The following is a 72,089-nucleotide window of genomic DNA, read 5'->3' on the forward strand; positions in this document are numbered from 1 at the left end:
GGTGCAAGCCCCACCATCCAAGTGGACATAGGGCTGCACATATTAGAGGGCCGCTCACCACGCTTCGGGCACGGCCTCGCTTTGCTCGGCTCTTTTTATTCTAACTCTATGTCCACTTGGATGGTGGGGCTTAAACCTGGACTCACAGCGGAGGTGCCATTCATGTTCGGAATCTGCTTTAATATTTGTCAGATGTAGCAGTAGCCCGTAATAGGTGGCCAGTGGAAGGAGGAACAGTGCCCCATCACTGGTGGCCAGTGGGAGGAGGAACAGTGCCCCATCACTGGTGGCCAGTGGGAGGAGGAACAGTGTCCCATCACTGGTGGCCAGTAGGAGGAGGAACGGTGTCCCATCATTGGTGGCCAGTGGGAGGAGAAACAGTGTCCCATCACTGGTGGCCAGTGGGAGGAAGAACGGTGTCCCATCACTGGTGGCCAGTAGGAGGAAGAACGGTGTCCCATCACTGGTGGCCAGTAGGAGGAGGAACAGTGTCCCATCACTGGTGGCCAGTAGGAGGAGGAACGGTGTCCCATCACTGGTGGCCAGTGGGAGGAGGAACAGTGTCCCATCACTGGTGGCCAGTGGGAGGAGGAACAGTGTCCCATCACTGGTGGCCAGTGGGAGGAGGAACAGTGTCCCATCACTGGTGGCCAGTAGGAGGAAGAACGGGGTCCCATCACTGGTGGCCAGTGGGAGGAGGAACAGTGTCCCATCACTGGTGGCCAGTAGGAGGAGGAACGGTGTCCCATCACTGGTGGCCAGTGGGAGGAGGAACAGTGTCCCATCACTGGTGGCCAGTGGGAGGAGCAACAGTGTCCCATCACTGGTGGCCAGTAGGAGGAAGAACGGTGTCCCATCACTGGTGGCCAGTGGGAGGAGGAACAGTGTCCCATCACTGGTGGCCAGTGGGAGGAGGAACAGTGTCCCATCACTGGTGGCCAGTGGGAGGAGGAACGGTGTCCCATCACTGGTGGCCAGTGGGAGGAGGAACGGTGTCCCATCACTGGTGGCCAGTGGGAGGAGGAACAGTGTCCCATCACTGGTGGCCAGTGGGAGGAGGAACAGTGTCCCATCACTGGTGGCCAGTGGGAGGAGGAACAGTGCCCCATCACTGGTGGCCAGTGGGAGGAGGAACAGTGTCCCATCACTGGTGGCCAGTGGGAGGAGGAACAGTGTCCCATCACTGGTGGCCAGTAGGAGGAAGAACGGGGTCCCATCACTGGTGGCCAGTGGGAGGAGGAACAGTGTCCCATCACTGGTGGCCAGTAGGAGGAGGAACGGTGTCCCATCACTGGTGACCAGTGGGAGGAGGAACAGTGTCCCATCACTGGTGGCCAGTGGGAGGAGCAACAGTGTCCCATCACTGGTGGCCAGTAGGAGGAAGAACGGTGTCCCATCACTGGTGGCCAGTGGGAGGAGGAACAGTGTCCCATCACTGGTGGCCAGTGGGAGGAGGAACAGTGTCCCATCACTGGTGGCCAGTGGGAGGAGGAACAGTGTCCCATCACTGGTGGCCAGTGGGAGGAGGAACGGTGTCCCATCACTGGTGGCCAGTGGGAGGAGGAACAGTGTCCCATCACTGGTGGCCAGTGGGAGGAGGAACAGTGTCCCATCACTGGTGGCCAGTGGGAGGAGGAACAGTGCCCCATCACTGGTGGCCAGTGGGAGGAGGAACAGTGTCCCATCACTGGTGGCCAGTAGGAGGAAGAACGGTGTCCCATCACTGGTGGCCATTGGGAGGAGGAACAGTGTCCCATCACTGGTGGCCAGTGGGAGGAGAACAGTGTCCCATCACTGGTGGCCAGTGGGAGGAGGAACAGTGTCCCATCACTGGTGGCCAGTGGGAGGAGGAACAGTGTCCCATCACTGGTGGCCAGTGGGAGGAGGAACGGTGCCCCATCACTGGTGGCCAGTGAGAGGAGGAACAGTGTCCCATCACTGGTGGCCAGTGGGAGGAGGAACGGTGTCCCATCACTGGTGGCCAGTGGGAGGAGGAACAGTGCCCCAAGTACTAGATATAAGCTACCAGAGGGCCACAGTTTGAAGACCACTACTCTAGAGTTTCTGCAGAATGTTGTATGCATCCGATAGGCAGGAGTTCTGTGTTGATGGAAATGTCTTGTGAAGAGAGAATGACCAGATTGGTGTGAACTATCAGAAAAGTACAGTAAATAATCGCTACACATGGGGTGATCAGAACCTCATCTCAGTATGTACAATACATGAAATAACTGAAGCTGGTTCTGAAAGAAAAACCACCTTCCCCAGTACTAGTATAATGTGCCTAATAAACTGCTTAAAGAGGACCTTCCCATACCCATAATGCGGGGGCTGCCCATATGAAAATCCAACAGATTTCCTGAAGGGCTCTGCCTGGCCTATAGAACCCCATTTCCCGTGAGATCCATACATATACACACACACACACACACACACACACACACACACACACATATACACATATACACACACATATATATATACACACACACACACACACACACACACACACACATATATACACATATACATTTTTTTAAATTGTATTTTAGTGTAAATATGAGATGTGAGGTCTTTTTGACCCCAGATCTCATTAAAGAGATCCTGTCTTTTTTTTTCTATTACCAGGGATGTTTACATTCCTTGTAATAGGAATAAAAGTGGCAATAATTTATTTTTTAAAAACAAGTGTAAAAGGTAAAATAAGAAAATTCTTTTTTTTTTTTTCCGCAGAAGCGAGCGCATACGTGATCAGCGCCTGCATATAAAAACAGCGTTCAAACCACACATGTGAGGTATCGCCACGATTGTTAGAGGAAGACCAATAATTCCAGGCCTAGACCTTCTCTGTATCTCAAAACATGCAACCTGTAGAATATTTTTATTTTTTTAAACGTCGCCTTTCCACGAGCGGGTGCAATTTTGAAGCAACATTATTTTGTGTGTGTGTATTTTTTCCCCAAAAAAGAAGTGTGCGTTTGTAAGACCGCTGCGCAAATACCGCGTGACACAAAGTATTGCAACAACCGGCATTTTATTCTCTAGGGTGTTCAAAAAAATAAATAAAAATGTATAACGTTTGGAGGTTCCAACTAATTTTCTACCAAAAAAAACAAAACAAAAAAAAAAAAACAGTTTTTAAGTTGTAAACAATACTCAGAAAGAGGCTCAGTCCTTAAGTGGTTAAAGTGTTCTTCTAGCCAAAATGTGTTTTAGTTTTAGGTGGAGCAGGGAAAAGGGTAAATGGTTTGCCTTTATGTCCACAGATCTATTGTCAGTAGTTACATCAGACCAACCAAAGATGGCGGCTGAGCTCACAAATGATATTGCTGGAGGGGAAACTTGTCTGTTTTCAACCTCACCTACTATGTCATTTACCATTTAGGGCAGTGTTTCTCAACTCCACTCCTCAAGGCACCCCCAACATGTCTCGTTTTCAGACTATTATTTTGCACAGGTGATTTGATCAGTTTCAATGCCTTAGTAATTGCCACAGCCGTTTCATCTGAGGGAAATCCCAAAAACATGACCTGCTGGGGCATCTTAAGGACTGCAGTTAAGAACTGCTTTAGGGCACAGAGGTACACTGAAAAAAATAAACACACTTTTGGTGCATTTTCCAACATGCTCCTGTAAAATACAGGCATATCACTCAAAGTGCACCAAAAACGGCATTCCCCATTGACTTCAATGAGAAGGTGCGTTTTTTTGTGCACTTTTGAAACAGGGCTTGAATAATACTTTTTTTTTGCATTTTACATTTGTTTTTTGTGGGACACACACACACACAAACACACACACGAGCATTTTTTTTATTTTATTTTTTTTAAATAAAAGTTAGACTAACTTCACACAGAAACATTGACAAGCTTGGAAAGTGTTTTAATAATTAACATCTACAAAACATGAATATAAAACAAGACAAACAGGAAAGAGGGAATATAAGGACAATGAAAGAGCCAACAGACAGTTTAAACTCTCTTGTACTGGACATCAGTTTTAAAAAGGCACATTGACTGTAATGTTTACCTGTTATAGCATGAGGCTGTAATATATTCTCCAACCTGAAGGTGGCACTATGCCATAACTTCAGGCTGGTGTTTCATCAGATATGGCGACCTGCCAGAAAGTGTAACGGAAGTGATGTTCCGTCGCTGCCATCTTGCTACACCTCGCACTCGTCCAATGTAAGGATGAAGTGAAAAGGAGATAAGCGAAAATCTGGTTACACCCACCAGAGTTTTGCATTTTACACTTTTTAATAGTAAACTGAGTTTATATAGTGATACACAGTACTTATAACTATGTGTGAATGTTTACATGTTGAGTTTTAAAAGCAGCAAACTTCTGACAGATTGACAAACCTGCAAGATCAGCACGCATGCCGCAGCTTTTACAGTTCAACATGACATCGGTAAGTCGAAGTTGTATGTACTGCATTTCACTATATAAAGTCAGTTTACTGTTAAAAAAAAAAAAAAAAACACGTGTAAAATGTAAAACTCTGGTGGGTGTAACAAGATGTCCCCTTACCCTCTTCTCACTGTATCCTTACTGTGGAGGTGTACGGGGTGTAACAAGATGTCCCCTTACCCCTTCTCACTGTATCCTGACCGTGGAGGAGTACGGGGTGTAACAAGATGTCTGCTTTCCCCCTTCTCACCGTATCCTCACTAGGGACAAGTGCGGGGTGTAGCAAGATGGCGGCGACGAAACGTCACTTGCGTTACACTTTGACGGTTCGCCTAATCTGACAAAACACCAGCAGGAACCTACTAAAGACTAATCATCTTCTGCTATGAGCTCCAGGCAGCCATCTTGGAGAGGACAGCAGGCCGTGCCTACAAGCAAACTCCCTCCAGCTTTTTTCTTTAATACTTCTAGTAGGGCAGGAGGAACAGGTTCTATGCTATGCAAAGGCCCAAAAAGTATCTTCCTTGGTCTGAGCAGCCAATCAATGTCTCAGATTTACAAAGAAATCCCAACCATGGCTCAGAACTAGAAGTATCTGGCATACAGCAGCCTGGTAGGACCTTAGGGCAGCTTACATAAGTCAATAGGTACTTGAGGGCTGTTTGCTGCAGTTATGTGTAGAGAACTGCAAAGGGGTTGCTGGAGGTAAAGTGGGAAGTAAACTCTCCATTTACACTTTCCCCCCATATGAAAGTGCACCTTGTATCACGTTTAGGTTTTGTACAAATCAAACCCTACCTCCAGCACCCAAACACCCTTGTAATACCTGGTTGCCACAGTTATTCTAAAATAAAAGCTGGGCTGGGCATGTGCCTTATAGGATGTGACCATGATGGATGGGGGCAGCAGAAGTGTCTTCAGGAAGACTCAAAAAGGTGGCACCATCATTGGCTAGAGGTAGGTTTGTGTGCCTCAGTGCTATATACAGCAAGGCCAGCAATACTTTCACATTGGAATGACATACATGATGTCAGGGACCTGCTACGTGGGACATAACTGCTGAGTTTACTTCTAGCCTCATATGGCAGCATTAGTACCTCTGATGAAGAGCAGAGCTCACCATTGCTCTAATCTACCATTCTAGAAAACATTACAGCAACACAAAGCTGCCTTCTCATAGTTAAAAACATTAAAACCATTCCAACAGAAACCTTTAAACAGAATTCTAAATGACTACTTGACCCCCTGCGCTTCCAAGGCCTCCACAATTGGAGGTGCAGAAGGCCGTTCCTTGGGGTTCTCGCTGGTGCACACGAAGAACAATTCAATCACCTTCTGGTAGGACTCATCCAGCTTGTCCATGTTAAGTGCCGGTCTCGTGCCCAAAGCTTCGTAATAAGCGCCCTCATCAAAGTCATCCATGAAGGATTCCTCTGGACAGAGAATGGAGATGAACAGTTATTGATTACAGACGGCACAATCAGAATCAGAATTTAAAGTCTACCACATACCCCTACTTGATGGGAGTTTAAAGAAAAAGAAAATCATCTTCCTCCCATCACACAGCTGTAAAATGCCAGCTCCTCGGACCAGTACAAACTAGCATTTGACATTCGAATCAAGAGCTTCGTTGTCCATTAGACAGAAGAAGATGTGACACATTTAGGGGCCTGAAATCCAAGGAGCTCCATGGGGACACAGGGATTGATTTTAAGAATAATACTAAGCACTGCCGCAGAATTGTAGAGGATTTGGTGGATATGAAAAGGGGCCATTAACCACCTCAATACTCAAGACCAAATATTGTAAAACAAACAAAAAATAAATAAAAAGTCTGTTTCTGTTAGAACATTTTGTAAATAAGTCATTTTTCTCCTGCACCGATGGGGTACAGATGAGGCGGCACCGATGGGGTACAGATGGGGCACAGATGAGGCGACACCAATGGGGCACAGATGAGGGGGCACCGATGGGGTACAGATGGGGTACAGATGAGGCGGCACCGATGGGGCACAGATGAGGGGGCACCGATGGGGTACAGATGGGGTACAGATGAGGCGGCACCGATGATATGTACAGGTCTCCCCTGTGAGGAAATGCTGCTGATCGGCTCTCTCCTCCCACTCTTTCAGTGAGAGAGTCAAGCAGATAACTGCCATTTCCTTGTTTACATATGATTGGACACAGCTGATCACATGGGTAAAGAGCCGATGTTTCTTTACTGAGATCGGAGACGCGCCCAGAACAAGAGACGATCGGTGACAGCCCCTCAGGGAAGCACGGGGAGAGGCTTGTTTACACAGACCTCTCCTCCTCCTTCAGCTCTGTGACCCGATCGCGGGACACCAGCGGCGATCGGGTCCGCTGGTCCCGCGGCCACAAATCACAGGACCGGGTCGGGAGCCAGCCGCGCGCTCCCGACCCACGGCTGGGCACTTAAAGAATCACGTACCGGTACGTGATTGTGCCCAGCCGTGCCATTCTGCCGACGTATATATTGGCGCGAGGCGGTCCTTAAGTGGTTAAAGCAGGGCTGATCCTCCACTCCTCCCCATAGCTAGACACCAGTCCCAGCTGCTTCTGTAAATTCTACATAAATGATTAGCCCTTACTTACATTGGCCACAGCCAGAAATACTAGGGGGCCGAGAAACTTGCTTTGAACCTTAAAATTATGTTTTTCAATAAACAAAAAACCACAGACTTTAGAAGAACATGTTATACTACTTAACTGCACAGAGCGGCCCTGAGACAGTAAAGCCTGGAAAAGGCGGCTGCCTCTCCACAGGTCATGCAATCTTCTGGGACCTGTGACGTTTCCCAGAAAATTGCAGGGGGGAGGGGTGAGAACTTCTGCCCAAGCAGAAGTGGGTGCAGGAACCTGTTGAAACTAGGTAATGGGGGGTGGTAAAAGCAGTACATCCCTTTTGGGCGGAGCTCCGATTTAAGGCTGGGTTCACACGGTTTGTGGAGCGCCCCTGTTCTCCGTTTTTTATGGGGGGGGGGCAGAATTTTGCCTCAATTCAGACCTGAAAACAGCCAAAGACACACCGGACCCTTCTGCAGTGCGCTCTGTAGCCGCCCCGGAGATGTGTGAAGCGGCTCCAATGACAGCCGGTCACACTCTCCCGTCATGTGAAATGGATGCGGGGAAACCCTCATCCAATTCCCACAAGTGTGAACCCGGCCTTCACTTCCGATATGTAGTCACCAATATGCAGGACTTACCTGTCCTAGATTTGCTGACTAGTAACACGTCCTACTTTGTCATCTATTTTGGAACATTCTCCCCCTCCCCCCACCTTTATTCTCCGACAAAACAAGATGATGAATGCTGAGCTGACCTTTTCATCAGGTAAACGCTGACACCGGTTCCATAAGCAAACTTCTGCATGAATGGTGAAGCTGGGATGGCGAACGTTGGTGATGGACACATCTGTGAATAAAAGAGGATTGGCTTCATTAGCTTGGAGGATGTACGTTGTGTTTCAAGGTTTCTCCCAGCAACACTGGGAGAGAATTAGGGCTGCAACTAACCATTATTTTCACCATCCATTAGTTGGCCGATTAATCGCTTAATAACCTTAAAAAAAAAAGTGGATCAAATTGACGTTCATTTTCAACCACAGTGAGGGGAAAATGTAGAAATAACAGAAAAGGTCTTAGTGGAAGGAATTTTCAGACAGTGGATGTGGTTTTCATTCAGATATTACCTTCATTTTAACCACTTCCCACCCGGCCAATGCACATATACGGCCGGGTGGGAGCCGCCTACTCCTGATATGACGTTCAGGAACGTCATTCAGGAGTAGCGGGATCGCGCGCGCGCGCGCCCGCGCAGCGGCGCGATCCCGATGCGCCCGTGTCACCCGGACACGGCGCATCTCAGATCGGCAGGAGGGCTCTGTGATTGGCCCTCCTGATCACATGACGGCCGTGTCCAATCACGGCCGTCATGTGATGTAAACAAACAGCCGGTTGCTAGGCAATCGGCTCCTCCTCTCCTCACACAGAAGTCATCGCTGAGGAGAGGAGAGCAGATCGCTGCAGCCGGCTGCTGATCAGTGAGTATGAGCTGCTTTTTACAGCTTTTTACTCACTGATCACCAGTCTAGTGTACACAGTAAACACATCACACAGTATAAACACAATGTCCCCACACATGTCCCCAAAACATACATGTCCCCAAATAATAAAAACACATGTCCCTAATAATAAAAACATGTCCCCCACATATGTCCCACTAAAATCACATGTCCCAATGATTATCTGCACACATATGTACGTGATCACCTGCACACATATGTACATGATCATTTGCGTACATATGTCCGTGATCACACAAACCAATTATTATACACTTAACGGATTTTTTTTTTACCAAAAACATGTAGCAGAATACATTTTGGCTTAAATTTATGACAAAATTTGATTTTATTGGATTTTTATTGAAGTAGAAAAAAGAAAATATTGTTTTTTTTTTCCAAATTTCCGCTTTTTTGCGCTTATATCGCAAAAAATAAAAAACGGAGTCGTGAATAAATACCACCAAAATAAAGCTCTATTTGTGCGAACAAAATGATAAAAATTTCATTTGGGTACAGTGTAGCATGACCGCGCAATTGTCACTGAAAGCGCTAGAGCGCTGAAAGCTGAAAATTGGGCTGGGAAGGAAGGGGGCGAAAGTGCCCTGTATTGAAGTGGTTAAAAACAAGTGAAAATTTCAAACAAAATTCTTTCATTCAGCGAATGTAGAAAGATTTTTAGTCTGAATATTCTCATCTGAAAAGTGATCGGTGTGGTCAGCACAAGGCTCGGTACACACCTATGCAGTTTGCTTTTGATCTGTTTCTGCAGTGCCTTTTGCTGTGCGTTTTGATTTTTGCGCACGTGATTTTTCTGCAATTTGTATTTTTACATTTTTTTTGGGCACACAAATTGCTGCAAAAACACATGACACGCTTTTCTGCAGCTTCTCCATTGAAGTATATTGAACCAATAAAGCATTATTTTGCGTTTAAAAGTCCCCGACCCTTTCAGATGTGAACGTGTCCCATAGGAAACCATGGAAATGAACTGCAGTGCATTTCTGCAAAAAGCACCAAAAACGCATAGATGTGAACCGGGTCTAACGCGTTTAGTAACATAATGGGGTTAAAAACTAAAAAACTAAAATGAGCCCTTTATAGTAGAAAAAGCCGATAATCACTACTGAAAGGGGTTCATTTTTTACTTTAGAACAGTGACAGGAATATTTATAGTAGCGATTATTTGCTATCTTTGTATTATAAAGGGCTCATTTTAGGTTTTTTTAACCCATTAGGTTACCGGCCGATTCATCGATTATGAAAATAGTAATTGATTCATTTCATAATGGATTAGTTGTTTCAGCCCTAGAGAGACTATTGTGATTAGGGTTGCCACCTGTCCAGGATTCACCCGGACAGTTCGGGTTTGGAATCATGTGTCCGGGTTTCAGACTGTCTGAGACCCAGACACATTATTTAAACTGTACTATGGCCTCCCAGCTGGGTTGCTGGCTGCAGTTGTCTAAGCTGAGAGTGTCTGTAACACTCTCTTTCACACAGCCCAAAGCCAGCACTAACAATTCCCTCTTCCCCAACAAAACACACACAGACAGGAGAGGAGAGAGGGCTCAATCTGCACCTCTTCCCCCCACCCCCTACTCCTCTTTGTCTGCCCACATTCCAATGCCTGGTGCTGTGCCTCAGAAAAAGGAAAGTGGGGGCCGAAAATTTGAAGCCCAGCAGCCTCAGATACATTTGGATGAGAGGTGCTGACTTCCAAAGGGTGAGTGAGCTCACCATCCCTCCGTGTCTGAAGTCTACCCCTTCTCTCTCCTGCCTCTGAGAGAGTACACTAAGGTAAATCAGGGTTCTCTCCATACATCAGTGTTCTCAGTGTCCCCCCTTAAATCAGGGTTCCCAGAGCATCCCTTATGTTAGAGTCCCCAGAATTCTCCCTTACATCAGAGTCTGCAGAGTCCCCCCTTAGAGTGAAAGGGAACTCTGTGAGTTCAGATATAAAAGGGGGACTCCGTGGACTCTGACGTAAAGGGGGACTCTTGTTATTAACTTCATATGATTAGAAATATTATTTAATACCAAAATATATCTATAGTTTATACTATAATAAAAATTGGTGTGCACCGATCAAGTGTTTGGGTTTGAGGTGAAGAAAAGGTGACAACCCTAATTGTGATCATGGGAGGAATCGGGCCGCAGCACCTCAGAAATCAGCCAGAAGAGGCGAGACAATGTTATGTGAGCAGCACAGACCTCTCCAATCCCGGGGCGGGAGATCACACTGACAGCACAAAGCTTACACTATATACCTCTATACTGCTCAGTCCCAAACATCCAGACTGCAAAACTACATCAGATGCCTGTTTTTACCGCCCCCCCGCCCAACTCACCATCTGAAAGATCTATTTCATGAGTAGTTCTTCCCGTTATTACCAGTTCATAATTACAGACCTTCCCAGCTGCTTGCTCTGGGGGGCACCTGAGCAGGGCTCCATCCCAAGTTATTGCTCGGTGTGCCCAGTCACAGAGTGCAGCTCAGCCCCCCCCCTCTCATTATCTCAGATTGACAGTATACAGAGCCAATGAATGAGAAGAGACCCGGGAGAGCCACTGACCTCCTGCACATTACTGGCTCAGGTAAGTATAAGGAGGGGGCTGCTGCACCCAGGTGCTTTTTCTTTTTACAACCACTTTAACCGCTTCAGCCCCGAAAGATTTTACCCCCCCTCCTGACCAGAGAACTTTTTGCAATTCAGCACTGCGTCGCTTTAACTGACCATTATGCAGTTGGGTGACGTAGCATCCAAAAATAAATAAATAAATAAATGCCCCCCCCCCCCACCACAAATAGAGCTTTCTTTTGGAGGTATTTAATCGCCTCTTCATTTTTTCTTTTTTGCGTTATAAACAAAAAAAGCGACAATTTTGAAAACAAAAAATAAAACAAAGCAATGTTTTTTTTGCTATAATAAATATCCCCCAAAGATATATAAAAAATATTTTTTCCCCAGTTTAGGCCGACATGTATTCTACATATTTTTGTAGAAAAAAAAAAATCAATAAGTGTATATTGATTGGTTTACGCAAAAGGTAAAGCGTCTACAAAATAGGGATAGTTATGGCATATTTATTATTTTATTATTTTTACTAGTAATGCCGGCGACTTGCAACTTTTACCGGGATGGCAACATGGCGGACACGTCGGACAATTTTGACACATTTTTTGGGACTATTGGCATTTATACAGCGATCAATGCTATAAATATGCATCAATTACTGTAAACATGTCACTGGCAGGGAAGGGGTTAACACTAGGGGGCGATCAAGGGGTTAATGCGTCCTCTACTACATGTTCTAACTGAAGGGGGGAGGGGACTGTGTAGGGGAGATGACAGATGGCTCTTCATACTCTGTGTGAACAGATGATCTGTCTCTTCTCCCCTCAGATAAGAAACACACAGATCGCTGTTCTCCGGGTGATGGCATCGGTTCCATGGACGAGCACGCGCGCCCCTAGTGGCTGAATATGGAAGCAACGTAACATGACGGCGATTCGCAGAGCCGCGTTTCCGCAGTACAACCGCGGCGGCTGGTCGGCAAGCCGTTAACTACTTTCCACCGGCGCTATAGAAAGACTGTTACAGCGCGGCCTTCCGGTGGTGGGAGGGAGACCACAGATGTCCTCCCGTGATGGTGCCGCTCACGTGCCCCCTGCGGCGCGCTCTCCAATCATCGAGTTCTTCCCACTCAGCTGATCACAGAACAGGGTAAAGAGCCAATCGCTGCGGCACTTTATCACATGATCAGCTCTCAGCCAACAGCTGATCACAGAAGTAAACCGTAAACATTATTCTCACAATCAGCGGAAGGAGAAAATAAAGCAGCCAGTAACCAGCTTCTGTTACAGGGACATCGGTCCCAATATGTGCCCATCAGTGCCGCTAGTCTGTGCCCCCTACCCGTGCCTCATCAGTGTCACCTACCAGTGTCACTAAAGTGTAACCCCTACCCGTGCCTCATCAGTGTCACCTACCAGTGCCACTAAAGTGTGCCCCCTACCCATGCCTCATCAGTGTCACCTACCAGTGCCACTAAAGTATGCCCCCTACCCGTGCCTCATCAGTGTCACCTACCAGTGTCACTAAAGTGTGCCCCCTACCCGTGCCTCATCAGTGTCACCTACCAGTGCCACTAAAGTGTGCCCCCTACCCGTGCCTCATCAGTGTCACCTACCAGTGCCACTAAAGTGTGCCCCCTACCCGTGCCTCATCAGTGTCACCTACCAGTGTCACTAAAGTGTGCCCCCTACCCGTGCCTCATCAGTGTCACCTACCAGTGCCACTAAAGTGTGCCCCCCTACCCGTGCCTCATCAGTGTCACCTACCAGTGTCACTAAAGTGTGCCCCCTACCAACATCCCATTCCCTAACATCCCATCAATACTCCTCCAGACTACACCCCTCCTCCTCCGAGAAATTCACCCCACCTCATCGAAGAGCACCGACACCTGAAGAGCGACAGAGAACCTCCCATCAATACTCCTCATTACACCCCTCCCCCTCCGAGAAATACACCCCACCTCATCGAAGAGCACCGACACCTGAAGAGCGACAGAGAACCTCCCATCAATACTCCTCATTACACCCCTCCCCCTCCGAGAAATACACCCCCACCTCATCGAAGAGCACCGACACATGAAGAGCGACAGAGAACCTCCCATCAATACTCCTCATCACCTCACCTTACACCCCTCCCCCTCACCTGACACCCCTCCCTCTCACACTGCCCCTCCCCCTCTGTATAGCTGAGTAGAGTTGGGGTCCCTCCTGGGATGATGGGGGATGGTAGTAGAGCTCAGCCTATGATTGGTCCTCTGTGTGTGTTGGGGGAGGGGGACCCTCTATAGTGGACACTCCCCCTCGATACCTCGGGGTCTCACCTGGCGAGAGATGATCATGACTACCAGACACTGTGCGTTTCAATCCCTGCCCCGCCCCTTCCGCTACCGGCCCCACCTTCCTTGCTGGTCACTTGTCCCGCCGCTGATTGGACGCCTCCATATTAGTAAACAGAGAGGAGGAATGAGGGGTGGGGCTGTGTCTCTTATCTCCTCCCCCTGCAGTGTACGGTTACCACGGAGATGAGTGCGAGGAGGGTGGAGCCTGTGTGATAGGGGAGGAGCTGAGAGACGAAGGGTCATACAAAATATCGGGCGGACTGACCGCTGCAGCGCTGGCTCCGGTGTTCCGTCAGATTCCGCGACCCCTCAGAATTAGTAACGGAAGTGACGATCCGTCGCCGCCATCTTGCTACACCCCGCACTCCTCCACTGTGAGGATAGACCGAGAAGGGGGGGGGGAGGCGGACATCTTGTTACACCCGCTGGAGTTTTGCATTTTACACTTTTTATAAAACACAAAATCGGAGGTTATATGGTGAAATCCCACGGACTGAACTCAGAGTTTTCTGTCACATTAGTAAACGTGTGAGGTGGGCAGGTTTGCCGCGGCTTTTAAAATGTAACATCCAAACATTCCGATTTCTAAATACTCTATTTATGCATCAAACTCCGGTGGGTGTAACAAGATGTCCGCCTTCTCAGTGTATGCTTACTATAGAGGAGTGCGGGGTATAGTAAGATGGCTGCGACTGAACGTCACTTCCGTTATCAATTGTGATTGGTTGGTAGAGCGCGGTACGGATCTTCACACGGCGGGCGGCCCCGGGGAGCAGCGTGAGGCTCATCACCCCTCCCCCCCTCATGGAGAAATAATTGGTGTGTAATAACGATAAAATAAAAGAAATGAAAAGATTTGATGTGCGGAGAGGATTTCTAAGGCTCCATTCACAATGTTATCATAAGAATAGAGATCTTTATTTCAGCCATGGGACTGTAAGGGTTAAATCTCATTCACAATAACATGTTCTTCCAGGAGCCGTATATCCCTATTACATCCGTATACTGGCTCCTTTAAGAAAAATCGTCAGTTAATTTTTCAAAAAAAAAAAAAAAGTCACATGACTGCACTGTGATTTCATTGGCTGAGCCAAAGTCACTGTGATTGGCTGAGCCAAAGTCGCTGTGATTGGCTGAGCCAAAGTCGCTGTGATTGGCTGAGCCAAAGTCGCTGTGATTTCATTGGCTGAGTCCCCCTATATATTCAGACGCTGGGGCAGAATTCATCAGAAGTTGACTGTCCACTGACAAGTGAGGTTGGCTTTTATCTCTCCTGAGAGATACCTTGTGATATTATTGGATTTGATTTCGGTCAATTCAATTTCATTGCAATATTTGTTGTCATACATTTAAAGCGAGTTTCTTTATTCTTAATAATGAACCGATTTAAATGTAATCAGATTGTTTCTCTGAAAAACATCAAAGAGAAACCCAGCAAAGGAAGGGCCATGGTAGGAGGTGTCAGTGACCAGCCTGCAGATACCCCAACCAAAAAGCCCTCCAAGCTGAAGAGGACCCGAGCGTTTGTGCGCGGCTGTTTCAGAGCCGTCGTTCGATGTTTCGGTTCCGGCTGTAAAGCCAATAGACATCACCGGGATGCAGACACTGAGATTGGTAAGTGTTTTTATTCAAAGATTTTTTTTTTTTTTTTATAAATTTTTTTTTTTTTTCAAAAAAAAATTTTTTTTCACTTTTTTTTTTCAAAGTATATTATTTTCTTCATATTTTTTTTTTTTTCAAAAAATGTTTTGGGGTCACATTCCCATAGGTACATATGTTTTTTTTCATATTTTTTAAATCAAGTCCTTTTTTATGACATTTTTTAGTTACAATCAACACAAGACATACACCAGGGCTCCACAAACCCCAGGCGCCAGGTCACCAATGCCACCAGAAATCACAACCTGGCGCCTAAGCTGCCACCAGCCCACTCACTATCACTATTAACAATGACTGCCCCCCTCCCCCCTCCTCCACACTCTGCGGCTGCGCACTGTGTGTGACACTGACAAGCAAAGGAGAGATTTCAGCTTTATGTCGGTGTGGGAGGGAACCGGCCGGGGTGGGCGGGACCCGGCCGGGGTGGGCGGGACCCGGCAGCTATCAAACACCAGCCAATGGAATCTGGGCGGGCCGCTACGTGTATGTGGCCGCGCCTCTTTTCTTAAGCAGCCCAATCTTTGGCCGGTGTTTGATAGCTGCTGAGTCCCGCCCACCCGGCCGGGACCCTCCCACCCCGAGCGGGGCCCGCCCACCTCGACTCAAGCTCAAATCTGACATATCCGCTGTTGTGTCATATTTTGCTCCCCATCATAGAACGCTCCGGAAGGGACGTTGCGGCCGGAAATTTTGCACTGCGCATGCGCGATGCGTTCCAAATGCTTGCACCATGCGTTCCAGAGGATTTCCGACAATGTAGTTGAGTGAAAGCGTCAGATAATGTCACGGGAGTGAGGGGAGGTAATCGTGACATTAACTTTAGACAGAGCGGAGAGCGGCGGAGAGAGAGCGGGTAACTGTGGCTCAGGGAGGGGATTACCTCCCCTCACTTCTCTGACATTATCTGACGGTTTCACTGGTCTGCATTGTCGCAAATCATTTGGAACGCATGGCGCAAGTGTTTGGAACGCATGGCGCATGCGCAGTGCTAAATTTCTGGCCGCAGCGTCACTTCCGGAGCATTCTATGATGGGGAGCAAAATATGACACTACACCGCCTCTCTGTTACTTGTCAGTTTCACACCCCGGCCAGGTCCCGCCCATTCCGACATTAAAGCGGGAGTCCGCCATTTTTTTTTTTTTTTTTTAAAGTCAGCAGCTACAAATACTGCAGCTGCTGACTTTTAAAATAATGACACTTACCCGCCCAGCGCGCCCGCGATATCGGCACCCGAAGCCGATCTCTCGATCGTCTCTCGGGTGCTGCCGCCGCCATCTTGGGTATGGGAATCAGGAAGTGGAGCCTTTCGGCTTCATTTCCCGGTTCCCTACTGCGCATGCGCGAGTTGCTCTGCGCAATAAGGATGGTCCCCGCTGTCTCTGGGATCCGTGTGTTTCCCAGCAGGCAGCGGGGGACCTTCGGAAAGGGGCGTAGATTCTGCGGAAAGGGGCGTGGATTCTGCAGAATCTACGCCGGAAGTGATGCAGATACCTGTACTGTACAGGTACCTGCACCCCCCTCCCCCCTGAAAGGTGCCAATTGTGGCGCCGGAGGGGGGGAGGGTTCCAATGAGCGGAAGGTCCACTTTAGGGTGGAGCTCCGCTTTAAGCTCAATTCTGACAGCTCCTCTGTTACATTTCAGTAACAGAGTGCTCCGTGTAAAACCTGCCAGTGCCACCTGCCAGCGCCAACCAGTGGCATCTGCCAGTGCCACCGCCAATCAGTGCCAACTAGTGCCACCGCCAACCAGTGCCACCTGCCAACACAAACCAGTGCCACCACCAATCAGTGCCATCTGCCAGTGACAACTAGTGCCACCGCCAACCAGGGCCACCTGCCATCACCAACCAGGGCCACCTGCCACTTCCAAACCAGTGCCACCTGCCAATCAGTGCCAGTGCCAATAGTGCCACCTGCCAGTTCCAAACCAGTGTCACCTGCCGGTGCCATCTGGCAGTTCCACGTACCTGCCAGTGGCAACCAGTTCCATATGTTGCCAGCCTTACTCTCTTTCTGGTCAGCCCATAACCCTGATGTAACAGCGTTTCAATGGAGTTATTGACTGGGTGCTCCATTGTGAGTTAGGGATAGGGGGTGAAAATGAGTGGCCTTACCCCGGGAGCTGACAATCCATACCACTCTAAAAAAACAAAAACTGGCTCCTAAATTCAAAGCAAATTTGTCAACCCCTGACATACACACAACCCATGTACTTATTGTACAATCCTAATAAACACACATTTATAAGCAATATTTAAAGTGGATGTAAACCCACAAAAAACAAAACAAAGGTGCCAATTGGTTCAGTGCCCCCAATGCCACCTCCCCATGGGCAGTGCGGATAATGCCCCCCCCCCATGGGCAGTGCGGATAATGCCGCCCCCAGAGATGGCTCTAGGCTTTGTGAGGCCTTAGGCAAAACTCAGACATGAGAAAAATAATTAAAGCAATAACCCCCCCTCCCCCACAGTGCTGCTGGCTTCCCTCCTCTTCTCTCCCGCTGACTGGGGGATCTTCAGATAAAGGGGCTGGTAAATATGTCATTTACCAGCCCTTACTTTTCTAAATGAACACAATGGGTGATCGGTACTGATCACTCACTGTGTTCAATCATAACTGAAGCATAGTAAGCTGTGTTTTCTCTGCTTCGGTTTATGAATTAATAGGAGACTTTGTCTCCTGTTCATTCATTTGCAGTGAAGCTGAGGCTACAGAGAAAAGGACTGGGGAATATCTGTCCTCAGTCCCTTTCTCTGTGTCAAAAGTGAGACTTCAGGGGTCTGTTTAGACCCCTGATATCTCACCAAAGAAACCAAAAAACTCACCAAAAAACAACATTTGGGGTTTTAAAAAAATTGTAAGAAAAATAAATTAAATTAGACAAAAATTTCTAATCAGACCAAAAAGTCATGCCCAATATGTAGCATAATTTAGCCTCACTCACTGTTTTCTGCGGTGCTCTGTGTATGCCACAGGTCACCATCTTCCTAGTAGGGGCCCCAGGGCATTACTTTGTCCATGATGCTATTATGATGGCACGGTACAATGGTGGTAAACATGTGTAGTAGAGGAAAATGGAGGGTATGACAGAGGGTAGTATGTACATGAGAGGAGTGGGGAGTCTATGTGGGGGGTGGTATGTATATGAGAGGGGTGCAGAGTGTATGGGGGGTAGTATGTATATGAGAGGGGTGCAGAGTGTATGGGGGGGTAGTATGTATATGAGAGGGGTGCAGAGTGTATGGGGGGTAGTATGTATATGAGAGGGGTGCAGAGTGTATGGGGGGCAGTATGTATATGAGAGGGGTGCAGAGTGTATGGGGGGGTAGTATGTATATGAGAGGGGTGCAGAGTGTATGGGGGTAGTATGTATATGAGAGGGGTGCAGAGTGTATGGGGGGTAGTATGTATATGAGAGGGGTGCAGAGTGTATGGGGGGTAGTATGTATATGAGAGGGGTGCAGAGTGTATGGGGGGCAGTATGTATATGAGAGGGGTGCAGATTGTATGGGGGGGGTAGTATGTATATGAGAGGGGTGCAGAGTGTATGGGGGGGTAGTATGTACATGAGAGGAGTGCAGAGTGTATGGGAGGGTAGTATGTATATGAGAGGGGTGCAGAGTGTATGGGGGGGTAGTATGTATATGAGAGGGGTGTAGAGTGTATGGGGGCAGTATGTATATGAGAGGGGTGCAGAGTGTATGGGGGGTAGTATGTATATGGGAGGGGTGCAGAGTGTATGGGGGTAGTATGTATATGAGAGGGGAGCAGAGTGTATGGGGGGGGGTAGTATGTATATGAGAGGGGTGCAGAGTGTATGGGGGGTAGTATGTATATGAGAGGGGTGCAGAGTGTATGGGGGGGTAGTATGGACATGAGAGGAGTGCAGAGTGTATGGGGGGGTAGTATGTATATGAGAGGGGTGCAGAGTGTATGGGGGGGTAGTATGTATATGAGAGGGGAGCAGAGTGTATGGGGGGTAGTATGTATATGAGAGGGGTGCAGAGTGTATGGGGGGGTTAGTATGGGGGTAGTATGACATGGGAGGGGTGCAAATGGTATAAAACTGGTATATGGTGTGACTGAGCCCTAATTTATTGCTCCAGCACTGCAGAGACCACTTTGCAGTGGCATGCATAGAGCAACTGAAGAGCACAGCACCAGGACTGCCCCCTGTGCTGCAGACACGGCTCTCACTGCCCCCTCCCTCATCCATCTCTAGTCCCTGCATACAAGTCACAAGTGCCCCCATAAACTTGTCAGCTCACCTCCCTCCACACCCGACAAAAGGAACTCCTGCATGTCCGTGCTTTCATCCATCCCTCTTGGGTTCAGCAGAGGCCGCCAGCTCCGCCTCTATAATCTGTCCTCAGGCAGCGCTGGAGCCTCGAGGACACAGAGAGGGGGCGCTGGAGAGTGCAGAGCCTGAGGCAGAGAGCGCGGCGCTGGTCACATAGCACTAGCAGCGTTGTCACTGTGTTCAGTAGTTGCTTGCTGAGCCTCGCTCATCCCGCTCACTCGTCCCGCTAGTTTGGGGACACTGACGGGAGATATTCGCTGCCACTCACACGCACCGGTCAGGCAAATTAGGCGATCGAGGGGATGAGTTGCGAGGCCTAAGGCGATCGCCTAATTTGCCTAATTAGAGAGCCGCCTCTGGCCGCCCCCCATGGGCAGTTACGGACAATGCCACCCCCATGGGCAGTGCGGATAATGCCGCCCCCCATGGGCAGTGCGGATAATGCCGCCCCCCATGGGCAGTGCGGACAATGCCATCCCCCAAAGGGCAGTGTGGATAATGCCGCCCCCCCATGGGCAGTGCGGACAATGCCACCCCCCATGGGCAGTGCGGACAATGCCGCTCCCCCATGGGCAGTGCGGACAATGCCGCCCCCCCATGGACAGTGTGGATAATGCCGTCCCCCAAAGGGCAGTGCGGATAATGCCACCCCCCATGGGCAGTGCGGATAATGCCACCCCCCATGGGCAGTGCGGACAATGCCGCTCCCCCCATGGGCATTGCGGACAATGCCGCTCCCCCCATGGGCAGTGCGGATAATGCTGCCCCCCATGACCATCCGACCATCCCACATGGGACCCAGATCCCTCCCCCGCTGTCTCTTTGATGGTCTCATTGTGATTGCACCTCTGTAGTCATGTATGTCAATCTTTTATTTTCATCCCCAACAATCCACGTCTGCACACTACTGGGAGGTCCATACACACGCAGATGGACAGTTATAGATCTCTTATTGGCACCGTCTCCCCGGGATTTTGTACTTGTTGAAAACCAGAAGATTACTTAGCAGTGCCCCAAAGAAAACATGAAATAGTCCCTCCTGTTCCCTACTGAATGGACAAAAAATAACGGATTGTATGAACTGCCTTAGGGCTCATTTAAACATGTTGTGCCCTCTGAACAGCAATCCACATTCAAGTCGCTCTTCAGAGGGCATTTGACAGGAGGCAAGAAGGTGTTATATTGCCTCCTCACCACCTGTTTAACCCCCTGACATCCGCGCTATGGGCAAATGATGGGCACAGCGCGGATGTGAGTTCCCGGGAGGCCGTCATATGACATCCCCCTGTGCACGCTCCCTGCGGAGGGCGCCGTGATCACAGAGTCACTGAGACTCGGATGACCACCGATCCGAGTACGGGGCCAATCCCGACCCCTTATCATGTGATCAGTTATCAGCCAATGACGGCTCATCACATGATGTAAACAAAAGCTCAGTGATCGTTTTTTTTTCTCCTCTGCTGACAGGAGAAGAACAAAGCCGATCACCGGCTCATCTTAAAGGGACATCGACCCTGAAAAGGAAGAGGCGATTATGCCTCATTTATAGAGTAACAGTGCCCACCAGTGCCACCTATCAATGCCCACCAGTGCCACCTATCACACCTATCAATGCCCACCAGTGCCACCTATCAATGCCCAAAAGTGCCACCTATCAATGCCCACCAGTGCCACCTATCAATGCCCACCAGTGTCACCTATCAATGCCCACCAAGCCCACCCAGCCATTCGCCTACACCCAGGACCCAGCGGTCCTGGGTGTGGGCGAATGGCCCTGAATGCAGACAGTACATGTCATATTAGGAGAAGTGGCTGCGTGCGTGCAGCTGTGCGTTCTACTCATTGTCAATGGACTGCCTGCATGCAGCACCTGGAAGATACAGATGTTGTAGAAACGTCCCGTTCATGTTATATGGGCCTCATCACCCTTGTAAACAAGGCCAGACAGACGGACAAAACCAACACAAACAAAACCGCACTAATTCATTATCCATCAGCATTTTAATATGCACTATGCCTTTACCCCAAGTGCTGTCATTAGAAGTGTCTGCGCTCCTAAAGCCGGCCATAGACACTTCCAATCTCACCCGGCTAAGCAAGGACCAGCCAAGATTCTAACCATGTATGGGCAGGCTGATTACGGGCTGGGTACAACCAGCCCCTCTGATTTTTCATGCCATTATTGCCATCCAGTGGGTCGGGATGAGTGGCAGGCAACCAGCATTTTTATACAAAGTACAACATTAGTCCTCCTTGTGTCCCTGTCCTGTAGAGTTTATTCATGGTCTCTGGCACCAGCGTTTTCATCTCTTCTCTCCATAATTTGATGTTTTACAAAGAAAAATATATGAAATGTAGGTGAAGGTGCTAAATCTAATTCCTCTCTTTTTTTATTGTAGGTGTACGCGGTATTGACTGCACACCACAGTGCAACCCGGACGTGTCCACTCCACCGGAGTGCGACCAGGACGTGTCCACTCCACCGGAGTGCGACCAGGACCTGGCCACTCCACCGGAGTGCGACCAGGACCTGGCCACTCCACCGGAGTGCGACCAGGACCTGGCCACTCCACCGGAGTGCGACCAGGACGTGTCCACTCCACCGGAGTGCGACCAGGACGTGTCCACCCCACCGGAGTGCGACCAGGACGTGTCCACTCCACCGGAGTGCGACCAGGACGTGTCCACTCCACCGGAGTGCGACCAGGACGTGTCCACTCCACCGGAGTGCGACCAGGACCTGGCCACTCCACCGGAGTGCGACCAGGACCTGGCCACTCCACCGGAGTGCGACCAGGACGTGTCCACTCCACCGGAGTGCGACCAGGACGTGTCCACTCCACCGGAGTGCGACCAGGACCTGGCCACTCCACCGGAGTGCGACCAGGACCTGGCCACTCCACCGGAGTGCGACCAGGACGTGTCCACTCCACCGGAGTGCGACCAGGACGTGTCCACTCCACCGGAGTGCGACCAGGACCTGGCCACTCCACCGGAGTGCGACCAGGACGTGTCCACTCCACCGGAGTGCGACCAGGACGTGTCCACTCCACCGGAGTGCGACCAGGACCTGGCCACTCCACCGGAGTGCGACCAGGACGTGTCCACTCCACCGGAGTGCGACCAGGACGTGTCCACTCCACCGGAGTGCGACCAGGACCTGTCCACTCCACCGGAGTGCGACCAGGACCTGTCCACTCCACCGGAGTGCGACCAGGACCTGTCCACTCCACCGGAGTGCGACCAGGACCTGTCCACTCCACCGGAGTGCGACCAGGACCTGTCCACTCCACCGGAGTGCGACCAGGACGTGTCCACTCCACCGGAGTGCGACCAGGACGTGGCCACTCCACCGGAGTGCGACCAGGACGTGTCCACTCCACCGGAGTGCGACCAGGACGTGTCCACTCCACCGGAGTGCGACCAGGACCTGGCCACTACACCGGAGTGCGACCAGGACCTGGCCACTCCACCGGAGTGCGACCAGGACCTGGCCACTCCACCGGAGTGCGACCAGGACCTGGCCACTCCACCGGAGTGCGACCAGGACCTGGCCACTCCACCGGAGTGCGACCAGGACGTGTCCACTCCACCGGAGTGCGACCAGGACCTGTCCACTCCACCGGAGTGCGACCAGGACCTGTCCACTCCACCGGAGTGCGACCAGGACGTGTCCACTCCACCGGAGTGCGACCAGGACGTGTCCACTCCACCGGAGTGCGACCAGGACGTGGCCACTCCACCGGAGTGCGACCAAGGCGTGGCCACTCCACCGGAGTGCGACCAAGGCGTGGCCACTCCACCGGAGTGCGACCAAGGCGTGGCCACTCCACCGGAGTGCGACCAAGGCGTGGCCACTCCACCGGAGTGCGACCAAGGCGTGGCCACTCCACCGGAGTGCGAACAAGACGTGGCCCCTCCACCGGAGTGCGACCAAGACGTGGCCCCTCCACCGGAGTGCGACCAAGACGTGGCCCCTCCACCAGAGTGCGACCAAGACGTGGCCCCTCCACCAGAGTGCGACCAAGACGTGGCCCCTCAACCAGAGTGCGACCAAGACGTGGCTACTCCACCAGAGTGCGACCTAGACAATCCATCCATCCGCAGCACACACCATGAGATCGCCTCACAAGTACCATCCAGCGTGGTCACCAAGGACCAGTCAAGTGTACTCTCCTTTGAACACATGACCTGTTATGGAGTCCTTGGACAGGGGGCCTTTGGGAAGGTGATCTTGGCCTCTCATCCCGCCATTGACCAGAAGCTGGCGGTTAAACTTGTGGAAAAGACAGAATTTATTTATTATGAAGACGATAGTGATATGGTTTTCTTAGAACGTGATGTGCTGAAAGTAGCCAGGGAGTGTCCATTTATTACACATCTGTTTGGAACGTTCCAGACAAAGGTAAGTCTTTTCACCTTCCAATTTCTTTACCAGACCAGACAGAAGTAGCATTGCAATAAGAACAGTCCAGTAATGGCGGCCTACTTAGTTCCTCTGTCAGGTTTTACTAAATTAAGTGTGTCTGTCTATTCCTCCACAAAATGAAATCCTGCATGTCTATAATGTAAACTTTATCTCTTGTGTTCACACAGAATCATCTCGCCTTTGTCCTGGAATGCGTGACCAGAGGGGATCTCCATCGTGCCATGGCAGTAGCTCCATTTCCTGGGGGCACCATAAGGTAAGATCAATGAACGGGTCACTCTGGAGTCGGGGGTGACTGACCACAGCCAGTGATGTAGTCAGCCCCTTCACCTGAGCCTCGTCCATCCATACCCCTATGTATTACAGGGGGAAGTCATTTCATCTTTAGATTTCATTACTCTGTGATGATTTGTGATGCTAATTCCTCTATCTCTTTCCCCCATCAGATACTTCATAGCAGAAATGATCTGTAGTCTGCAGTTTCTGCATTCTAGGGAGATCATCCACAGAGACCTCAAGCCTGCAAATATTCTTTTGGATAACGTTGGACACATCAAAATAGCCGATTTCGGCTTGGCACATATGGGCGTCACGGAGTCCAGCAGGATTCAAGGGCAATCGGGAACACCAGGGTACTTGTCGCCAGAGGTAAGATACTTGCTTTCCACCTGATATTAGACCTAATTGTAATATTTGTTATAATGGGATATAGAGATAAGCTAAAGGGAGGTCATTTTTCACTAAATTAAGAATTTCTTTACTGGTGACCTGGTTGGTTTCAGTGGGTTTCCAGGCTGGAACAATATTCCAGAGGTATTTGTCCCCATTGGTTTGTATTGGTGACCATTGTCATTGAGAAAGAAAGTGAGTTTTAGATATTTCCCCAGAACACGAGGGGAGGAGAAACCTTCAGCGGGCACACCTGTTCTGGTGAAATTTACCTCAATTTGGAAGATTTCAACCAATTTCCTTTTGTGTCTCTGTGAGACCTAAAGCCCCAGCTCCAATATTCACAAGCTCCGCCTTGGTTTGAGGTCTTTTGAGCACAATTTTAGGAGTCCTGGGAGGATTCATAGATCACATATATCAGCATTGAGTCGTCTCCGTCCTCTACCCAACAATCAGCTCATCCTTCTTTTTCTCTTTATGTTTCTACAGGCCCTTCAAAACATTCCATACTTCGGAGCGGCTGATTATTTCTCCCTGGGAATAATCGTGTATGAGATGGCTTTCGGCAGACATCCATTTCTGACCGGCAGGGAGTCCGCAGAGGAAGAAGTGAAGATCGTGACCACAAGGGAACCACATTATCCAGATAGCATAGACCCGAATCTCCGTGACGTCATAGAGATGGTAAGTATACATAGAAATTTTACACCTTTTAAGTGACAATGTTCTTTCCCTGTTGCATACATTATATCTTATTAGGATTTTATTAAACATGGTTCCACCTTCTTACCATCACATATCGATGGAGGTCATAGCTGTACTTTCAGCAAGCTGACTGCTTAATGGAAGGATCTGCCTTCCCCTGTCATAAGGAAAGAAGCAGCCCTTTTTAATTTACGGTCCGGGTGGTTCCATTGGATAGTGATGGGGCCAATCGCACACACATTGAATTCAATTTCTGGGGACATTCCGTGCACAGACAACATATAGAACTCCCCTGGGACTGCCAGAGTCATAAGAAAAATCATGGCAGGTGCAGATTTCATAGAAATCTCCTTTTTAATACATTCCTAATTCACATTTAATTGCAAAATATCTGATGTTTCTTTCCTTTAATAACTATTCTGAACTAATATGACACAAATAAGGCCCCATGCTACCATCCAATCCAATCAGGATGTAGTAGCAGGTCAGAAGGCAAAATAATAGAGAGAATCAGAATCAAATATTACATTGTTAATAGATTGTTCATGTTATTCCAGTGTATCTTATTATATTTTGTTCCTTTTTACAGTTCCTATGTAAAGACCAAGAGCTGCGGATGAGTCTAGTAAGAGATATCAGAGAACACCCCTACTTCAGCAAGGTGGACTGGAAGGAGCTAGAGAAAGGGAACTCACCCCCACCATTTCCAAATCGACATGTAAGTATACGGGAGGAGTCCCAGCACAATGGGGGGATTTCTAGGGATTATTTCCCTATCAATCAGAAACATTGACAAAATACTTTTTTCTCTTTCCAGATGCATGAGGAAGACCTGGGGGAAGGAATTCCAGGGGATGCTTTCATTAAAAATGAAGACTTTGGGAGAGAGGAGGTTCCATACCGGCAGGAGAGATTTGAGGGCTTCTCCTACCTGAGCAAGAATGTGAATTGCAGCCAGTGGCCTAATACTCACCACTGGAAAACCAGTATCAACCCAGAGCCTCGTCGCCACCATCCGAGGGGCAATAACATGAACACAGAGCCTCGTCAGCACCATCCAAGGGGCAATGACATTAACAGAGGGCCTCGTCAGCACCATCCAAGGGGCAATGACATTAACAGAGGGCCTCGTCAGCACCATCCAAGGGGCAATGACATTAACAGAGGGCCTCGTCAGCCCCATTTGAAGGAAGAGCCTCGTCAGCACCATCCAAGGGGCAATGACATTAACAGAGGGCCTCGTCAGCCCCATTTGAAGGAAGAGCCTCGTCACCACCAACCGAGGGGCAATGACATTAACAGAGGGCCTCCTCATCACCATTTGAAGGAAGAGCCTCGTCAGCACCATCCAAGGGGCAATGACATTAACAGAGGGCCTCCTCATCACCATTTGAAGGAAGAGCCTCGTCAGCACCATCCAAGGGGCAATGACATTAACAGAGGGCCTCGTCAGCCCCATTTGAAGGAAGAGCCTCGTCACCACCAACCGAGGGGCAATGACATTAACAGAGGGCCTCGTCAGCCCTATTTGAAGGAAGAGCCTCGTCAGCACCATCCAAGGGGCAATGACATTAACAGAGGGCCTCGTCAGCCCCATTTGAAGGAAGAGCCTCGTCAGCACCAACCGAGGGGCAATGACATTAACAGAGGGCCACGTCAGCCCCATTTGAAGGAAGAGCCACGTCAGCACCATCCAAGGGGCAATGACATTAACAGAGGGCCTCGTCAGCCCCATTTGAAGGAAGAGCCTCGTCACCACCATCCGAGGGGCAATGACATTAACAGAGGGCCTCCTCATCACCATTTGAAGGAAGAGCCTCGTCACCACCATCCGAGGGGCAATGACATTAACAGAGGGCCACGTCAGCCCCATTTGAAGGAAGAGCCTCGTCACCACCAACCGAGGGGCAATGACATTAATAGAGGGCCTCCTCATCACCATTTGAAGGAAGAGCCTCGTCACCACCATCCGAGGGGCAATGACATTAATAGAGGGCCTCCTCATCACCATTTGAAGGAAGAGCCTCGTCACCACCAACCGAGGGTATTTGACCTCAAAAGAGAGTTGCCTGCTGTGAGACGGTAACACAAGCAGTACTGAGTGAGATAATTGTGGCACACTGGCAATGATCTCCCTACACCATACATAGAACCATACATAGAATGTATACATAGGGCCATACATACCACCATACTCAGCATGCCCACCTAGTACCAAACATACCACCATCAGGGCCACCAATAAGGGGGTACCACTGGTTCTCCTGTAGGGGCTGGGCACAGAAAACATGAGGAATCGGTGCGGCGGGCGGATGCACTGATCAGTGGGGGAGGCACTGATCTGTGCGGATGCTCAATGCATATATTCTGAATGATCCCCAAATATGATTGTAAACAAGCATGCAAGTGTGTTTTATTGCATACATACCTGCGTATATAGCACCATGCATACCATCATACACAGCATGTCTACATGCCACCACCAGGGCCACCAATAACGGGGTACCACCAGTCCTCCTGTAGGGGGCTGGGCACAGAAAACATAAGGAATCGGTGCGGCGGGCGGAGGCACTGATCAGTGTGGGGGCGCTGATCTGTGCGGATGCTCAATGCATATATTCTGAATGAGCCCCAAAGATGATTGTGAACAAGCAGGTAGGTGTGTTTTATTGCATACATACCTGCAATACATATGTTCTGTATGGTTCTATGTATGTTTTTTTTCTCTATATGAGATGAACTGGGCACCCTAGACTGATGATTCAGGGACTATCCGATCGCCTTAGGGGGTCAGGAAGGAATTTTTCCCCCCCTTGGAGCCCATCTGGCCGGGGGGGTTTTCGCCTTCCTCTGAATCATCTTAAGGTTTAGGCTTAGTGTAAAAAGGCCCTGCCTTTGAGGAGTCCTAAGACAACCGTCACTGATCTCCGATGTTCTCCGAAGCCCGACAATCATTTCCTTCTATAGATTTATCTCCAATAAAGATTGGTCGTACCTTAATTGTCTTTGTATGTGTTTTTTTTTCTTCTTTTTTCTAAGAAATATAATGAGGAATGGCAGCAGGGTGAGGAATCTTGCCCCATACTTCACCACTAGGGATGAGCTTCCATTTCAAGAGGAAGATCGAACATTATGGTCCGTTCGTGTCAAATTAGAGCGGCGTGTCACCGCCCATAATGCACTGCGTCATAGCAGTGCATTGCTGGCTGATGATTAACCAAGCATGCACGATGACCCGCATGCTTTGGCCAATCACAGCGCCGTCAGCGAAGAGAGCCATAATTGGCCACAGGCCAATTTTTGATGCAATACTTTGCAGCAGGGCTCATTCCTGCGCCCCAACTAGAGTATCTGTAAGGGGTTGCAGTGTTGTGGCACCAGTGCCTAAGGCCCAATTTTTCTGCCCCTGTTCAACAGAGGCATGTAATTACAATTCTTGATCTAATATTTCACAGCAGGGACCGTTCCTGCGCCCACCCAGAGTAACTGTGAGGGATTACAGTGTTGTGGCAACACCAACACCTAAGGCCCACATTTTTGCGTTTATATTTTGAGTATATAGGGCAGGCCCCTACTTTCAAACATCCAACTTACAAACAACTCCTACTTTCAAACAGAAGGAGACAACAGGAAGTGAGAGGAAATCTACCCCTAGGAAGGGAAATTCTCTCCTGTAAGAGTTCCTCGTTTCACAAAAAAACACAAATTTTAACAATCCAATTGTCATTGGGACAGAAAGTGAGGTGAAATCTTCTGAACAGGTGCGCACAGACAGCAAAACAAATTATACAGGGGTGATAACCCTTCCCTATGTTTTCCAAAAAGCTTAAAAATTGATTTTTTGGCTGGAGCTACACTTTAAAAATGTACCAGTTAAAAATTACAAACAGATTCTACTTAATAACAAACCTACACAGTCCCTGTCTTGTTTGGACCACCTGTATACTGCTGTTCTGAGTATATAGGGCCTGGGGGCCTCACGCCTTTCCTTTTTATAATTTGGGTGCGCGGTTCTCCTTAAAGAGGGATTCCGCCCAAAAAAAAAATATTAAAAGCCAGCAGCTATAAATACTACAGCTGCTGACTTTTAATAAATGGACACTCACCTGTCCCGGGTTCCAGCGATGCCGGCAGCCGAGGCCGATCGACCGCTCGGCTGCTGCCGCCGCCATTCGAGGTGAGGGAATCAGGAAGTAAAGCGAATCGGCTTCACTTCCCGGTTCCCTACTGCGCATGCTCGAGCTGCGCCGCGCAATAGGAAATCTCCGCGCTGTCACTGGGACCCGTGTGTGTCCCAGCAGACAGCGCGGCAGGGCAGGAAATGGCGTAGACTCCCGTGGGAGTCTATGCCCGGAAGTGGGTGAAAATACCTGTCTTTGACAGGTATCTCCACCCCCCTCCCCCCTGAAAGGTGTCAATTGTGACACCGGAGGGGGGGGGGGGTTCCGATCAGCGGAGGTTCCACTTTAGGGTGGAATCCCACTTTAATGTCCATACAAGACCCAAAGGGGCTGGTAATGGGCTTGGGGGCGGGGTACCCTTGTCTTTGTTCTCAATGATTTTCATCCATATTGCCGGGACCAGACATTACATTAAAGCCGCACACAGTTTTAAATGACGTTTATTCCTTTAGAAATGTCATTTTGTGCAGGGACAGTTCTAAACACGGGAAACACAGGCCACTTTACAGGCATACTATAGACACCCCCCAGGCATGATATTTAAAGGAATGTTTCACTTTTATTTTTTCACTTTAAGCGTCATTAAAATCACTGCTCCTGAAAAAACAGCAGTTTTAAAAAATGTTGCATTAATACATGTACCCTGGGGCAGGACCCGGGTCCTCAAACCCTTTTTTAGGACAATAACTTGCATATTAGCCTTTAAAATTCACACTTTTGATTTCTCACGTTCGAGTCCCATAGACTGTAACGGGGTTTGAAAGTTTGCGCAAACTATCGGTCCGTTTGCAAGTTCTGGTGCAAACAGAACCGGGGGGTGTTTGGCTCATCCCTATTCACCACCCTTCAGCCATGGGATAGCGATAGGAAACACCCCAAGTCTAGTCTCTGTAAATGAGTCATATTATGACAGCAGGTATAATGTTTGCAGGTACAGGCTGTATATATATATATATATATATATATATATATATATATATATATATATATATATATATACACATGGAGTGTAGTCTGGGGCCTGATTGTCAGGGCTGGTCAGCCCTTCCTTCTCTGAGCTGGCCGCTCAGCTGTCAGATAATTGGCAGCTCTCATCTCTCTCCACAGTTTACCAGCTGTTGTGGATGTGCTCGTCAGTCCCGCCTACTTAACCACTTGCTTACTGGGCACTTAAACCCCCCTCAGTCCCAGACCAATTTTCAGCTTTCAGCGCTGATGCACTTTGAGTGACAATTACGCGGTCATACAACACTGTACCCAAATGAAATTTTTATCATTTTTTTCCCACAAATAGAGCTTTCTTTTGGTGGTATTTAGTTACAGCTCGGAGTTTTATTTTTTGCTAAACAAACAAAAAAAGATGCAAAAAAAAAAAAAAAAAATCATGTTTTAATAGTTTGTTATAAAATTTTGCAAACGGGTCATTTTTCTCCTTCATTGAAGTGCGCTGATTAGGCGGCACTGATAGGCTGCATTGGTGGGCACTGATGGGCTGCATTGGTGGGCACTGATGGGCTGCATTGGTGGGCACTGATAGGCTGCACTGGTGGGCACTGATAGGCATAGTTAAGGCGGCACTAATAGGCACAGATAAGGCGGCACCGATGGGCACAGATAAGGCGGCACTGATGGGCAAAGATGGGCACAGATAAGATGGCACGGATGGGTGGCACGGATAAGTGGCACGGATGGGTGGCACGGATGGGCACTGATAGGTACCACAGATAGATGGGACTGATGGGCACTGATAGGTGGCACTGATAGGTGGCTCTGATAGGTGGCACTGCTGGGCACTGATGGGCGGCACTGCTGGGCACTGATGGGCGGCACTGCTGGGCACTGATGGGCGGCACTGGGGTGCAGCACCTGAGGCAGATTTTGGGTGGCACTGTGGGTGGCACTGTGGGCACTGCTGGGTGGCACTGTGGGCACTGCTGGGTGGCACTGTGGGCACTATGGGCACTGCTGGGTGGCACTGACAGGGGGGCACTTACTTTATTTCAGGATGGCACTGCGGGTGGCAGGTGGGCACTGGCAGGGGGCAGGTGTCCTTTTAAATTGCTGGCCGTGATCGGGACTGATGTCCCGAACACGGCCGCCGGCGATCGGCTTTTTTTTTTTCTCCTCGCGCTGTCAGCGCGAGGAGGAATACTAGCCGATTACCGGCTCCGTTTTATCACATGATCAGCTGTCATTGGCTGACAGCTGATCACGTGATAAGGGGTCGGGATCGACCCCTTACACGGATCGGTGATCAGGCGAGTCTCACGGACTCGCCGATCACAGAGCGCGCCGCGCGCGCCCCTCAGGGGGCGCGCAGGCCGCTCGTAACCGGGACTACGTCAATAGACGTAGTCCCAAAAATGTGGGTCCGCGCTATTGCCGTCATTTTGCAATAGCGCGGATCCCAAGTGGTTAAAGATCTGCAGGTCTCTTCATTCCTGCCTTCGCCTTGGTCATATCACAAGAAACCATCTCCTGCGTTCCTGTTTAACCACTTAACAACCAGCCCATAGCCAAATGACGGCTACATGGTGGTTGTTTAACTCTGGGAGGCCGTTATATGACGTCCTCCCAGAATTCCGCTCTCGCGTGCGACCCCTAGGGCGCACACCAGAGCATCCGCGACCGCCGGGTCCGCATCACGGTAAACGGCCACTTATCGCGGCCATTTACCACGTGATCGCTCTGTCAAATGACGGAGTGATCCCTTGTAAACAAACCGGCGTCATGTTATCACGCCGGTTCCTCCCTCCCCCTCTCTGTACTGATCGGTACAGCAGAGGGAGAAGAGATCGGTGTCAGCAGCACTGTGGGCTGCATCTGCAGTGCCCACATCGCTGCTCACCGAAATTTAACCCCTCAATTCCCTGCCATTACTCTGCAATAGGGATGAGCTTCGTGTTCGAGTCGAACGTACGTTCGACTCGAACATTGGCTGTTCGGCGAATTCCGAACGTTTGGGCCGTTCGCGTCAAAATTCGAGTGACGCGCGCGCGGACCACAATGCACTGCGGTGGCGCAGTGCATTGCTGCCCCATGATTGGCCAAGCATGCACTGTGACCCTGCATGCTTGGCCAATTGCAGCGCCGGCAGCGAGGAGAGCCATGATTGGCCACAGGCATCCTGCCTGTGGCCAATCATAGCTCAGGCTGTGTAGTGCACGCCCCATACTATATAAGGCCGCCTTTGAGGCGGCCTCGTGTAGTGTGTTACTTAGCATCTGAAGCAGTGGGTGTTCTGTGTACCTTCAACACAGTACACAGCGATCGTTTTTGGCTGATTTCCTATCTTGCTGCTGTGTAGTGGTTGTGGTCTGTGCCCTGACTGCAGTATACACCGCTATATTCACCTCACCTATATAGCTAGTGATCTAGCTTTAACCACTTAACAACTGCCCATTGCCGATTAACGGCTTCAGGGCGGTTGTTTAACTCTGAGAGGCCCTTAATTAACGGCCTCCCAGAATTCTGCTCTCGCGTGCCCCGAGGTGTGCGCACTCGAGAGCATCCGTGACCGCTGGGTCGCATCACGGATCACGGTAAACGGCCGCTCATAGCGGCCATTTACCACGTGATTGCTCCGTCAAATAACGGTTCCTCACTCCCCTCTCTGTACCGATCGGTACAGCGGAGGGGAAAGAGATCGGTGTCAGCAGCGATGTGGGCTGCATCTGCAGTGCCCACATCGCTGCTCACCGAATTTAACCCCTCAATTCCCTGCCAATACTCTGCAATACCAGTGCATACTCTGCAGTACCCTGCCATTACTCTGCAGTACCCCGCCATTACTGTGCAGTGCAGTACCCTGCCATTACTCTGCAGTGCAGTACCCTGCCATTACTCTGCAGTACCCCCCATTACTCTGCAGTAACCCCCATTACTCTGCAGTAACCCCCAATACTCTGCAGTACCCGCCATTACTCTGCAGTACCCCCAATACTCTGCAGTACCCTGCCATTACTCTGTAGTACCCCCCAATACTCTGCAGTACCCTGCTATTGCTCTGCAGTACCCCGCCATTACTCTGCAGTGCAGTACCCTGCCATTACTCTGCAGTGCAGTACCCTGCCATTACTCTGCAGTACCCCCCATTACTCTGCAGTAACCCCCATTACTCTGCAATACCCCCCAATACTCTGCAGTACCCCCCAATACTCTGCAGTACCCGCCATTACTCTGCAGTACCCCCAATACTCTGCAGTACCCTGCCATTACTCTGTAGTACCCCCCAATACTCTGCAGTACCCCGCTATTACTCTGTAGTACCCCGCCAATACCCCACCAATACTCTGTAATACCCTGCCATAAATTGCCATACCCAGCCATACTCAGAGATACCCAGCCATACTCGGTGATACCCAGCCATAGACGCCCCCCACCCCTCACCGCCCTTCAGTGCTTCTACCAACTCGCCAGTACGATCAAAGCCAGAATCTTTTTTTTATTTTTTATTTCAGGCTTCCCAGCCTAGAGGTGAGATGTGGGGTCATATTGACCCCCCAGATTTCACTGTAAAGAGGACCTGTCACCCCATATTCCTATTACAAGGGATGTTTACATTTCTTGTAATAGGAATAAAAGTGATCAAAAATATATTTTTGGGGAAAAAAATGTCAAACTAAAATAAATAAAGTAAAATGAACAATAAAAAAATAAAATAAAAATTAAAGCGCCCATGTCCCCATGTGCTCGCATGTGCCACACATGTGAGGTATCGCCGAGAATGTTAGAGCGAGAGCAATAATTCTAGTCCTAGACCTCCTTTGCAACTCAAAACATGTAACCAGTAAAAAAAAATTTAAAGCGTCGCCTATGGGGATTTTTTAAGTAGCGACGTTTGGCGCCATTCCACGGGCATGTGCAATTTTGAAGAGTGACATGTTTGATATCTATTTTCTCAGCATAACTTCATCTTTCACTTTATGCAAACATTGGGCTAACAAGTGGTTAATAATAGAGCTTGCAGTCAGTAGTGTTAGGAGATAGTGCGTGCTGTCTGCGTGCTCTGTACCCAGTACATACCGCTATAATATAGGGCAGGCCCCTACTTTCAAACATCCAACTTACAAACATCTCCTACTTGCAAACGCAAGGAGACAGCAGCAAGTGAGATGAAAAAAGATGGACGACAAAACAAATTATACAGGGGTGACATCCCCCCCCCTCCCGCCGCCCTCCGGTGCTTCTACCGACTCGCCAATACGATCAAAGCCAGAATCTTTTTTTTTTCAGGCTTCCCAGCTTAGAGGTGAGATGTGGGGTCTTATTGACCCCCAAATCTCAATGTAAAGAGGACCTGTCATGCCATATTCCTATTACAAGGGATGTTTACATTACTTGTAATAGGAGTAAGTGATCAAAAATCTTTTTTTGGGGGGAAAAAAATGTCAAACTAAAATAAATAAAGTAAAATGAACAATAAATTTTTTTTTTTTTTTTTAAAGCGCCCCTGTCCCCATGTGCTCGCATGCAGAAGCGAATGCATACGTAAGTCCCGCCCACATATGAAAACGGTGTTCAAACCACACATGTGAGGTATCGCTGCGAACGTTAGAGCGAGAGCAATAATTCTAGCCCTAGACCTCCTCTGTAACTCAAAACATATAACTAGTAAAAAAAAATTAAAGCGTCGCCTATGGGGATTTTTAAGTAGCGACATTTGGCGCCATTCCACGGGCGTGTGCAATTTTGAAGAGTGACATGTTGGGTATCGATTTACTCAGCATAACTTCATATTTCACATTATGCAAAAATTGGGCTAACTTTACTGTTTTTTTTTTTTTAAGCACAAAACAGTTTTTTTTTCCAAAAGAAAGCATTCGAAAAATTGCTGCGCAAATACCGTGCAAGATAAAAAGTTGCATCGACCACCATTGTATTCTCCAGGGTGTTTGCTAAAAAAACATATATAATGTTTTGGGATTCGATGTAATTTTCTAGCAAATAAATGATGATTTTTACATGTAGGAGAGAAATGTCAGAATTGTCCTGGGTGCTCCAGAACGCCTGATGGCGCTCCCTGCATGTTGGGCCTCTGTATGTGGCCACACTGTGTAAAAGTCTCACACATGTGGTATCGCCGTACTCGGGAGTAATAGCAGAATGTGTTTTGGGGTGTAATTTGTGGTATGCATATGCTGTGTGTGAGAAATAAACTGATAATATGACAATTTTGTGAAAAAAAAAAAAAAAAAAAAAGTTAAAAAAATCTTGATTTTGCAAAGAATTGTGGGAAAAAATGACAACTTCTAAAAACTCACCATGCCTCTTACTAAATACCTTGGAATGTCTTCTTTCCAAAAAGGGGTCATTTGGGGGGTATTTGTACTTTTCTGGCATGTTGGGGTCTCAAGAATTGAAATAGGCCGTCAGTACTTCAGGTGTGATCAATTTTTAGATATTGGCACCACAGCTTGTGGACTCTATAACTTTCACACAGACCAAATAATATCCACCAATTTGTACTTATTTTTACCAAAGATATGTAGTGGTATAAATTGTGGCCAAAATTTATGAAGAAAAAATTACTATTCTGCTAAATTTTATAACAGAAACAAAGAAAAATTCATTTTTTTACAGAATTTTCTGTATTTTTTCTTTTATAGCACAAAAAATAAAAAAACGAGCAGTGATTAAATACCACCAGAAGAAAGCTCTATTTGTGTGAAAAAAGAACAAAAATTTCATATAGGTCCAGTGTTGCACGACTGAGTAATTGTCATTCAAAATGTGAGAGCACCGAAAGCTGAAAATTGGTCTGGTTATTAAGGGTGTTTAAGTGCCCGTGGTCAAGTGGTTAAAGTCAGTCTTTGCTGACATCCCTTCTGGCTCCTTATCCTGCTTGATGTCCCTCTACTTGTATCCCTGACTTCTGGCCTGGCTGACTACCCAATCCGGTTACTGGACTCTGGCTTGGCTGACTACCCAATCCGGTTACTGACTTCTGGCCTGGCTGACTACCCAATCCAGTTACTGAACTCTGGCCTGGCTGACTACCCAATCCGGTTACTGGACTCTGGCCTGGCTGACTACCCAATCCGGTTACTGGACTCTGGCCTGGCTGACTACCCAATCCGGTTACTGGACTCTGGCCTGGCTGACTACCCAATCCAGTTACTGGACTCTGGCCTGGCTGACTACCCAATCCAGTTACTGAACTCTGGCCTGGCTGACTACCCAATCCGGTTACTGGACTCTGGCCTGGCTGACTACCCAATCCGGTTACTGGACTCTGGCCTGGCTGACTACCCAATCCGGTTACTGGACTCTGGCCTGGCTGACTACCCAATCCGGTTACTGGACTCTGGCCTGGCTGACTACCCAATCCGGTTACTGGACTCTGGCTTGGCTGACTACCCAATCCGGTTACTGGACTCTGGCTTGGCTGACTACCCAATCCAGTTCAAAAATGCTAAACTAGAGCTAAAAGTGGGACTTTATATGAGGGGATATAAGCTATATATATATATATATATATATATATATATATATATATATATATATACACACATACATAAATATACACATATACATACATACACCTCCATCCCTGATATTTTGGAAAAAAATAAAAATAAATAAGTGGGACTTTATATGAAGCACATCACTAGACCGAATGAGCCAATCAATATACACATTGTTTATTGTCAAAAGTCATACACATGTATATCACCATAAATAGTAAATTGATTTAACAATAAAATGATGGATCTCAATTGATAAATATAAACATAATATAGTATTACATGATTAGTTCAATATAGAAACATTGTAAAAAAAAAATCCATAAATGTCAATAAATAAAATCTAAACATTTCATGATAATATACAATTAATTCAATATAGTATACACATATAGTAATAGACTTTTAGTATGTAGACCGAGGTATAACTAGTAGTGACATTTGAAACATTAACAATAATGGTAGATTGGTTCATTAAGGTAGGATATAGTCCAGATATGTATACATAAATACTGTGACAACGCATCATAAAAAAGCTCTACGCGTTTCGTGGTTACAATACCACTCATCAGGAGCAGATGCAGGATTTTTGGGGTATCTATAATGAAATAAAATTACCAAGTGAATATAATAATCCAGAATATACCGATATAGAAGGGAGAGGGGAGCCACACAAGTCCCAAGCAATCTCACCTATCTGTAGTATATAGGTACAAATGTTGATGATGGCGTCAGAAGGTAAAAAACATTTTAGATTTTAGAGAAACGTTTCTCCCGGGAGCTGAGAAGGAAAACCCTAAGACACGGCCATAGCACCACTGATCAATGATAGACGTAGAAAGGAAGTGAATAGTTTCCAGCCATGGTGTGTGTACTTAATGGTGAGCATAATTCATCTTATAATTGGTTCCCACACATATCTGTAGGGATCAAGATAGTAAAAAAATTAATAATAAAAAAAAAAAAATGTAATAAAAATAAAAACGAATTCCACAGCTGAAAATTAGAAGACACTTCCCATAGTAAAAAACGTGCAAAGAGACAGTAAACAGCCAAGTAATAAAGGAAAAATGTTCAGGTGTAATTTAGGTAAAACAAGAATGTTAAATGATAGTAAAAGATAAAACAATGTGTAATGTCACCAAGATACCTTAACAGGCACATAACATTTTTTTGCAAAGCGTGCAGTGGTGACTTGTAGAGAAGGTCAGCTAGTGTGTCAGCATTGAGACCAATGTGGTTTAAATAGTAACCGTGTAAGAAGGACATCCCTCAACGTCACGCGGCGTAATGACGGGGAGGCGGCGTCATCACCCAGGCAACAATGTGTACCCGGCGTTTGGCGCCTAAACACCCCACGTGTGCAACGCTGATGGACAACCATGCCGGTTAATTACATTTTTTTTTAATTATTATTAATTTTTTTACTATCTTGATCCCTACAGATATGTGTGGGAACCAATTATAAGATGAATTATGCTCACCATTAAAGTGGTTGTAAACCCTTACAAACCACTTTGACCTACAGGTAAGCCTAGATTAAGGCTTACCTGTAGGTCCAAGCAATATCTCCTAAACCTATACGGTTTAGGAGATATTTGCCTGAAGACAGGCACCGCTGTCTACGGCGCATGCGCCGTAGACAGCGGCGCGCAGGCGCACTGAACGCGGCAGTTCCAAAAATGGAGCTGCCGCATTTGTCGACTCCCGTGCGCATGCGCGGGAGTGACGTCATCGCGGCTTCGCCGAATGACAGCGGCGGAGCTGCGAGATGCCACAAGCAAGATGGATGCGGCGGACTACAGGGGACAGCGCGACTTCGCTGGCTCCTGTGTCAGGTAAGTGACACATAATGGGCTACTAATGCGATGCATAGTAGTCCATTATGCTTTACCTTTGCAGGGAAAAAAAGAGGAAGTAAACTCATCAGGGTTTACTTCCTCTTTAAGTACACACACCATGGCTGGAAACTATTCACTTCCTTTCTACGTCTATCATTGATCAGTGGTGCTATGGCCGTGTCTTAGGGTTTTCCTTCTCAGCTCCCGGGAGGAACGTTTCTGGATTATTATATTCACTTGGTAATTTTATTTCACTATAGATACCCCAAAAATCCTGCATCTGCTCCTGATGAGTGGTATTGTAACCACGAAACGCGTAGAGATTTTTTATGATGCGTTGTCACAGTATTTATGTATACATATCTGGACTATATCCTACCTTAATGAACCAATCTACCATTATTGTTAATGTTTCAAATGTCACTACTAGTTATACCTCGGTCTACATACTAAAAGTCTATTACTATATGTGTATACTATATTGAATAAATTGTATATTATCATTAAATGTTTAGATTTTATTTATTGACATTTATGGATTTTTTTTTTTACAATGTTTCTATATTGAACTAATCATGTAATACTATATTATCTTTATATTTATCAATTGAGATCCATCATTTTATTCTTATATCAATTTACTATTTATGGTGATATACATGTGTATGACTTTTGATAATAAACAATGTGTATATTGATTGGCTCATTCGGTCTAGTGATGTGCTTCATATAAAGTCCCACTTATTTTTTTTATTTATTTATTTTTTTATTTTTTATTACCCAATCCGGTTACTGGACTCTGGCCTGGCTGACTACCCAATCCGGTTACTGGACTCTGGCCTGGCTGACTACCCAATCCGGTTACTGGACTCTGGCTATGCTCTGACTATGCTTACTCTATTCACCTTTTTATTTTTATTAATAAGCAAGTGTGATTTTACTGTACTTCTGTCTCGGTCTGGTTCATGGTTTCTGACACCGATCAGCTGCCTGGTCTGGCCTTTTTATATACCGACATCCTATATCAACCTTTATCGACCCTTTTACACCAGGGGAACCCTTGAAATAATTTTCACAGGAGTCAGTGGGAAGGGTGACTCCTTACATATATGATCATTGGAAAGAAAGTCCTTCCTACACTGGTGGTCAGTGGAAAGAAAGTCCTTCCTACACTGGTGGTCAGTGGAAAGAAAGTCCTTCCTACACTGGTGGTCAGTGGAAAGAATGTCCTTCCTACACTGGTGGTCAGTGGAAAGAATGTCCTTCCTACACTGGTGGTCAGTGCAAAGAATGTCCTTCCTACACTGGTGGTCAGTGGAAAGAATGTCCTTCCTACACTGGTGGTCAGTGGAAAGAATGTCCTTCCTACACTGGTGGTCAGTGCAAAGAATGTCCTTCCTACACTGGTGGTCAGTGCAAAGAATGTCCTTCCTACACTGGTGGTCAGTGGAAAGAATGTCCTTCCTACACTGGTGGTCAGTGGAAAGAATGTCCTTCCTACACTGGTGGTCAGTGCAAAGAATGTCCTTCCTACACTGGTGGTCAGTGGAAAGAAAGTCCTTCCTACACTGGTGGTCAGTGGAAAGAATGTCCTTCCTGCACTGGTGGTCAGTGCAAAGAATGTCCTTCCTACACTGGTGGTCAGAATGCCACATTTACAGACCGCCTTAAAGATCGTTGGCGTCATGCTGATGGCCGTGTGAAGTGGCACTGGACCCAAAACTATGTAAACACTATCAGATGGGAGGTCAACCAACCACAGCTCAAGAAAGTCCAGGCAACCTCTGGAGCAACCCTAGCTGAGAATAGCTGCTGTATATATTGTATATAGAACAATCAGGCCAAACATGTGTGATGTTAGTACATGAAAAGAGAAAGTTACATTTGTGAAAGACGTTCTAGTAATTTGATGTTAGTACAGCAGTGAACAGATGGTGGGGGTGGCACCAAATCCAAAGATGACATCAATGTGAAATGATACCGAAAGCAGAAACCATTTCAAGGGGAAGGACAGACAACCCGCTCTCTGGATTTGGTGCCCTCACCTTCTTCCTCTGACGGGAAATTCTGAGAATTAAAAGGGGAAATGAGTACACAGTGTTCCCAATAAATAAGAACGGTGTACCCCGACTCTACAAACACCCACCAATGGGATGATGTCAGTGAAGGCAGAGGAGGCGGCTCTCTAATTAGGGACAAAAGGCGTTTGCCTAAGGCCTCCTGCTCCCAGGGGCCTCGCGGCCGCCTCATTTGTGAGGATGGGAGGGAATGTCCCCGGTCAGTGTCCCCAAGCTGGCAGGGTGAGCGGGCCGGACTGGTAAAGGATCGCCGTGGAGGTGGAGCTGGCAGCCGCTGCTAAACCCGCCATCTGCATTAGTGACACCAGTGTCAGTGCCAATTAACCCCTATTTGGTGCAGCATGAAAGGTTCATAAACACCGACACTGGGGTCACTAATGCACCACAAAGGGGTAAGTTATCTGCCCCTGTATCAGTGACCAGTCATGTATTTGATACTGCCCACCCCCCATACACTCCGCACCCCTCATGTACATACCTCCCACCCCCATAAACTCCACACCCCTCATGTACATACCTCCCACCCCCATACACTCCACACCCCTCATGTACATACCTCCCACCTCCATAGACGGGGGAGGGGCGGAGAGATCACACGGGGGGGGAGGGGGGGGAGGAGAGAATAATTAGATGGGGGGGGTCGTACCTGTGTGGGGATTGGTTGGTTCCAGGTCAGTGTTACTCTCATCCTCAGACTTCTCCTGTTTGGTGTAGTTGTGGGTGGAGCTCTGTGCTGGCTCCGCCCTCCTCCGGGACATTTCTGGAGATCTATAAAAGAAGTGGAAAGATGAAGGGCGTGTTTCCTGATCCCCCCTCCTCCACTCATGTGATTGATGCAAATGTCATCCTGAGAGCCCCGCCCACAATCTTTCTGTATGGCCCCTTTCATTTATAAGCCCCCCCCCCCCCCAACTAAGATAGGAAGGATGGGAGGAGTATGATCGCCCATGATCATAATACAGGAGATGATCAAAGACTGCGGACACAGTACAGGAGATGATCAGAGACTGCAGACATAGTACAGGAGATGATCAGAGACTGCAGACAAAGTACAGGAGATGATCAGAGACTGCAGACAAAGTACAGGAGATGATCAGAGACTGCAGGCATAATACAGGAGATGATCAGAGACTGCAGACATAGTACAGGAGATGATTGAGACTGCAGACATAGTACAGGAGATGATCAGAGACTGCAGACATAGTACAGGAGATGATCAGAGACTGCAGACATAATACAGGAGATGATCAGAGACTGCAGACATGGTACAGGAGATGATCAGAGACTGCAGACATGGTACAGGAGATGATCAGAGACTGCAGACATAGTACAGGAGATGATCAGAGACTGCAGACACAGTACAGGAGATTGATCAGAGACTGCAGACACGGTACAGGAGATGATCAGAGACTGCAGACACGGTACAGGAGATGATCAGAGACTGCAGACATGGTACAGGAGATGATCAGAGACTGCAGACATGGTACAGGAGATGATCAGAGACTGCAGACATGGTACAGGAGATGATCAGAGACTGCAGACATAGTACAGGAGATGATCACAGACTGCAGACATAATACAGGAGATGATCAGAGACTGCAGACATAGTACAGGAGATGATCACAGACTGCAGACATAGTACAGGAGATGATCAGAGACTGCAGACACAGTACAGGAGATTGATCAGAGACTGCAGACACGGTACAGGAGATGATCAGAGACTGCAGACATGGTACAGGAGATGATCAGAGACTGCAGACATGGTACAGGAGATGATCAGAGACTGCAGACATAGTACAGGAGATGATCAGGGACTGCAGACATAGTACAGGAGATGGTCAGAGACTGCAGACATAGTACAGGAGATGGTCAGAGACTGCAGACATAGTATAGGAGATGATCAGAGACTGCAGACATAGTACAGGAGATGATCAGAGACTGCAGACATGGTACAGGAGATGATCAGAGACTGCAGACATAGTACAGGAGATGATCAGAGACTGCAGACATGGTACAGGAGATGATCAGAGACTGCAGACATAGTACAGGAGATGATCAGAGACTGCAGACATAGTACAGGAGATGGTCAGAGACTGCAGACATAGTACAGGAGATGGTCAGAGACTGCAGACATAGTACAGGAGATGATCAGAGACTGCGGACATGGTACAGGAGATGATCAGAGACTGCAGACATGGTACAGGAGATGATCAGAGACTGCGGACAAAGTACAGGAGATGATCAGAGACTGCAGACATAGTACAGGAGATGATCAGAGACTGCGGACATGGTACAGGAGATGATCAGAGACTGCAGACATGATACGGGAGATGATCAGAGACTGCAGACATGGTACAGGAGATGATCAGAGACTGCAGACATGGTACAGGAGATGGTCAGTGTGCTGTTGTCACGTCACATTTTGCTACCCGCTGGACTGCGCATGCGCGACGTTACCATATGCTTTTCAACACTGTAGCGATCTGCGCTTGTGCAGAATTTTGTGGCCACACCCCTGAGTCCAGGCCCCGCCCCATCCAGTCTCAGATTATAATTGCGCGGTGTGTAGGGAGGGGCTCTGTGGGAGTCGTCTTATAACACTGTTGGAACGCATATGGCGGCGTTGCGCATGCGCACTCCAGCGGGTAGCCGAATGTGACGTGACGCCGCCTATCACAGGAGGACATTGTCACTACAGCCCGGAATATTCCGCTCTGTGACCGGTGTTCTGGCAGATAGTGTCCGGCCATCATATAGTGTCCTCCCCGTAGTGCGCATGCGCAGTACGGGGCAGAAGAAGCTTCGGAAAATCTCTGAAGCTGAACGGCGCCTGCGCGGTGAGTGGAGGTGGTGCCCCACCATCCAAGTGGACATAGGGCTGCCGATATTAGAGGGCCGTTCTCCGCGCTTCGGGCTCCGCCTCACTGCACTCGGCTCTTTTATATTCCTGCTCGATGTCCACTTGGATGGTGGGGGGTGAACCTGGACTCAGTGCGCAGGCGCCGTTCATCCTCGGATATTTTCTGAATCTGTGTTGCTGTGCACTGCGCATGTGCAGTACACAGAGGACACTATCTGATGGGGGACCATATATGATGGGACACCGGCGAAGATCACAGTGAGGAGAGGGGGGAGGGGAGGATTGGGGCGTGCCAAGGTGACACTCCCCCAACCGGGGGGGGGGTAGGAAGGTGGCGGAGGCCATGTTGGTACACCCCGAGGTATGAAGGTGGCGGAGGCCATGTTGGTACACCCTGTGCGCAGTGGGGGAAGGTCACTTGGGATGTGATGGGGGTCAGCAATCTGACAGAACTCCCCATCCACCAATGGTGGAGAGCGCTGACCTGAGTGTTGGTGGGGGGGAGGGGGGTTGCTGGACTAACATCGGACTATTAGTAGAGCGGCTGTGACCGGAGAGGTCCGATTCTTCATCACTGAACAATCACCTTGGCTCCTCCCCCCTCCTGTGATTGGTTCCCATCGATCGGCCATCACCCTATCAGAGAAGGCGGATCACAAACAGGAAATCCCAATGATGAGGGGGCGGGGCTCCAGTGACCCCTCCCCCCAAAGATGTGGGCGGAGTTCTGCATGATGATGACGTCACACCCTCTGTCCGAGCCGAACCATCCCCTCCCCCACCCGGGAGCCGCAAAACCGCCTACCGACCTCCTCCGCACCGACACCGCGATCCTCCGCCGATGTAGTGTCACATTATGCTGCCTATCACAGGATGGTGCGGAAGTGACGTTTCCGCCAGAAATTACGTACTGCGCATGCGTCGTGCGTTCCAAACGCTAGCGCCGTGCGTTCCAACATATGTTCGGCAATACAGTTAAGCAAAAGCATCACAGAATGTTACGGAAGTGACGTTTAGCGTGCGTTCCAACAAATGTTCGGCAATACAGTTAAGCAAAAGCATCACATAATGTTACGGAAGTGACTGTACAGACAACACAAACACTGGGCGTTACAACACCAATACTTCCCTTGTTACCTCGGATCAGTTTTTAAATAACCATGCTGAGCTACGTGTGCTGTTAGGTTATGGAGTGCTGGGACTTGTAGTGCCTATGCTGAGCTACGTGCGGTCTTCGGTTATGGAGTGCTGGGACTTGTAGTGCCTATGCTGAGCTACGTGCAGTCTTAGGTTCTGCATTGCTGGGATTTGTAGTGCCTATCCTGAGCTACGTGCGGTCTTAGGTTATGGAGTGCTGGGACTTGTAGTGCCTATGCTGAGCTACGTGCAGTCTTAGGTTCTGCATTGCTGGGACTTGTAGTGCCTATGCTGAGCTACGTGTGGTGTTAGGTTCTGGATTGCTGGGACTTGTAGTGCCTATGCTGAGCTACGTGCGGTGTAGTGTCACATTTTGCTGCCTATCACAGGATGCTGCGGAAGTGACGTTGCCGCCAGAAATTGCATACTGCGCATGCGCGATGCGTTCCAAACACTCGCGCCGTGCGTTCCAACATAGTTTCGGCAATACAGTTCAGCGGAACCATCACATAATGTTACGGAAGTGATGTTACACACAACACAAACACTGGGCCGTTCGTTACAACACTAATACTTCCCTTGTTACCTAGTAGGTTTTGCATTGCTGGGACTTGTAGTGCCTATCCTGAGCTACATGCTTCAATGTTCAGTGTCCTCATCCCTATCCCCATGCTTCAATGTTCAGTGTCCTCATCCCTATCCCTGAGCTTCAATGTTCAGTGTCCTCATCCCTATCCCCGAGCTTCAATGTTCAGTGACCTCATCCTTATCCCTGAGCTTCAATGTTCAGTGTCCTCATCCCTATCCCCGAGCTTCAATGTTCAGTGACCTCATCCTTATCCCCGAGCTTCAATGTTCAGTGTCCTCATCCCTATACCCGAGCTTCAATGTTCAGTGTCCTCATCCCTATCCCCGAGCTTCAATGTTCAGTGTCCTCATCCCTATCCCCGAGCTTCAATGTTCAGTGACCTCATCCTTATCCCCGAGCTTCAATGTTCACATTGAAGCATGGGGATAGGGATGAGGACACTGAACATTGAAGCATGTAGCTCAGGATAGGCACTACAAGTCCCAGCAATGCAAAACCTACTAGGTAACAAGGGAAGTATTAGTGTTGTAACGAACGGCCCAGTGTTTGTGTTGTGTGTAACATCACTTACGTAACATTATGTGATGGTTCCGCTGAACTGTATTGCCGAAACTATGTTGGAACGCACGGCGCGAGTGTTTGGAACGCATCGCGCATGCGCAGTATGCAATTTCTGGCGGCAACGTCACTTCCGCAGCATCCTGTGATAGGCAGCTAAATGTGACACTACACTGCACGTAGTTCAGCATAGGCACTACAAGTCCCAGCAATCCAGAACCTAACACCACACGTAGCTCAGCATAGGCACTACAAGTCCCAGCACTCCATAACCTAAGACCGCATGTAGCTCAGCATAGGCACTACAAGTCCCAGCAATCCATAACCGAAGACCGCACGTAGCTCAGGATAGGCACTACAAGTCCCAGCACTCCATAACCGAAGACCGCACGTAGCTCAGCATAGGCACTACAAGTCCCAGCACTCCATAACCTAACAGCACACATAGCTCAGCATGGTTATTTAAAAACTGATCCGAGGTAACAAGGGAAGTATTGGTGTTGTAACGCCCAGTGTTTGTGTTGTCTGTACAGTCACTTCCGTAACATTATGTGATGCTTTTGCTTAACTGTATTGCCGAACATTTGTTGGAACGCACGGCGCTAGCGTTTGGAACGCACGACGCATGCGCAGTACGTAATTTCTGGCGGAAACGTCACTTCCGCACCATCCTGTGATAGGCAGCATAATGTGACACTACACCGGACGAAAAACCGCCATCTTGTTGAGGACCACTGCAGATGGTATAAAAAAAAATGGCGGCTCAGGCATGCGCAGTCGAAAATACGAAAATAAAACTCGTTATGCTGCCTCCTTGTGGTTTGACCTGGAATAACTCTCGGGTGTTACTATACACATAATATACACTAATATATTATATATATATATAATATTACAGTCACTCTGCCTCCTTGTGGTTGGATCTGGTACGACTCCACCTGTGTTACATATACATATAATATTACCGTCACTCTGCCCCCTTGTGGTTGGATCTGGTACGACTCCCCCTGTGTTACATATACATATAATATTACCGTCACTCTGCCTCCTTGTGGTTGGATCTGGTAAAGCTCCCCCTGTGTTACTATATATAAAATATTACCGTCACTCTGCCCCCTTGTGGTTGGATCTGGTATGACTCTCCTGTGTTACTATATATAAGATTACTGTCACTCTGCCCCCTTGTGGTTGTATCTCGTATGACTCCCCCTGTGTTACATATATATATATATATATATATATATATATATATATATATATATATATATATATATATATATATATATAGTATTACGGTCACTCTGCCTCCTTGTGGTTGGATCTGGTACGACTCCCCCTGTGTTACTATACATATAATATTACCGTCACTCTGCCCCACTGTGGTTGGATCTGGTATGACTATCCTGTGTTACTATACATATATTACCGTCACTCTGCCCCCTTGTGGTTGGATCTGGTACGAATCCCCCATGTTACTATATATATATATATATATATAAAATATTACAGTCACTCTGCCTCCTTGTGGTTGGATCTGGTACAGCTCCCCCTGTGTTACTATATATAAGATTACTGTCACTCTGCCCCCTTGTGGTTGTATCTGGTATGACTCCCCCTGTGTGAATATATATATAATCTTACCGTCACTCTACCCCCTTGTGGTTGGATCTGGTATGACTCCCCCTGTGTTACTATATATATAAGATTACCGTCACTCTGCCTCCTTGTGGTTGGACCTGGTTTAACTCTCCTGTGTTACTATACATATATTCCCCCTTTCACCCAACTAGTCCCCCCATACATCCCCATCACCCCATTCCATCCGCAAATATACCCCCATTCCATCCCCCTTTCCCTCCCCACCAATATTCCCTCCCTCTACAACCCCCATTCACCCCCAGGCCCTTATCTCCCCTATTCCATCCCCCTACTCTCCCCATACATACCTGTAGACCTCCATCACTCCATTCTATCCCCCTATTACCCCTATGTCATGCCCAGGCCTCCATCATCCCCATTCTATCCCCCTAGACACCCCCAGGCCCCCATCTCTGGCATTCCATATCCCCCATATAAACCCAAGGCCCCCATCACCCCTATTTCAATCCGATTACCCCCATTTCACCCCCTATACACCCCATCGCCTCCATTACATCCCCCCTATACTAGGGTTACCGCTTCATCCCTTTAAACCCAAACACCTTTGAATTACACAGGTTCTGAGACTAATTTAATGCAGATAAGGCACCAAGTGAGGTTAATTACCACCTTAATCATCCACAGAACCTGTGTAATGCATATGTGTTCGGGTTTAAAGGGATGAAATGGCAACCCTAGCCTATAAACACCTCCATTTCATTCCCCTTATTACCCACATATCTACCCCAGTCCCCCATCACCCCAATTCCATCCCCCTACTCCCCCATATCACCAACTTCCCCAGTCCTACTTCTGGTGTGATCACAGAGCCGTCATTTTGCAAAGAAGAGAACAATGAATTGGTCTTCAACAAGATGGCGGCCTCAGACATCCCAGAATAATAGCTTCTCCAAACAGCAAGTTCTTCTCCTATTGCTTCCCAAATGAGGAGATTTTCAATAAAAATGTGTCTGCTGTGGACGTGACACATTGTGCTCCTTCCCGGCCCGGATTGTATTGGGGAAATATAATATTCTATGCAGGACATTCATAGGGGAGTCATACCAGGTACAGCCACCAGATGGCAGCATTTTACTGTCATATAGTGTGCTACCACATTTATCCACAAGGCAGCGACAGAGTACCAGTTATAATCCGTGTATAGAAAATCATTGCGAGCGCTACCAGGATCAGCCAGCAGGTGGCAGGAAAGTGTATGAGATACAGCGCATGTCCAGTCCGCCACCATTATATGAGATATAATTGTTTTGTTCTTCAAGCAAATGGCGGGGATGAGGACTTTTCTGTTTAATGTACTGTGTAACGACATATTCGGCGACCCGTTGCAGTTTGCTACAGAAGTGACGTTCCCTCGCCGCCATCTTGCTACACTAAGAAGGGGGAAAGCAGACATGTTGTTACACCCACCGGAGTTTTGCATTTTACGCGTATTTATAACAGTAAAGTGAGTTTCTATAGTGAAATACAGGACTTGGAACTCCGTCTGACTGCTTAGATGTTGCATTTTGAAAGCAGCAAACTTCTGTCAGATTAGCAAACCTGTGAGATGAGCAGGCTTGCCACTACTTTTAAAATTCAACATCTAACCAGTCAGATGGAATTCTAAGTCCTGTATTTCACTATATAAACTCACTTTACTGACGGAACGTCACTTCCTTTACACATTCTGATGGGTCACCGAACCTGATGAAACACCGCCATCTTGTTGAAGACCACTGCTTATGGTATAATAAAAAATGGCGGCTCAGGCATGCACAGTTGAATATTCAAAGATAACACTCGTTATGCTGCCACCTTGTGGTTGGATCTGCTATGACCTCCCCTGTGTTACTATACATATAATATTACCGTCACCCTGCCTCCTTGTGGTTGGACCTGGTATAATTCTCCTGTGTTATATATATATATATATATATATATATATAGTCCCCCTTCCACCCCCATCACCCCATTCCATCCCCAAATATAACCCTCATACCCCCATTCCATCCCCCTTTCCCTCCCCACCAATGTTCCATCCCTCTACTCCCCCCATTCACCCCCAGGCCCTCATCTCCCCTATTCCATCCCTCTACTCTTCCCACACATACCTCTAGACCTCCATCACCCCCATTCCATCCCCCTATTACGCCTATATGAACCCCAGGCCCGCATCATCCCTATTCCATCCCCCTAGACACCCCTAGGCCCCCCATCTCTGGCATTCCATATCTCCCCATATAAACCTCAGGCCCCCATCGCCCCTATTCCATCCCCCAGATCCATTTTTCATCTTCATATCCCCCCATACACCTCATCGCCTCCATTAAAGTGGTTCTGCACCTTTAAAAAAAAAATATTAAAAGCCAGCAGCTACAAATATTGCAGCTGCTGACTTTTAATAAATTGACACTTACCTGTCCCGGGGTCCAGCGATGTCGGCGGCAGATGACGAGCAATCGCTTGTCTCTCTGCTGCCTCCGCCACCATCCTCTGTCAGGGAATCGGGAAGTGAAGCATTGTGGCTTCACTGTCCGGTTCCCTACTGCGCATGCGCGTCTCTGCTGGTCCCCCGCTGTGTCCTGGGAACTGTGTGTTTCCCAGAACACAACGGGGGGGGGGGGGGGGGGGCGTCTGCGGCGGTCTTGTACCAGAAGTGGGTGCAGATACCTGGATTATCCAGGTAACTGCACCCCCCTCCTCCTTGAAAGGTGCCGCTTTAAATACCCCTATACTAGGGTTGCTGCCTCATCTCTTTAAACCCGAACACCTTTGAATTACACGGGGTCTGTGGATGATTAAGGTGGTAATTATCAGCACCAAGTGAGTTTAATTACCACCTTAATCATCCACAGAACCTGTGTAATTCATATGTGTTTGGGTTTAAAGGGATGAGGTGGCAACCCTAGACTATAAACACCTCCATTTCATTCTCATTATTACCCACATATCTACCCCAGTCCCCCATCTCCCCCATTCCATCCCCCTAATCCCACATATCACCAACTTCCCCAATCCTACTTGTGATCACAGAGCTGACATTTTGGAAAGTAGAGAAGAATGCATTGGTCTTTAACAAGATGGTGGCCGCAGACATCCAAGTGGACATAGAGTTAGAATATTAATATGCTGAGTGCAGTGGGGCCGTGCCCAAAGCGTGGTGAGTGAAGCGAGCCCGCGAGGGGCCCTGTTACAGGCGCCGTGTACAGCTGACTAACAGGCGTTCAGCTTCAGCTATTTTCGGTGGCTCCGTTGTGGTTCGTACTGCGCAAGCGCTGCACCTGCACAGTTCAGGGGGGTCATTATCCGCTGGGGGAACTTTCTTGGCAGAACATCGGAAATTATTTTGTTATAGAGAAAATGATCCGCATGGAGTTTACTTTCACATAATGAACCCAGAGCTACGAGAAGTGGGCTCTATAGAATGACTAGTCCGCCATTTATTGAGGACCGTTATTTCGTCTGATTAGGCGACCTGTTAGAATGTGTAACAAAAGTGATGTTCCATCTCCGCCATCTTGCTACACCCAGCACTCCTCCATAGTAAGGATACACTGAGAAGGGGAAAAGTGACGGTAATATTATATGTGTAGTAACACAGAGGGAGTCATAGCAGATCCAACCCCAAGGTGGCAGCATAACAAGTGTTATCTTCCCATATTCGACTGAGCATGCCTGGAATGGGGGTGAGGGAGGCCTAGAGGTATGTATGGGGCCATTTTTTATTATACCATAAGCAGTGGTCCTCAACAAGATGGCGGTGGTTCGTCAGGTTCGGTGACCCATCAGAATGTGTAACGGAAGTGACGTTCAGTCGCTGCCATCTTGCTACACCCCGCACTCCCCCATAGTAAGGATACCCTGAGAAGGGGGAAAGCGGACATCTTGTTACACCCACCGGAGTTTTGCATTTTACACTTATTTTTAACAGTAAAGTGAGTTTATATAGTGAAATACAGGACTTAGAACTCCGTCTGACTGTTTAGATGTTGCATTTTAACCACTTGCTTACTGGGCACTTAAACCCCCCTCCTATCCAGACCAATTTCCAGCTTTCAGCGCTGATGCACTTTGAGTGACAATTGCACGGTCATACAACACTGTACCTAAATTTAATTTTTATAATTTTTCCCCCAAATAGAGCTTTCCCGGACCTCCCCATGTCGGCCTACTATGGGTCTGCTCTGCCCCCTCTGACCAATCCAGGACCACCCTTTTCTTAGCCCATAAAAGGCGGTTGTCTGCCCACACCAGTGTTCTTTTTTCGTCCTCGCTCTGGACGCCTTTTAAAGTTTATTTATTTTTTTTTATTTTTTTTCTCCATCCACCATCCATCCTGTTCAGGTTCAGCCTCTCCCGGATCAGAAGACCCCCCATATAGGCTGTAAATCTCCTGAGGAGGTGGGTTCCTGTGGTGCTAGGATTGTATGGTACACAGGCCCGGATTGGCCATAGGGCAAACCTGGCATTTGCCCGGTGGGCCGGGGCCACCGGGCCGCATTTCCTTGCTTTCGGGACCAAGGCAGGCTGCTCTTTAAGCCCACGCCAGTCCCCTGACCTTTCCGTGGCCGCCCGGCTGCCAGTTCAGCTCAGGCTCAGCCATGGGCACAAGGGGACGGTAACATGAAGGGGGAGGGGCTAGAGGAGAGACCTCTCCACGGCCGCCAGTATAGTTCAGGCGTTGGTGTCGGGGGACGTGACCACGAAGGGAAGAGGAGCCTGCTGCAGCCGGATCAGAGAGAACATAAGTGTGGCCACCTGTAACCTCAATAGGAGGAGCAATGGGGTGGCTGCATATAGAAGAATCATTCTCTCCATCTTCCTCCCACAGTCTCTGAATGTCTGTTGCTGCTCCTCTCCCCCTCGCAGGCTTTCACTGCGGGAGGAAGATGAAGAGAATAATTCTTCTATATGCAGCCACCCCACTGCTCCTCCTATCCTGCTGATCTCTGCTGCCCCCACAGTGCTCTCTACCACCCCCCCCCCACAGTGCTCTCTACACCCCCACAGTGTTCTCTACCTCCCCCATTCTGCTGCTCCCCCTGTGCCCTCTGCCTCTTTCTGTGTGCTCTCCACCTCCCCCTGTGATATCCACCATGCTCTCCTCCTCCCTCCTGTGCACTCCACCTCCCCCCCTGCTCTACGCTGCCCCCATGTGCCCTCCGCCTCTCCCCCTGTGTTATCCCCCTCCCCCATGCTCTACGCTGCCCCCCTGTTCCTCTCTACGTGTGCTCTCCACCTCCCCCATGCTCTCAGCTGCCCCATGTACCCTCCACTTCTCCCCAGTGGTATCCAGCCACCCCGTGCTCTCTTCTTCCCACCTGTGCACTCCACCTCCCCCCATGCTCTACGCTGCCCCCCCCTGTGCCCTCCACCTCTCCCCCTGTGCTCTTCAGCCCACCCAGTGTCTCCACCTCCCTTCTGTGCTCTCCAATTTCCCCATACTCTATGCTGCCCCCTGTTCCCCCCCCCATCTCTCCCCCTGTGCTCCCCACCTCCCTCCTCTGCTCTCCACCTCCCCCATGCTCTCCGCTGCCCACCTGTGCCCTCCACTTCTCCCCAGCACCCCCTGTTCTCTCTACCTCCACCCAGTGCTCTCTAGCCCCCCGTGCTCTCCTCCTCACTCCTGTGCTCTCCACCTCCCCCATGTTCTATACTGCCCCCTGTGCCCTCCGCCTCTCCTCCTGTGCTTTTCACCTCCCCCCATGCTCTACACTGCCCCCCTGTGCTCTCCACCTCCCTCCTGTGCTCTCCATTTCCCCCCATGCTCTACGCTGCCCCCTGTGCCCTCCGCCTCTCCCCCTGTGCTCTTCACCTCCCCCCAATGCTCTCCAGCCCCCCTGTTCTCTCCACCTCCCTCCTGTGCTCTCCACCTCCCTCCATGCTCTACGCTGCTAGCCTGTGCCCTCCGTCTCTTCCCCCTGTGCTCTCCACCTCCCCTGTGCTTTTTACCTCCCCCCATGCTCTACGCTGCTGCCCTGTGCCCTCTGCTTCCCCCCTGTGCTCTCCACCTCCCCCATGCTCTACGCTGCCGCCCTGTACCCTCTGCTTCCCTCCTGTGCTCTTCACCTCCCCCTGTGCTCTTCCCCTCCCCCAATGCTCTCCAGCCCCCCTCTTCTCCACCTCCACCCATGCTCTACACTGCCCCCTGTGCCCTCTGCCTCTCCCCCAGTGCTCTCTAGCCCCCCCAGTGCTCTATGCTGCCCCCCTGTGCCCTCTGCCTCTCCCCAGTGCTCTCTAGCCCCCAAGTGCTCTCCACCTCCCCCATGCTCTATGCTGCCCCCTGTGCCCTGTGCCCTCTGCCTCTCCCCTAGTACTCTCTAGCCCGCACCAGTGCTCTCCACCTCAGCCATGCTGCCCCTTGTGCCCTCTGCCTCTCCCCCAGTACTCTCTAGCTCTCCAGCCCTCCCTGTGAACTCCACCTCCCCCATGCTCTATGGTGCCCCCTGTGCCCTATGCCTCTCCCCCAGTGCTCTCCAGCCCCCCATTGATCTCCGCCTACCCCCTGTGCTCTCCACCTCCTCCCATGATCTCTGCTGCCCCCCTGTGCCCTCCATCCCCCAGTGCTCTACAACCCCCCAGTGATCTCCACCTCCCACCGTACTCTCCGCCCCGCGCTCTCCTGCCCTCCCTGTGCTCTCCACCCCACCCTGTGTTTTTGCTTCCCCCTGTGCTCTCCAACCCCCCATGCTCTCCTCTTCCTCCCTGTGCTCTCTGTTCTCCGCTTCCCCCACAGTGCTCAGTAGCCCCCCTGCTTCTTTCCTGTGCTCTCTGCCCCCCCCCCTTACTTTTCCCAGTCCCCCTCACCCCACGCACCTTTGCCGGGTTTCCCCCTCTCCTCTCCCATCAGGATGGAGAGTGTGGAAGGGGCCAGTTAAAATGTCATGGGCTGCTCATTCCAAAATGCCCGGGCCTATTTTTTGTCCCAGTCCGGGCCTGATGGTACAGTATAAATGACTGTATATACCTTCGTTAGGCAGGTGCTGGCACTCTCTCCTCCCATGTTTTTGTGTGTTCAGGCAGTGGTTTGGCTCGCTGGGACTTGTAATTCACCCCCCTCCACATGTATTCCTTTCAGAAAGCTCGGAGTTGAGGTCAGAGGTAGCTTCCTCTTGGATTGCATAGCAAACACCAGAATGCTCACTGCTGATTTGCAGCAGACTCTGTCCTCTAATCTCAGCCTGCAGCTGATCAATCTGCTGCTATGCTATGGTAAGCCTGACTTCCGGGACTCTCATTACTTACTGCTGTGTTACTTGTCTGTCAGAGTGTTTTATTATCCTGTGCCTTATATGTCTGGGGAGTTATACCTGCCTGTCTAGCTGCCTTAGCACTGAAGATTCGGGTGGAGAAGTTTATTTTATTTATTTTTTTGTTAAAAGAGGTTGTATGGTTTGGCCGGTGCAGCCTGCAGACCGGCGGTACTACTCACTTCTGTGGCAGCAGCACTTGGGATGGATTCGCACCTGTGCGTTTTTGGTGCTTTTTGTACTACCGTTCATTTGCCATGGTCTCCTATGGAACACGTTCTGTGGTGCGGGTCTGCGGAATGCTGGGAGTGCATGACTGGGAATCCAGCCTTAGATTGTGGGTAGCGGAGCTGGTGGATGGATGTTCAGATGAAAGTCTGGGAAGTGGCAGTTCTTCTCCTTTGCAGTTTTCAAGACTGCTGTAGAGTTTGTGGCTGTCGACCAGGTCAAGTTGACAGCAAAGATAATGGCTCATTCCGTCACAGCCCGCAGGGCCTTATGGTTGAAGCATTGGTCGGCCGATAAGGCTTCTAAGCACAGTTTATGTTCAGTCCCATTCAATGGGAAGCTACTCTTCGGGAAGACTTAGAATCCCCCTGCGTTTCATAGTTTCATAGTTAGTTAGGTTGAATAAAGACACCAGTCCATCCAGTTCAACCTGAGTGAGTGTCTACAATTGTCCCTATCCCTGTACATTACACACTCACATCAGTCCCTACCCTCAAGGAGCCACAATCCAAGGTCCCTGTTCATATACTAGGGCCAATTTTGGACAGAAGCCAATTAACCTACCTGCATGTCTTTGGAGTGTGGGAGGAAACCGGAGGAAACCCACGCAGGCACAGGGAGAACATGCAAACTCCAGGCAGGTAGTGTCATGGTTGGGATTTGAACCAGCGACCCTTCTTACTGCTAGGTGAGAGTGCTAACCACTCTGCGTTACTATACATATAATATTACCGCCACTCTGCACCCTTGTGGTTGTATCTGGTATGACTCTCCTGTGTTATTATACATATAATATTACTGTCACTCTGCCCCCTTGTGGTTGGACCTGCTATAACTGTCCTATGTTACTATGTATATAGTCCCCCTTCCACCCGACTAGTTCCCCCATACACCCCCAGAAGCTCATCACCCCATTCCATCCAATGCTTTGGTCTTCAACAAGATGGTGGCTGCAGACATCCCAGAATAATAGCTTCTCCAAACAGCAAGTTTTTCTCCTATTTTTTGTAAACTAAGCAGATCCTCAAGAACATTTATTTATTTATTTATTTATTTTTTTGCTGTGGACATGACACATTGAGCTCCTTCCCGGCCGGATTAAACGCTAGCCTTCTGGTAAGCGCACATTCTTAGTGGCGTTCAGCACTTTTGGTGATGGAAGATTTCAAGTTTTGTCACAATATTGATTGGACTTCTGTTTGAATTCACCTTGCATGCTTTTCTTCTACAATTTATTTATATTCATATTTTTATTTGCACGTTTATTATTTGGATTTATCACCAAGTATATTGATATGAATTTTGTATATTTATTATTTACTGATTAATTTTAATTTATTGGGAATAATTTGCTATTAATTTAATGATTCCCTTATATATTTATATATTAATTGAAATTATTAGGCATAGGTGACATTCACTGTTAGCGCAGCTACAATTTTTTTTCTTCTGTCAAAAACTGTCCGGCCATCGGATAGTGTCCGCCCCGTACTATGCAGGCGCAGAGCTTGTGCAGTACGGAGGAGAAGGAGACTCCGAAAGTCTCCGAAGAAGAACGGCGCCTGCGCACTGAGTCCAGGTTGAAGCTCCACCATCCAAGTGGACATACGGTTGCTCATAGTAACAGTGATGCTCGCCACGCTTCGGACACGCCCTCGCTTCGCTCGGCTATTATTTTTTCTAACTCTGTCCACTTGGATGGTGGGGCATGAACCTGGACTCACTGAGCAGGTGCCGTTTAACTTCGGAGACCTTCGGCGTCTCCTTGTCCTCTGTACTGCGCAAGTGCTGCGTCTGCGCAGTACGCGGCAGACACTATCCGTTGGGGGACAGTATTCAACACAACACCGGCCCGTATTGTATTCGGAAAGATAATCTTCTATGCGGGACATTCATAACAAGTCATACCAGGCTCAGCCAGCAGATGGCAGCATTTTACTGTCATATAGTGTGCTACCACATTCATCCACAAGGCGGCGACAGAGTACCAGTTATATTCCATATATAGAAAATCAGTGTGAGCGCTACCAGGATCAGCCAGCAGGTGGCAGCATAGTGTTTGTATGAGATACAGTGCATGCCCAGTCCGCCGCCATTATATATGTGATGGCAATTTGGACAAAGTGTTTGTCATGTACAAATTTATTTTTTGCCTCAGAACGGTAGTGGGGTTCTGAGGGTTAATTATGTAGGTGTAACTTTGACATCAGTCTGGCCGGGCTGTGTTAGAGCTCTGCCTGGTCTTGTGTACAGTGAGGTGCACATGACAGGCTCAGAACCAGGCCTGGTTGGACATTTTGGGTATCAGCGTTCCCCGGAGCCAATCAGTGGGTGTGCCAGGCTCTGCTGAGGAGTCCAGGAAAGGGCACTTATGATGTTGAAGTCAGGTGTTCCAGTGGCTCGTGAGGCCCCAGCGGTCTTGATTCTGGACCAGGAGATAATTGTTTTGTTCTTCAAGAAAATGGCGGTGAGGAGCACTTTTCTGTTCAGTGTCCTGCAATGACCAGAGCAGCTGCCATTATAAGCAGCAGAATAATACACTGGTCTTCGGTAGTATGGCGGCCGTCCTGAACATTTTCCTCATACAGTTAGATTTCCCTGTCAGGCTCTGCTGCCGCTTTGTAGAAGTTAGATGGAGCACCAATCACTGTGCGGTGGGCGTGACCACGTCCGAGCGGCCGTTATAACAACATATTCGGCGACCCATCACAGTTTGCTACGGGAAGTGACGTTCCTTCCCCGCCATCTTGCTACACCCCACACTCGTCCCCAGTAAGGATACGCTAATAAGGGGGGAAGCGGACATCTTGTTACACCCATCAGAGTTTTGCATTTTACACGTATTTATAACAGTAAAGTGGGTTTCTATAGTGAAATACAGGACTGAGAACTCCCTCTGACTGCTTAGATGTTGAATTTTAAAAGCAGAGGCAAGCCTGCTCTTCTTACAGGTTTGCTAATCTGAGAGAATTTGGCTGCTTTTAATTCAACATCTAAAAAGTCAGACGGAGTTCTCAGTCTTGTATTTCACTATAGAAACCCATTTTTTATGTTATAAATACGTGTAAAATGCAAAACTCCGATGGGTGTAACAAGATGTCCGCTTCCCCCCTTATGAGTGTATCTTTACTGTGCACGAGTGTGGGGTGTAGCAAGATGGCGGCAAAGGAACATCACTTTCCGTAGCCGGTGTCCTATCATATACTGTCCCCCATTGGATAGTGTCCGCTGTGTACTGCGCATGCGCAGTACACCGCACACACAGATTCCGAAAATACCCGAAGATGAACGGTGCCTGCGCCATGAGTCCAGGTTCTATCCCCACCATCCAAGTGGACATAGAGTCGGAATATAAAAGAGCCGAGCGCAGCGAGGCTGAGCCCGAAGCGTGGCGAGCGAAGCGTGCCTGCGAGGAGCCCTCTAATTTTCCCAACCCTATGTCCGCTTGCATGGCATGGCTACCACCTCCACTCACGGCGCAGGCGCCGTTCATCTTCGGAGATTTTCCGAAGCTTTGTCTGCTCTGTACTGCGCATGATGGCAGGACACTATATGCCAGAACACCGGTCGAACATGGTCACGCCCACCGCAAAGTGATTGGTGTTCTATCTAATTTCTACAAAAACTAACTGTATGAGGAAAATGTCCGGGACGGCTGCCATATTAACGAAGACCAGAGTATTATTCTGCTGCATATATATAACAGTAAAGTCAGTTTATATAACTCACTTTACTGTGATAAATACTTCATAGTTTCATAGTTAGTAAGGTTGAATAAAGACACCAGTCCATCCAGTTCAACCTGAGTGAGTGTCTACCCTATCCCTGTACATTGCACACTCACATTGGTCCCTACCCTCAAGGAGCCCACAATCTAAGGTCTCCATTCATATACTAGTGCAAATTTTGGACAGAAGCCAATTAACCTTCCTGCATGTCTTTGGAGTGTGGGAGGAAACCAGAGTACCCGCAGGAAACCCACACAGGCACAGGGAGAACATGCAAACTCCAGGCAGGTAGTGTCGTGGTCGGGATTTGAACCAGCGACCCTTTTTACTGATAGGTGAGAGTGCTACCCACTACACCACTGTGCCGCCCACTTGTAGAATGCTAAACTTCAGTGGCTGTACCAAGATGTCCGCTTTCCCCTTCTCAGGGTGGACTTACAATGAGGAGTGCTGGGTGTACCAAAATGGCGGCGATGGCATGTCAATTCCATTACACATTGTAACGGGTCGCCGAACCTGACAAAACACCGCCATCTTGTTGAAGACCACTGCAGATGGTATAACAAAAAATGGCGGCTCAGACATGCGCAGTCAAAAATGCAAAGAAAGCACTCGTTATGCTGCCCCCTTGTGGTTGGATCTGGTATGACTCCCCCTGTGTTACTATACATATAATATTACCGTCACTCTGCCCCCTTGTGGTTGAATCTGGTATGACCCCCCCCTGTGTTATTATACATATAATATTACCGTCACTCTGCCCCCTTGTAGTTGAATTTGGTATGACTCCCCCTGTGTTACTATACATATAATATTACCGTCACTCTGCCCCCTTGTGGTTGGATCTGGTATGACTCCTCCTGTGTTACTATACATGTAATATTACCGTCACTCTGCCCCCTTGTGATTGGATCTGGTATGACTCCCCCTGTGTTACTATACATGTAATATTACCGTCACTCTGCCTCCTTGTGGTTGGATCTGGTATAACTCCCCTGTGTTAGTATGCATATAATATTACCGTCACTCTGCTGTCACCTTTGTGTTTGAGCCTGGTATTTCTCCTCCATGTTAAAGTGGAATTTCAGGTTAAACCTGCTCTCTGCCAAATTTTAAGCCTAATCTAATCCTGTAAAGCAAAAAACACTGTACTTACCTATTCTGCAGCCACTCCAGCCCAGACCCACGCTGAACTGTCAGCGGCAGCTTCTGTGTGTAGGAGTGTACGGGAGAAGCAGCCAACAATGGAAGACCCATAGTAAGTCTATGGGTGACGTAATTTCCTAGCCATTGACGGTCCTCTCCTATAGTGATGGACGAACTTCCGATGGGACGTTACGCAGACCGCGATCGTGACCAAAAGTTCACAAACCGCAAGGTTCGTAGCGGACCCCATTGACTTTAATGGCAGGCAAACCTTAAAAACCTCCAGGTCATATTTTCAGCCACAAAATACTTACTAGCTGTGCACACATAGTCCCACCACATGGACACTGACATAACAAAAGTATGAAGTGAATCTGGGATCGACAACGACAAGCATTCTTTTTTTATCTGTGAAATTTTTACAATTCAGGAGCGCATGAAGGCCATGGAGGAGAGGCAAGGTCAGGGAAGGCTATGAAGGGGGTGCAGGAGATGATCAGTGCCACAGTCAGGGCAGCACAGTCCTGTACCAGTGTCCCAGTGTGTCAACCTGTGCTTGATCCCCTCCCTCTGTCCGGCCCTTGCCCCCACCTATGCAGGGCTCCACTGTGGTGGTCTGGAGGTGCCAGTCCAGTGCTGATCCTCAGCCATGGTGCTGGCACTGCCTACTGATTGGCTGCTCCGTTGCTATCTCCCTCACTGTCTGAAACCAGCACCGCGATAGAGAGCACTGACACGAGCACCGCGATAGAGAGCACTGACACGAGCACCGCGATAGAGAGCACTGACACGAGCACCGCGATAGAGAGCACTGACACGAGCACCGCGATAGAGAGCACTGACACGAGCACCGCGATAGAGAGCACTGACACGAGCACCGCGATAGAGAGCACTGACACCAGCACCGCGATAGAGAGCACTGACACGAGCACCGCGATAGAGAGCACTGACACGAGCACCGTGATAGAGAGCACTGAGCTGACACTAGCAGCGAGATAGAGAGCACTAGCACCGTGATAGAGCGCACTGGCACCAGAACTGTGATAGAGATGGAGAGCACTGGCACCAGCACCGAGAGAGAGAGAGAGAGAGAGAGAGAGAGAGCACTGGCACCAGCACCATGATAGAGAGCACTGACATCACACCAGCACCAAGATAGAGAGCACTGATGCCAGCAACTTGCTGCGGGACCCAAAAATATGACACCGCTCAACCTCTTCAAACAGGAGGGTACGGGCATATAGTACGGTGTGCTTTTCTTGTACAAGGAAGTGAGCCAAAGGTAGAAAAAAAGGTCTGTGTGCTCAATTAAATAAATTGTTTATAGAGTTATGCATATACATGGTCTACTGGTCACATGTGTTGAATTCCTCTGAGATCCATGCCTCATTCATTTTTATAAATGTGAGGTAGTCAACACTGTCGTGAGCTAGGCGAGTACGCTTATCGGTCACGATCCCCCCTGCTGCACTGAACGTCCTTTCGGACAGGACACTGGATGAGGGGCAATCCAACAGTTCCATTGCAAATTGGGCAAGTTCTGGCCAGAGGTCAAGCCTGCCCACCCAGTAGTCCAGGGGTTCATCACTTCTCAGAGCCTCCACATCGGCCGTTAACCCGATGTAGTCGGACACCTAACGGTCTAGGCGTTCCCTGATACTGGATCCAGATGACACCTGTCGATGGGTCGGCTGAAAGAATGACCTCATATCCGAAGTCACCAACACATCTTTAAACCGCCCTCTTCTTGCAGGCGCTGTTGGATTGGTACCCGCAACTCTTTCTCTGGGAGTTGGAATTCCTCCTCTGCCAGCGCACACAAAAGCAGAATGCAGCACTTGTCGAAGCAAGGCCTGGAAGTGCTCCATTCTGACAGCCCTCTGTGACGGCGGTAACATTTCCGCCATTTTGTGTTTGTACCGGGGGTCTAAGTACGTTGCCACCCAGTACTGGTCCCCGTATGCTTTTTATACGGGGGTCCCTGTTAAGACACTGGAGCATGAAGGCCCCCATTTGCACTAAACTGGAAGCGGTGTGGTAGCCTGACTCCTGCTCATCATCCAGGATAATGTCGTCCTCCTCGTTCTCCTCTCCCCATCCACGCACAACAACAGGGATCCCAGAAAGGTTTAAAGCATGCTCTTCTTGCTCCTCCTCATCCGCCCCGGCACCATCCTCCTCTGACTCCTCTTCAGACTCCTGTTGTTGACTTATCTCAGAGTAGCCCCCCCTGGGAATTCATTCAGCATTGCGACTTCCTCATCTTCCTGCTCCTCCACGGCTTGATCAATGACACGACACAATGCATGCTCCATAAAGAAGGCATAAGGTACCATGTCACTGATGGCGCCATGGCTGCGACTGACCAGTTTGGTGATCTCATCAAATGGGCGCAGAAGTCTGCATTCGCCGCGCATTAGCAGCCACTGGCGTGGTGAAAAAAAACCCAGCTCCCCAGAACCGGTTCTGCCACAGAGTTCATAAAGGTAGTCATTAACTGCACGTTTCTGCTGGAGCAACCTATCAAGCATATAGAAGGTTGAGTTCCATCGCGTCGGGCAATTGCAAATAAGACGTCTGACTGGCAGATTGTGTCGCCGCTGAATGTCAGCAAGGCGAGCCATGGCCGTGTAAGATCTTCTGAAATGGCCCGAGATTTTCCTTGCCTGCCGCAAGATGTCCTGGACCCCAGGGTATTTGACAACGAATCGCTGCATGACCAAGTTTAAGACGTGTGCCATGCATGACACGTGCGTGATTTTGCCCTGTTTCAATGCGCTAAGCAGATTGGCACCGTTGTCACACACCACTTTACCAACTGTCAAATTGAGCGGTGTTAGCCACTGATCTGCCTGTGAACGCAAAGCTGAAAGGAGTGCCGGGCCAGTGTGGCTCTTGGCTTCCAGGCACAACAGACGCAGCACGGCATGGCAACGTCTCACCTGGCATGTTGAATAGGTTCTGGGGAGCTTGGGCGGTGCAGCGGAAGAGACGCTAGCAGCAGAAAAGGAGGAGTCAGCCGAGGAGGATGGAGTAGGAGGAGGAGGAGAAGAAGAGTCAGGCCTGCATGCAATCCGTGGCGGTAAAACCAAATCTACACAGGTGCCACGGGTTACATGCTTGACGGCCGTCAGAAGGTTCACCCAGTGGCCAGAAAAAGTGATATACCTTCCATGCCGTGTTTGCTAGACCACGTGTCTGTGGTCAGATGTATCTTGGCACCGACACTGTGTGCCAGAGATACATTCACTTGCCGCTGAACATGGCCATATAGCTCTGGGATGCCCTTCTGTGAGAAATACTTCCTTCCTGGGACCTTCCATTGTGGTGTTCCAATGGCCACAAATTATTGAAAGTTCTCCGAGTCCACCAGTTTATATGGCAGTAGTTGGCGGGCTATCAGTTCTGACAAGCCAGCGGTCAACCGTTGGGCAAGAGGGTTATCCGGCGTCATCATTTATTTTATTTTTTTACGCTCGAACATTTGGCCCACAGAAGCCTGCCTTTTTCCAGAAAAACGAGAGGACGGCATGATGGAAAAATTCCTCCCTGATCCCCCGAGAGGCAACTGGATTTTCCCCGGATCACCTTTACCTATAAAAGTCAATAGTAGTTCCCAGTTATATTCTGTACACTTTCTTATAGAAATCTACTGAGCCGACCAGATCCACCTCTGCAGGGAGTCTATTCCACATTTTCACAGCTCTTACTGTGAAGAAACCTTTCCGTATTTGGAGATGAAATCTCTTTTCCTCTAGATGTAAAGAGTGCCCCCTTGTCCTCTTAGTTGACTGTAAAGTGAATAACTCAACACCAAGTTCACTATATGGACCCCTTATATATTTGTACATGGTGATCATATCCCCCTTTAATCTCCTCTTATCAAGAGTGAATAAATTCAGTTCCTCTAATCTTTCCTCATAGCTGAGCTCCTCCATGCCTCTTATCAGTTTGGTTGCCCTTCTCTGCACTTTCTCCAGTTCCCCCGATATCCCTTTTGAGAACTGCATATTCCAGATGAGGTCTTACTAATGATTTGTACAGATGATATCTCTCTCTCTGGAGTCCATACCTCTCTTATAGAAGAAAGGACTTTGCTCGCTTTTGAAACCGCAGCTTGGCATTGCATGTTATCATTGAGCTTATGATCTACCAAAACCCCCAGATCCTTTTGCACTATGGATCCCCCTCAGATCCTTCTCCACTATGGATCCCCCTCAGATCCTTCTCCACCATGGACCCCCCCCAGATCCTTCTCCACCATGGATCCCCCCCAGATCCTTCTCCACCATGGATCCCCCCCAGATCCTTCTCCACCATGGATTCCCCCCAGATCCTTCTCCACCATGGATTCCCCCCAGATCCTTCTCCACCATGGATCCCCCCCAGATCCTTCTCCACCATGGACCCCCCCCCAGATCCTTCTCCACCATGGACCCCCCCCAGATCCTTCTCCACCATGGATCCCCCCCCAGATCCTTCTCCACCATGGATCCCCCCCCCCCAGATCCTTCTCCACCATGGATCCCCCCCCCCCAGATCCTTCTCCACCATGGATCCCCCCCCCAAGATCCTTCTCCACCATGGATCCCCCCCCAGATACTTATCCACCCCTCTGTCCAAGGTTTTACCTCCTCATAAAAAGAAATCAGTTTTGTCTGACAACTTCTGTCTTTCATGAATCCATGCTGTCTGTTGCTTAAAATATTTTTTCCCTGCAAGAACTCATCTATGTGGTCTTATTAATCCCTCCAGTATCTTCCCAACTATAGAAGTTAAACTAACAGGTCTATAGTTACTTGGTAAAGACTTTGTTCCCTTTTTAAATATAGGCACCACATTGGCCCTGCGCCAATCCAGTGGTACTATTCCTGTCATTAATAAGTCCCTAAAAATGAGATACAATGGCTTTGAAATTACAGAGTTCAATTCTTTTAGGATCCGTGGGTGGATGCCATCAGGGCCAGGTGCTTTATCCACCTTTATTCTGTCTAAATATTTCTGGGCCACATCACATTTGAGCCATTGTGGATTTGGGTCTGTGTCACTACCACCCCCATTATGGACATGAGCTCCCCCATGCTCCTTTGTATACACAGAGCTGAAGAAAGTATTTAATAAATTAGCCTTCTATTTGTCCCCAGTCACCCACTCCAGATTATTGTATAAAGGGCCTACATGCTCAGACTTGACCTTTTTACTATTAATATATTTGAAGAATTTGTTGGGGTTTGTCCTACTATCTTTTGCAATCTGTCTTTCATTTTGAATTTTTGCATCCTTGATTTCCTTTTTACATATTCTGTTATATTCTTTGTAACATTTAAATGACACTAGCATTCCTTCATTTTTATATTTTTTTAAAAGCTCTTTTCTTATAGTTTATAGCTTTTGTAACCACTTCAGCCCGGACCATTTTGCTGCCCAAAGACCAGACCACTTTTTGCGATTCGTCACTGCGTTGCTTTAACTGACAATTGCGCGGTCATGCGACGTGGCTCCCAAACAAAATTGACGTCCTTTTTTTTTCCCCACAAATAGCTTTCTTTTGGTGGTATTTGATCACCCCTGCGGTTTTTATTTTTTGCACTATAAACAAAAATAGAGCGACAATTTTGAAAAAAAAAACGCATTATTTTTTACTTTTTGTTATAATAAATATTCCCCAAAAATATATAAAAAAAAAACATTTTTTTTCCCCTCAGTTTAGGCTGATACGTATTCTACATATTTTTGGTAAAAAAATCGCAATAAGCGATTATTGATTGGCTTGCGCAAAAGTTATAGCGTTTACAAAATAGGGGATAGTTTTATGGCATTTTTATTATTTTTTTTTACTAGTAATGGCGGCGATCAGCGTTTTTTTTTTTTTTTTAATTGTGACTGCCACATTATGGCGGACACATCGGACATTTTTGACACATTTTTGGGACCATTGTCATTTATACAGCAATCACTGCTATATAAATGCAGTGATTCCTGTGTAAATTACACTAGCAGTGAAGGGGTTAACCAGTGGGTGGCAGTGTAGGGGTTAAGTGTTCCTAGGGGTGTGTTACTAACTGTTGGGGGGCTGGGCTTTCATTTAGTGAACACTCCTCTGCTCCAATCACGTGGAGTAGAGATCAGCATCACTTGTTGCTAGGCAGAACAGGGAGATGCTGTTTACAACGGCATCTCTCCGTTCAGCCGCCCCGTGAGACGATCGTGGGTATGCCCGCGGCGATCGAGTCCGCGGGACCCGCAATCAGACTCACGGGGGTCCCGACCAGCACGCGAGCACACCGCCACCGGCAGGGCGGCATTAAAGATTGGACGTACCTGTACGCCAATATGCCTGCCTGTGCCATTCTGCCGACGTACATCGGCATGCACTGGTCGGGAACTGGTTAACTTTGGTCATGAGCCACATAGGTTTTACTTTTAGCCTTTTAAACTTATTGCCCATGGGAATATACTTTGCCGTGAGTTCACAAACAGTCTTTTTGAAGAATTCCCATTTCTGTTCTGTGCCCATTGATGCCAATATTCTCTCCCAGTCTAAGTCCTGGAGAGCATCTTGAAATGATGTGTTTTTATCTTTCCTGTATGTGATTTTTGCTTGCAGCTAACATCAAATGAAATCATGTTATGGTCACTGCTACCCAAGTGTTCCTTTATCTGAACATTAGTAATACGTTCTGCATGGTTTGAGATTACCAGGTCCAAACAGAGCATCATTCCTAGTTGGGGCCTCAGTAAACTGGACCATAAAATTGTCCTATATTAGGTTTATAAATGTTTGCCCTTTAACTGTCCCAGCAGTGCCATTACTCCAGTCAATTTCTGGGTAGTTAAAATTCCCCATTATTATCACTGTCCCAGCCCTTGCAACCCTTTCTATCTGTGCTAGAAGCTGAGTCTCCACCTCCTCATTAACATTGGGTGGTCTATAACAAACTCCAATGATTAACGTTGAACTACGCACATCTGTATGCAGTTCCACCCATAATGCTTCAGACTCATCACATTCTCCATCCACCAGGTCCTCTTTCTCACTCGTTTTGAGATCACTTCTCACATAAAAACAGACCCCTCCACCTTTCCTTTTTACTCTGTCTTTCTGAAAGAGTGCATAGCCAGGAATATTAACAGCCCAGTCATGTGAGGAATAAAGCCAAGTTTCAGCAATACCGATTAAATCATAGCTCTCCTCATGCACCAGAGCTTCCAACTCGCCTATTTCTGGCATTGGTGAACAAACATTTTAATGCATTAATATATTTTGACTGGTCACATACTATCCTCTTGGGTGTTCCGAGATTGCAACTTGGACTTGCTACTATACTTACCTTTGGGTTTATGTGCTTTGGTTACCCTACCACTAATTCCCTCAATATTACCCTCTGGAATATGTTCCACGCTGGCTATGTCTATCTCTGGACCCTCCCGCCCATTGCCTAGTTTAAAAACCCCTCTAACTTTTTGGCCATCCTTATTCCCAGCTGATCCTCCAGGAACCCTATCCCCTCCTTACTACACCAGCTCTTCAGCCACTTGTTTACTTCCCTAATCTCCCTCTGCCTTTCTGGTGTGGCTCGATGTACCGGTAGTATTCCTGAGAATACTACCTTGGAGGTCCTTTTCCTCAATTTAGCTCCCAAGTCTCTAAAAATTTTCTTTAGGATTAGGGATGAGCTGCGTATTCGAGTCGAACCCATGTTCGTCTCGAACATCGTCTGTTCGCCCGTTCGGCAAAATCCGAACACTATGGGCCGTTCGTGCCAAATTCGAATGGTGCTCACAGCCCATAATTCACTGTGGCATCGCAGTGCATTGCTGGCTGATGATTGGCCAAGCGTGCACGATGACCCGCATGCTTGGCCAATCACAGTGCCATCAGCAAAGAGAATCTGAATTTCCTTTGAAGCTGTTGCAATTACAGTCGGTGTATTGTGCCACCTGCACAGTGTACACCTAAAGCTACCCCTATTGCTGGTGTTCTGCTGGTCCTATACCACAGGCAGCTGTAGCAGTTACAGTCGGTGTATTGTGTCATCTGCACAGTTTGCACATAAAGCTACCCCAATTGTTGGTGTTCTGCTGATCCTATACCACAGGCATCTCCAGTAATTACAGTTGGTGTATTGTGTCATCTGCACAGTGTGCACCTAAAGCTACCCCAATTGCTGGTGTTCTTCAGATCCTATACCACAGGCAGGCAGCTGCAGCAATTACAGTCGGTGTATTGTGGCATCTGCACAGTGTACGCCTAAAGCTACCCCAATTGCTGGTGTTCTCATAGTAATAATACTACAGGCAGGCAGTTGATTCTGCTAGCTGCAGTATAATCAGTATATACGTCCCGGCTTTGTGCAGCTACATCTTCCTGGAGGCCATTAGTATGTCTGGAAGGCCAACAAGGAAGGCAGACAGTCACAAGCCAATAAAAGAGGGCAAGCAGGCTCTGTGTCTAGAGACAACAGTGCTGGTTGTGGACACGGTGCATCCTCATCAGTACGTGGCCATGGGACACGCTTGTCCTTATTTTCTGCAGCTGGACGCGTTGAGCCGCAACATGCCAACGACTTGGTAGAGTGGATGATCAAGCCCTCCTCATCCACCTGATCTTCTCTCACCCAGGGTCGGGGTACTGGCAAAGCAGCTGCCAATGCGGCCTCTTCCCTCGTCTCAATGGCATCAGTGACTCCTTCCCTGGACCCACCATGTCCTCCTGAGGAGTCCCCCGAACTGTTTGAGCACAGTGTTGGGTACATGCTCCATGAGGATGCCCAGCGTTTGGAAGGCTCTGATGATGATACTCAGCTAGAGGAAGGCAGTAGCGTGAGCGCAGAGAGAGGGGGTGCCCAAGAAGGACAGCAATCTGGCAGTCATGTTCCCCCAGCTGCAGCATACTGCCAGGTTTGCTCAAGTGATGAGGAGGGAGGGGATGATGAGGTCACTGACTCCACCTGGGTGCCAGAGAGGAGGAGGAGGAGGAAGAGGAGGAGGATGCACATCTCCAATGAGGCAGGATGCCCTCCGGGGGCCAGCTTAAGGGCAGCACACCGACTGAATCACACCGCAGAGCTCTGCCTTTGCAGGGCGTGGCCTCTGCTCATTATTCCAAAAGTTCTTTGGTGTGGGCCTTTTTTGAGACGAGTGCATCAGATCGCACCGCTGCTATCTGCAACATATGTCTCAAGCGTATCTCGCGTGGCCAAAACATCAGCCGCTTGGGCACCACATGCTTGACCAGACATATGTTGACCTGCCATGCAGCTCGTTGGCAAGCGTACCTTAAAGACCCACACCAAAGAACAAAGTGGACCTCTCCTTGCTCCTCATCAGCTGGCCTCTCCAACCCCACTAGACCTTCAGTCCTCTCTGAAACCTGCACTGAGAGGAATGAAGGTGTAGAATTAGGTGTGTCACAGCCAAGTACTTGCAGGCACGCTGCTAGCAGTACACCGAGATCCGATTGTAGCAGGCAAATGTCCCTGCCCCAGCTGCTGGACCGTCAAAAGAAGTTCACTCCCAGCCATCCACATGCCCAGCGGTTGAATGCTAGCTTGGCTAAATTGTTAGCACTTCAACTGCTGCTTTTTCAGTTGGTAGACTCGGCCCCCTATCCGTGAGTTTGTGCAATGTGCGGTTCCTCAGTGGCAGGTCCCCAAACGCCACTTTTTCTCACGGAAGGCAATTCCAGCTCTCTATCGGCATGTGGAAGGCAAAATCCATGCCTCGCTGGACAGGGTGGTCAGCGGTAAGGTGCATATTACCGCTGACTTGTGGTCCAGCAGACAGGGACGTTACCTGTCTTTCACGGCCCATTGGGTCACTCTTCTAGCAGCTGGGAAGGATGCAGGACAAGGTGCAGTAGTGTTGGAGGTTGTTCTGCCACCACGCCTCCAATATGCTACTACTGGTTGTGACACACCTCTTTTACACCGAAATTTGAATGTCGGAAGAAAATAAATTAAATAAATAAATAATAAAAAAAAAAAATATATATATATATTATAAAATCACCATCTTCCGAAAATTTGAATTTAGTATATAATGATTTCGATTTTAATGGAATATAAAAGAATAGACTAGAAAAACAATAGAATATAATATATTCTGTTCTATAATTTTTCTAGTCTATTTTCTATTTTATTATAATCTTTTCTATCCAAATTTAAAATTTAATTAATTAAAAATTTTGAATTCATACTATTCGAAATTCAAATTTATTCTATTTGAAATTTGAATTTCAGAAGATGGTTGTATATTCTTTCTATTTTATTCTATTAAATTACATTTTTTTTCTAATCTTTTCTATTTGAATTAGAAATTTTGGAAGATGGTTAGTTACTTATATACATCTGTCACATCAACTTCTCATACTTGCAGTGTACATTGCAAAAAAACACACACCTCCTATTTAATTTATATTACTTTTCTGCAGAAGAGAATGACATTTTGCGACCCGACTTTGGGGCCACGTATCTCGGGGCCACTTATAGCTAGCAAACACAGTAGACCTAGCACTACAACATATCCAAATTTGGGGTTTCTAGCTCCAAGTGACCCTGAGTTATGGGGCCCCAAAGTCAGGTCGCAAAATGTCAAGCACTTTTCTGAAGCAGAGAATGACATTTTGCGACCCGACTGTACTGTTTGCATACCAAATTTGGGGTTCCTAGCTATAAGTGGCCCCGAGATACATGGCCCCAAAGTCGGGTCGCAAAATGTCATTTTTCGAATTTGATTCGAATTTCGTTTGAATTCGTTAGCATTGCAATTCGGTAATTCGGATGCATCCGAATGTCCGAATAATGAAAATTCGTCTGAATTTCAATTCGGAACAAAACGAAATGCACATGTCTAGTCACCATCTGAGGAGGCCACAAGGATGGTGAGCAGTGACAGTGCATGCATCAGTGACACTGTACCTCTTGTCCACCTGTTGGAGCATACGCTGCGTAGAATAATGGACAGGGTACCTGAGGCTCCCCTTCAGTCCACCTGCTTTCATCTAACCATCAGAATGCATGTGCCTCCACTGCGGGGACACTTATGTTAGTGTTAGGACCACAGATACCAGGGTGCCTTGACGTGGCTCTGTGGCTCACGCATGCGTTTGCAAATGCGTGCGGACTAAACCCCTGTTTTTAACACATACTGTTAGGTTAATTTGGTTGTCTGCGAGCTGGTGGTAAGTAGGCTTTGGTTTTTCCCTGGGCATTCCCCAGACATTGTTGTTACACTGTACCTCTTGTCCACCTGTTGGAGCATACGCTGCGTGAAATAATGGACAGGGCACTTGAGGCAGAACAGAGGCAGGAAGAGGAGGACTTTCTTGCCTCTCAAGGCCCCCTTTAGCCAGACAGTGTTTCTACTGGCCCACCGATCACACAGGAAGAGGACGAGGAGGAGGAGGAGGACTGTGTCAGTGAGATGAAAAAAGATGGACGGCAAAACAAATTATACAGGGGTGATAACCCTTCCCTATGTTTTCCAAAAAGCGTAAAAATCGATTTTTTGACTGGAGCTACACTTTAAAAATGTACCAGTTCAAAATTACAAACAGATTCTAGTTAACACAACAAACAACCTACACAGTCCCTGTCTTGTTTGCACCGCCTGTATACTTCTGTTCTGAGTATATAGGGCAGGGATATGCAATTAGTGGACCTCCAGCTGTTGCAGAACTACAAGTCCCATGAGGCATAGCAAGACTCTGACAGCCACAACAATGACACCCAGAGGCAGAGGCATGATGGGACTTGTAGTTTTTGCAACAGCTGGAGGTTCGCTAATTGCATATCCCTGATATAGGGCCTGGGGGCCCCACGCCTTTCCTTTTTAATTTGAGTACGGGGTTCCCCTAAATATCCGTACAAGACCCAAAGGGGCTGGTAATGGGCAGGGCGGGCTATCCATGCCATTTTTCTCCAATGATTTTCATCTGTATTGTCGGAACCAGACATTACATTAAAGCAGTTTTAATTGACTTTTTTCCGTTAGAAATTTAATTTTGTGCAGGGAAACACATGCCACTTCACAGGCATTATATAGACACCACCCAGGCACCATATTTAAAGGAATATTTCACTTTTTTTTTCACTTTAAGCGTCATTAAAATCAGTGCTCCTGAAAAAAATTTCAGTTTTTAAAAGTTTTTTTTTTTTTGCATTGATACATGTTCCCTGGGGCAGGAGTCAGGTCCCCAAACCCTTTTTAGG

General features: G+C 48.3%; 1 protein-coding gene across 16 annotated transcripts; it reads right to left on the reverse strand.

Moving 5' to 3' along the window:
- Positions 1 to 5,176: 5,176 nt before the first annotated feature.
- On the reverse strand, positions 5,177 to 54,652 carry LOC143962481 (uncharacterized). Of its 16 annotated transcripts, none has more exons than XM_077471756.1 (5): positions 44,127 to 44,385; positions 41,390 to 41,511; positions 7,950 to 7,995; positions 7,757 to 7,848; positions 5,177 to 5,846 (listed from the first exon to the last, which is right to left on the reverse strand). In XM_077471756.1, the coding sequence occupies exons 1-5, from the start codon at positions 44,233 to 44,235 to the stop codon at positions 5,742 to 5,744; spliced, it is 474 nt and encodes a 157-aa protein (XP_077327882.1). In that variant the 5' UTR covers positions 44,236 to 44,385; the 3' UTR covers positions 5,177 to 5,741. The 16 variants fall into 16 exon arrangements, 8 of the variants coding, with proteins under 8 accessions (XP_077327882.1, XP_077327884.1, XP_077327889.1 ...); XM_077471758.1 differs by having other exon boundaries at positions 44,190 to 44,384; XM_077471763.1 differs by lacking the exon at positions 44,127 to 44,385 and adding an exon at positions 54,493 to 54,652 and having other exon boundaries at positions 5,178 to 5,846.
- Positions 54,653 to 72,089: the final 17,437 nt, after the last annotated feature.

Source organism: Lithobates pipiens, unplaced genomic scaffold (assembly GCF_037356315.1).
Source record: "Lithobates pipiens isolate NorthernLeopardFrog02 unplaced genomic scaffold, aLitPip1_a1.2 Scaffold_8, whole genome shotgun sequence".
Taxonomy (NCBI): domain Eukaryota; kingdom Metazoa; phylum Chordata; class Amphibia; order Anura; family Ranidae; genus Lithobates; species Lithobates pipiens.

Coding starts and splice junctions, on each gene's coding strand:
- LOC143962481 (XM_077471756.1), bottom strand. CDS start 44,235: ATGGCCGATCGATGGGAACCAATCACAGGAGGGGGGAGGAGCCAAGGT. Junction 41,512..44,126: donor CGCTCTACTAATAGTCCGAT/GTTAGTCCAGCA, acceptor CTTCTTTTATAG/ATCTCCAGAAATGTCCCGGA. Junction 7,849..7,949: donor AATGGATGGTGAAAATAATG/GTTAGTTGCAGC, acceptor TTTTATTCACAG/ATGTGTCCATCACCAACGTT.